General features: G+C 40.9%; 2 protein-coding genes across 2 annotated transcripts; one reads left to right on the forward strand and one right to left on the reverse strand.

Annotated features, from left to right (window-relative positions):
• Positions 1–8559: 8559 nt before the first annotated feature.
• On the reverse strand, positions 8560–35609 carry LOC123763953 (transcriptional protein SWT1-like). The gene is given in 7 exon segments (XM_069329972.1): positions 8560–16582; positions 17008–17148; positions 21393–22363; positions 29319–29722; positions 29943–30327; positions 30329–31021; positions 35502–35609. Coding segments are annotated over 6 exon segments (2805 nt in total). The 5' UTR covers positions 31013–31021; positions 35502–35609; the 3' UTR covers positions 8560–16362.
• Positions 35610–39252: 3643 nt separating this feature from the next.
• On the forward strand, positions 39253–55680 carry LOC123763954 (putative glucosylceramidase 4). The gene is made up of 12 exons (XM_069329973.1): positions 39253–39400; positions 43883–44074; positions 45271–45400; positions 45572–45725; positions 46424–46584; positions 49694–49772; positions 49954–50109; positions 50729–50873; positions 51395–51474; positions 52002–52112; positions 53677–53846; positions 55488–55680. Exons 1-12 carry the CDS (start codon positions 39349–39351, stop codon positions 55606–55608), a joined length of 1551 nt encoding a protein of 516 aa, XP_069186074.1. The 5' UTR covers positions 39253–39348; the 3' UTR covers positions 55609–55680.
• The last annotated feature ends 2132 nt before the right edge of the window (positions 55681–57812 follow it).

The following is a 57812-nucleotide window of genomic DNA, read 5'->3' on the forward strand; positions in this document are numbered from 1 at the left end:
GTGCATGCATTACCTACAGTAAGCAAATTTTGGATACTTTCGCTAAGATTTCGGGCAGACACATCATTATGAATGAAGTACTTACACATTTCTTGGACACCATTGATGGTGTTATCTCTAAATTCCGCGATTTTTTCACATTCCATTATATAATGACGCAAAGTATGCGAATAGTTCTGCTGACAGAGTTTACATTTAGTCAAATCTACATCAGCAGATATTACAAATTCCCAGAGGTACTTGTAGCCGAGCCTAAGCCTAGCAGTGGTAACATCTAGAAATCTGCTAACCTTATTGGATGACCCATAGACATGCGGTACGTCCTGCATAATAGATTGATGATAGATGGAGTAACTGTGTGGAATTTCACTTTGCCTCAAGTCTCCGAAATTTAGTTGATGTTCCCGGAATATTACTGCCCTCAGGCTGCTCAAAGGCAGTCCAAGTTGGTAATCAATTACCTCTTTACGAGCAAAAGTCTTGGCCAACTCATCAGTTCTATCATGCATTCGGAAACCAATATGGGAAGAAATCCACAGGAGACAAACTCTACCAGTCTCCGTGGTGTAGTGGTAAGACACTCGCCTGGCGTTCCGTGAGCGTTTTGTCATGATTGATTGATTGTTGCCGCCGAAGGCAGCTAGTTTATTGTGCACCCCATACTCATCCAAAAGCATTACAGAGGGCACAAAAGGTCTTTATCAGACCTCATCTTAGATTATTACATAAACAATTTCTTCAATCCTTCACACCTTATAGATACAATGTCAGCTAGTTACAGAGACAGTGCTATTACAAGAGCTACATATTTACAGTATGTCATCATACATTAATGGTAGGTCTTATCGTTAATACATAATAGTTTGGCCAATGGGGATATTACAGAGTCATAGGGGAGCTTCTGTTTATTATTAGTCCTCACAATACACTACTTGTTTCTGAATCTCATATGTCGTTCATCTACTGGGAGCAAAATGTGGGTACAGTGCAAGGATTTCAGGTAATTTATCCATGGTAATAAGATAGGTTGCCATATCATACAGAGTGAGCTTAGATTTATCTCTAAAAGGCTCAATTTTACAGCAATCCAAGATATAGTGTTCGAGTGTGTGTCCTGCCTATGTCCACACACTTTACACTTTACTTCATCTAGATCCCTATACAAGCCGAACTGCCAGAGATACTTGTAGCCAAGTCTTATATGAGCTGTGACAACATCTGTTAGTCTACTGACTTTGTTACTTGCCCCATACACATGCTTTACTTCACACATTTCATTGTGATAAACAATGGACCTGCTAGTTCCAGTTTGCACTGTTCTACTTTCTTCAAATCCATCCAGGAGTTCTCGTCTAATGACACTTTTAAGGGACCTATTTGATAACTCAAGATTCCATTCAATACTGTCTTTATTTACTGCAGCCTTTGCAAGGGCGTCAACTTTGTCATGTTCCTGCATGCCAATGTGAGAAGGAATCCACAACATTTTTATATTTACCCTCTTGCTAAGTATTCTTACATATCTACGTCTAGCTTCCAAGACAAGCACGTTATTACTTGATTGCAAACTGTTTATTGCTCGTAGTGAGGATAGGGAGTCAGAAATAATTAAGCTGTCTACTTCAGTGTTGTCAATAATTTCGAGTGCTACCAGTATCGCTACCAACTCGGCTTGCATTGTGGACGCCCAGTTACTAATTCGGATATTTCTTTGAATTGTGCTGCCATCGGGCTGATGAGCAATAACAGCACTTCCTGCCCTCCCTGTAGCTGTATTGAGTGATCCGTCAGTGTATATGGTCTGTGCAATGTTGTTTTCAGCTTGTATATTGTGAATGTGTTCTATGGTGCTTAATTTAGCAGCAAGCTGAGCATGAGGGCTGCTTGTGATTAGTTTCTTGGTGGGGTATGCAGGGGTCAGGATGTCAAAAAGTACTATCTGCCAGGGTGGAAGGAAGTGCTGTACTCTTTCATCTGTATATACATCGTGCAGTCCCATCATTTTAATATGAGTGGCAGTTCTTTGAATCCATTTAGACTCGCTAGTTCCATTTCGTATGTGTTCTAACAGTGCAACTGACACAATGTTGTTTTTGTTATCACGCAGCAGCTTTAGTCCCATCATAAGATTAATTTCAAATATTCTATCTCAAATGCTAAGTATATTTAATTCTTTCCGCATGATAAGTTTTTCAAATCTTTTAGACAAGTTTGCATAATTGATATAGGTCTGAAGTTGTTAACATCAGTGGGATCACCATATTTGTGGACAGGGGTTACTCTCACTTTTTTAGAATATCTGGAAAGGTTTGGAGTTCAAGTGACTTGTTGAAGAACAATGCAATGGCAGGAGCTAAAAATCTGGAGTTTTTTTGTAAATAAGAGTTGGTATCTCCTCAAGGGCACTAGACTTGGTTTTAAGGGAAAGGATTATATCAGTAACATCAGTGGAATTAGTAGGCATTAGGTATAGAGACTGTGGATAGTTACCTGTAAGATAGTCCTGAATATTAGTACTGGAAGATGGAATATCATTTGCAAGGGATGACCCAATGGAAGAGAAGAACCTATTGAACTCAATAGCAGTATCAGAGGCTGTAAGCTGACCATCATTATTTGACAGGATTATTGGTTTGTTATTTAAAATCTTCTTTGATCCCAATATTTGTGATATTGTGCTCCATGTTTTCTTAATGTTGCCCTTCGTGTGGGTAAATTTATCTTTGTAGTATTTAATATTGGCTCTCCTAATTATTTTAGATAGCAATGATGAATAATTCTTAGAAAATTCTTTGGGGACGATTCCTAACCTATACTTCTTCTCAAGGTCATGTTTTTTATTAATGGATTTAAGTATCCCCTTTGTAAGCCAAGGATTGTTTAGCCTTTTTGTTGTGACTTGTTTCGTTAGCATAGGACAGTGGGTGTTATAAAGACAGGGAGTTTTTGAAGAAAAGATTGCACTGCTAGGTTGATGTCCCCTATGTTACCTAATTCGGACTCCCAGTTGACATTAGCAGCAGCAGCTATAAAATTGCCTATGGCAGTTGTGCAGCCTAAAGCTTATCTCCCTTGTCCCTAGAGGTGGATTGTTAATGTTAGTTAGAAGAAATGTGGCGTAATGGTCTGTAGTGCTATCGATGATTATCCCTGAAGTAAGTGGAGAGGTTACGTTGGTCCAGATGTGATCAAGAGCTGTGGCAGTACTGTTCAGTGATTCTAGTAGGTATAGTGATTAAGGGCATGAGGAAGCAGGAATTCATACAGTTGAGGAAGCTGGCAGCAGTAGGGTTTTCAGGTTCGCAGAGTTCAGTATTAAAGTCCTCTGCGATAATTAGATGGTCTTTGTTCAGTCTGTTATCTAGTATCAGATTTTTATGGTTAGAGCTGAATTCGGACACATCAGTGTTCGGAATTCTATAGACTGCTCCCACAGTCAGGACAGACTCAGCACCCTTGACTCTGAAACTGGCGAAGATATACTCCCCACAGTGAGTGTATGATGGACACAACATCTGTCGGGCTGACTGGTGAAAGAAGAAGAGAGTTTGGATAGCTGCCTGAGAGATATGTGTTGATATGTGTCTGAGTCTGTGGGATTTTACTGGCAAGGTTAGCACCAACCGATGAAAAGAAGCTATTAAATTCTTTTGCCATTTCTAAATCAATTGACAGTGTAAAGCCATCCTTAGAGAGTGTTATCTGGTTGTGGGAGTGTTGTGTAGTTCGTAGGATATTAGAGATGGTATTCCATGTGCTTTTCATGTTGCCTTTTGCTTCTTTGAAGCTAGTCTCATAATATGAAAGTTTTGTTTTCTTATGATACTGGTAAGCACTGATGAGTACCTTTTAACTACTTCCTTTGTAACTAGGTCAATCCTAAATTTCTTTTCATACAATACAATACAATTTTATTTAGGTAAGGTACATACATACTATAAATTTTTACAAGGATTGGTTGACTTATAGGTAGAGCTAGTACATACAATGCCTAAAGCCACTATTACGCAAAGCGTTTCGGGCATGTTCATATTCATGTTATTGTTGATTGATTTGATTATGCCACTTGTGAGCCACGGATTGTTTATTCTTTTGTCAGTTACTTGTTTAGTAAGGAGGGGACAGTGAGTGTTGTAGAGGCTTAGAGTTTTGGAGAGAAAGGGGTTAGTTAATGAGTTTATATCCTGTGTATTATTGAATTCAGATTCCCAGTTAATATTGTGAAGAGCATTAGAAAGATTGCCTAAAGCTGATTCCCTGTGTAGCCTGAATGAGAGTTTCTTGCTTTCTGGTGGTGTTTTGTCCATGTTTGCCATGAGAAAGGTAGGATAATGGTCAGTTGTTCTGTCATAGATTACTCCAGATGTAAGGGGAGCTGTTATATTAGTCCATAAGTGATCCAAGGTAGTGGCAGATGTTTGAGTGACTCGGGTGGGCTTGGTGATTGTGGGGTTTGGGATTGGGGGGACGAGGGGATGGGGGAATGGGGGGGGGAGGACAAAGGGACAGGGAAGTGGGGCATGGTCGGAAGGAAGAGGGGATGGTGGAGTGGGGAATAGTGGGGAGGACGAGGGGACGGTGGAGTGGGGAATGGTTGGGAGGCAGAGAATGTTAGTACTGAGGCTTCGGAATCTCCTTAATTTTCCTAAGGCTGCTTTGGCTTTGTTTAGCCGGTCCCTTACATGAATTTGCATCCCTGCTCTATTTATCATAAGTCCCAGTATTCTGCCGACCTCCGCATATTGGATCGGATGGTTGTCAAGGATAATGGGGTCCGGGTTTCTTTCCGCAATGTGTATTATCTGAAACTTTTGTTTGTTGGTGCTAATTTTCCATTGCTTCTCAAAGTTGTTTATGAGTTCAATTGCTGCCTTGGTCTTGTCGGCTAGTAGCGGCTTTGATGGTCCCGGTTGGCAAATTATTTGGGTGACATCGTCAACGTATGTGATGTATTCTCCATGTTGGGGTTGGAGTAGGTCAGCTGAATATATATTGAATAGTGGGGGAGAGGTACCTTGTGGTACTCCACTTTTCAGTTCTATTACGTCACTCAAGTAGCTGCCGATATTAAGCCTAGCAGTTCTGTTGTCTATAAAGCTGCAGAGAGTAGCAGTAAATCTCTCAGGAAGCCCTAGTTCAGATATCTTATATTTTAGGCCTGTGTGCCACACTTTGGCGAAGGCTTTCGAAACGTCTCTAAGCACTATATTACACTGATCTTTTTTCGACACTGCGTTGGCTATATGCTCGTAGATCAGGGCTATAGCTATATGGGCCCCTCTGCGGTTTCTAAACCCATGCTGCCTGGTGTTATACTTCCCTTCCTCCTCAATGTACTTCACAAGTCTCTGATTGATAATTTTTTCGAATATTTTACCTGGTACTTCGAGGAGGGAAATTGGCCTGTAGTTTTCAGTTTGGGTTGGGGGTTTACCTGGCTTGGGGATTAATCTTAGTGTGGCATTCTTGAAATATGTGGGGAAAAGTCCAGATGCAAGAGCTGCATTTATTATACATGTGTATTGATGGAGTGCAATCACTGGTAGGTTGGATAATACCATCTTATTTATCTTGCTGTTGCCCGGCGCCTTGTTCTTGAAACCCATAATTGTTTTATGGACCTCTGCAATGGTTATGTGTTTCATAAGTCATCCTACTAACTAAACTAAGGAACTAAACAACACTCACATAACCAAATAAAACTCTACAAGGATGGGGGTATACCGTCAACTGACTTAGAAATGGCAAATGAATTTAATAGTTTCTTTTCATCGGTTGGTGCTAATCTTGCCAGTAAAATCCCACAGACTCAGACACATATTAACACATATCTCTCAGGCAGCTATCCAAACTCTCTTCTCCTTTCACCAATCAGCCCGGCAGATGTTGTGTCCATCATACACTCTCTAAAAACCAAGGCAGGGAACACCAGTGAAATTCCGTCCATTGTGTACAAGAGAGCCTCCCATGCCCTTGCCCCTTTACAAGACTGTAATTACCATATTTGTATCCTCACATTCCTTATGTACATTCTTGTATATGCATAAATAAATAAATAAATAAATAAATAAATAAATAAATAAATAAATAAATAAATCCTGCAATTAAGCGTCCGGATGCCATCTAGAGGTCATCTTGTAGTCATGTTGAAAACGTCTAGGATTCGTCCTAGAGTCGTCTTGAGTCGTGAACGTGGAGATATCATGCTGACACCAAGAAGTCATCTTGGAGTCATCGTGAAGTCAACTTGTAGTCGACAACGGAAGCATAGAAGAGAAGGGGGGGGGGGGACGGAGACACCAAGGAGAGCCCTGTGAGAAAGAAAACGGCCACCCCCAAGGCAGAATGGGGAAACTGAAGAATACAATACAATACAATACAATACAATACAATTTTATTTAGGTAAGGTACATACATACAATAAATATTTACAAGGATTGTTTAACTTATAGGTATAGCTAGTACATACAATGCCTAAAGCCTCTATTACGCAAAGCGTTTCGGGCATGATAAACTTAAATGACAAGCTTAATACTAATTGAACATAATGAGTAGAATGAAAACAAGAAATGAAAACATAGATGAAAAAGCAGCACAAATACAATTATGTCGACAAACAGCGCTCTTTAAAGAAAAAAACAGACATTGGTTGACAAAAGAAGGGTAAGGTAGGTTACAGGGAATTTATTAGGTATAGCTTCGCTTTTAACTTAAACTGGTTGAGAGAGGTACAGTCTTTAACATGGTTGGGAAGGTCATTCCACATTCTGGGCCCCTTGATTTGTAGAGCATTTCTAGTTTGATTAAGTCGTACTCTAGGAATATCAAAACTGTATTTATTTCTGGTGTGATGCTCATGGGTTCTGATACAACCTTCTATGAAGCTTTTGAGATCAGGATTGGCATTATAGTTTAGCGTTTTATATATGTATAATACACATGAGAGAATGTGCAGTGACTTAATGTCTAACATATTCAGAGATTTAAGTAGGGGTACCGAGTGATGTCTGGGGCCAGAATTGGATATTGTCCTAATAGCAGCTTTGTGTTGAGTAATTAGAGGACGTAAGTGATTTTGGGTAGTAGAGCCCCAAGCACAAATACCATAGTTGAGATATGGATAGATAAGGGAGTAATAGAGAGTCACCAGGGCAGGGCGAGGTACATAATATCTGATCTTAGAAAGAATGCCCACAGTTTTTGAAACTTTTTTTGATATGTTTAGAATGTGTCCCTGGAAATTAAGCTTGTGGTCAATGAGAATGCCAAGGAATTTGCCATCTAATTTGTTACAAATTTGGGTATTGTTTATTTTGAGATTTATTTGATTAGAGGATTTATTGCCAAACAGAATATAAAGGTTTTGTCAATGTTAAGGGTGAGTTTGTTGGCAGTTAGCCACAGACGGACTTTATTTAGCTCAGTATTTACTGTGGCATTTAGAGCAAGGGGATCAGGACTGAGTAAATGAAGGTGAAGGTGAAGGTGGATCAGGACTGGAGTAATGAAGTTGAAGGTGAATACACTGAAGGCCGTCTTGAAGATGTTGTAACGTACGTTTATGTTACTTTGTTGGGTAGATTAGATACATAGTTTTTAGTGAGTTTCATATTTATTTAGTAGTCCTGGATACAGCAGTGTCGTAGACGTTGAGACGGAGCTTGGAGCAGAGCAGAGAGCTGAGTGTGGCCGGAGTCGTGGAGCTCTATGTGGGAGAGCGTTGTAGCTTGATACGGTCCTAGTCTGCTCAAATTCAAATGTTTATTCAGGTAAAGTACATACATACAAGGGATGATACAAATATTGCGGAATTTATAGATAGAGCTAGTACATACAATGCCTAAAGCCACTATTACGCAAAGCGTTTCGGGCAGGAAAAACATTAAAGACTAAAACTTAATACTAATTGAGATTAAAGTATAAAATGTGTTGAGACAATATAAAAATAAAAAAGGAGGAACATGGCAGAAAAACAGCAAAAATACAGTTAGGTCGACAAACAGCATTGTTTAAAAAATAGCAGACATGGGTTGACATTATAGGGGTAAGGTAGGTTACAGGGAGTTAATTAGGTAGTGCTTCGTTTTTATCTTAAACTGGTTGAGAGAGGTACAGTCTTCAACATGATTGGGAAGGTCATTCCACATTCTGGGTACCTTGATTTGTAGAGCATTTCTAGTTTGATTAAGTCGTACTCTTGGAATATCAAATAGGTATTTGTTTCTGGTGTGGAGCTCATGGGTTCTGTTACAACCTTCAATGAAGCTTTTAAGGTCAGGATTGGTATTGCAGTTCAGCGATGTGAGGCTTGCAGTGCACATGTAAATACTGTAACATGTGAAATTGAAGTAGCCACTTTCCTGATCTGACTTACTCTACTCTTACCTTAGCCAATACAAACATTAATCTTTTGTCTAGTCACAGAACTAAAGGTAATTAATTTGATTGACCAGATGAAAAAAAATGTGGCACAGTTTGTTTTGTATTATCTGAATTTACCTGAGGGCCACTTATTTCAATAAACAAAGTCATATGGGTAAAGGTTAAGGAAACAATATATTAATCAAAATAAATTTTATTACCCAAGAAAACACAGTTTTATACAATTATCTATCTGCTTAAGCAGTCTAATGAAAATATGAGAAAAGTATTTTATTTTGAAATGTGAAATTTCAGCTTCTACAAGTATAGTATTGTACACTTGACACAATTAGTGTTGAGAGACCTCACCTTATACATCATTCTTTATACAAAAATTACAAGAGATATTAAATAAATTGCAGTATAGTATAGTAAAAAATTGAACAATGTTGCATGTTATTTTGTGAATATAATAATTAAAATAATTGTTGTAATCTGGAACCATTACTATAAGTTATATTCACTTTGATAAGTTATATTCACTTTGATAAGTTATATTTACTTTGATAATCAAATAATTATTATAAGTTTATGGGTGTGCATATGTGTATAATTATACATAATATAATACATAATATACAGTTTTTACAAATTAAATAATTAAGTGTATGCTAACAGTTGTAGAGTAACATTACAAATTTGGAGTATATACATTATTATATACAATATTTAATATACAAATAGAATAATTATGATTATGAAACTGGTAAGAAAAAAAATGAGAAAATTTGTGGATTTGAAAGACATTAGTGATGAATATGGATGGAGGGCATAATCCTGAGTATATTGAGAACAATGGAATTGAGATGACAGAAATCCTAATTCATGTAAATCATTTATTTATTTTGTTCACTGTGGATCTGTTTGCCCACATAGAGAACAAAATATCCACGCAGTTTAGCCACTGACCATATCTTATTTTTTACAATTAACAACACTGAATGATAAATATTTAGCAAAAGATTTAATAAGGTAATTTGAGCAGCATACAAGCAAGTACTGTGCCAGTATTGCTTACCGTTATGAAGGATTAATAGAAAGAGGAGGATTGATATGTCAAACCCAAAGAAACAAGGCTCGCAAAGAGGGAGGGAAGGAGGTCAAACTTGGGACGTTCTCAAATGACCTCCTAAAATCCTTGAAACATACACCACCCAAGGGAAGGTAATGCAAAGTAATAGTCTACAACACAAATCCACAAGGGCCGTGACGAGGATTCGAACCTGCGTCCGAGAGCATCCCAGATGCTGCCTTAATCGACTGAGCTATGACATGGTAAAAGGAGTTGAAACCGAAGTTCTACTGAACGTACTGGATCCTTGTGTAAAACCCTGGTTTGTGCCTCGGAGAGGCTGCAGGATCCAGTAAGTTCAGTAGAACTTCGATTTCAACTCTTTTTTTTTTTTTTTTTTTACCATGTAGCTCAGTCGATTAAGACAGCGTCTGGGATGCTCTCAGATGCAGGTTCGAATCCTCATCACGGCCCTTGTGGATTTGTACATACTAAGGAGGCTACAGCAAGCCGCTCCAGTCACCAAGAAAAAAAGGGCAATAATGTACTACTGTCACTACCAGAATAATGGCTCCATAAGGGCACAGACCTACATCTCCCAACAACAGGCCCTGTTGTGGAGAGCAAGTATGATAACTAAAGAGGAGCTAACTGGAAGGGAAGGAGGACAAACTCCTCAAAGCAGGTATCCATGGCAGACCAGAAAAATTCAAGTCAGCCTCCAAGGAAAGTAACTCTGGTACACAACCAGAATGAAATTAAATACAAGAAACACATAACATAGTTGGAAACTATGAAACATTTAGCATAAATGGAACAAAAAATAAAGAAATGGACCATCACAGAACCATTTGTTCAAGGATTTGCCAACACAATTTAGCCAAAATGAGAGCAGCTCAGAGAATCCCAGGCACTGTGATGCACTCTTAATGTGCACCAGGATGACTGAGGCCCTGAGTGACCTGGGCCTCTGGTGGTAGTCGGGTGTATCAAAGTTATCACTGCTTACCAGAAGCAATGATCATTTGCATTGTTTGCCTTAGAATTTATTTCCTTCTTCAGGCAGCACTATAGTTTGCTCTGTTTTGTTTATTTTTTTTCTGATTTAGGGCATCTGATTCCCAAGATTCTGATTTTGGCTCCTAGTAGGCCAGCTTTGGTCTCAGGCCTCGTGTAATTTTTATGGCTATGAGGAACTACAGAGGAGACCTCCCAGAAAATGTGCTTCAAAGTAAATCAAATAACTGCCATTTCCAAAATGTTGATTTGCGTATCAAATGTCCTTGACCAGTGTGATAAAGGCTGAAAATAAAGCCTAAGTCTCTGTTGAATATGTCTGTAAAAAAAAAAAGAGAAGGCTGAAACCCAAAAGGTATCCAAATTAAATCTCCTAAGCAGGAGATCCCTAAGAACAGTGGAAACTTGCAAGTAGCAATCCCAGTACCATCAATGAATTTTTGAATGAAGAAACTAGCTGAAGCATTTCAGCCAAATACAAACCAGATGGTAAACCATGCAGGCAAAACTCAGGTGACCCAGGAAGCTCTTCTTCACCTGACACTGAAGCTTTCCAAGAACTAGGTGGCAATAAAAAAGGAATCCAAGTATTACAAACTACGGTGACATTTCGGCTTACGAATGCCCCTCTACGAACTTTTCGGGTTACGAGCCCAATTTCTTCAAAAAATTTGAATCGGGTTACGAACTTTGCCTCGGGGAAACGAGTTTGATGATACGCGTATGTTCCGACCTAGCGTGTGGTTGCAAGGTGATTGCGCATCAGTTTACCAGTGCCTCCCGCCTAGTGACTATCGCGCCTGAATTCTTTGCAAGGATTTACAGTTTTTTTGGATTTTTGGCTATTTGAACATAAAATTTGTTATATAACTTGCCATGGGTCCCAAGAAAGCCAGTGGTAAGGTTCAAGCCAAGAAAACACATGTGAGAATGACCCTAGAAGAAAAACAAAGAGATAATTCATAAACATGAAATTGGTACAGGGGTTGTTGAACTAGCTAGGCAGTACAACAAATCTTCAGGGGGAGGAGGAGGAGGAGGCAGTAGAGGATGTCCCTTCCTCATTAATTAAGCAAATGTGTGCAGTATGGAAAGAACTGCAAAGTTTTGCTGAAAAGAATCACCCAGATTAAGCTTAAGCAGGCCATCGCATTGACCTTATTAATGATAATGTGATGTCTCACTACAGACAAGTGTTACAAAGAAGGGAAAGACAATCTTCAATGGACAATTTCTAGTGAGAAAATCAAGCAGTGAGCCACAAGCAGGTCCTAGTGGTATGCAGGCAAGACGTGCCAGAGAGTGTACACAAGAGAAGTCATCACTGCCTGATATTAAAATGGAAGGGGACTTCCCTTCCAAAGAGTAGCACCTCTCCTCTTTCTCCCTTCCTCACTGTTCCTCCATATGCCAACATGAGTTATCAGTAAAGGTAAGTAATAACTTGTACATACTTTTGTACTGAAGATTTGGGTAAATTAGGTATAAAATTTACTTTGAAGTTAATTTTTTGGGGAGTCTGGAACAGATTAATTCCTTTCCCGTATTTCTTATCGGGAAATTCACTTCGGTTTACGGATTTTCAGGTTACGAGCTGTCTCTGGGAACGGATTAAATTCGTAAGCTGAGGTACCCCCTGTAGTTCTAATCAAGTGAAGCATTGCAAATGTAGGTAGGGGGGGGGGGGAGGGAGGGACATCTGCTCATTGATGAGAAACCCAAGTCCATAAATGCACAATCCTGAGCTAGCGGACAAACATGATGACCGAGAGCCCAAGTGAGCCAGTCTTCAATTTAGACCATGATATGGATGTTCCTCCGATGTGGGGTAGCTAGCTAATACATTCTTCTGTGATCACATTTAGACGTTGGTGGCACAAGAGAGAAAATGCAGTTACGTGTTCTCTTCATGTACAGTGGGGAAGAAATGCTTCACTGAAGGATCTTCAAGTCTTTTAACACTTTCGCTCGTTAATGATGCAGTATGGCATAAAAAATTTAGTAGACGAACGTTTGGTAATGATGCAGTATGGCATAAGAAATTTAAAAATTTGGCCAGATTTCGGCTTGGCTTTGGGAAGGGCGCGCCAGCGGTTTGGGACTTTATATGCATATACCCCTGTAGGGGAATTTTAATGCGAGCACATTGATACCAAAATGAAAGACCTAGGACGAGAATTGAGGTGACAAAGTTGAAAAGAGTATACACATTTTATTGCTCTTGAGTGTTCACGGCTAATGCGATGTCACTTTCTCTGTTTGCTGCAGGTATTATGCCACGCTTTTGGACTTTATATACATATACTCCTGTAAGGAATTTTATTGCGAACACATTGATACCAAAATGAAAGACCTAGGATGAGAATTGATGTGAGAAAATTGAAAAAAAGAGTGATTAAAAAACTAAAAAAAAAAAAAAAAAAAAAGATTAAAAAACCTCGCGCTCCCAGGGAATGCGCGGCGCACCTTGGGGTGGTCTGGCGCTCGCTCGTTCCGTGAGCGAAAGTTTTAGGCAAGGAATATGAGCACATGCTTAACACTTTGAATGACATCCATTTATCTGTAGTTTTCCATATGGTTGGAGGCGATCCTGGCTCATGTCCCTGAACTTCTGGGATGTCTATTAGCATATGACTATTATGTCGAGGTTTTGAGAGTGGTCATGGTTTTGGGTTGGTCACACCTTTCAGCTGGTTCTCTTAGGCATTCATCTGGCACTGAGGACTTTCACCAGACTCGTCGGGATGGTTCCCCAAGAGTTCTTCTACGGCAGTGGCTATTGCCCAGCCAGTAGTTAGCAGAGTGAGAATTTATATCACTTAATTGTAATTTTCACTGGTAAGGGATATGTTGTTTTATTGTTAAATCTTTTGTATTATAGTGAGTTGGTCTCTCAATAGTGACAGAAGATAACATTTGCCATCGTCACCTTACACCATCTACATGACCAGACTACAGTACAATACAGTATTTAAACAAAAACTAATGACATAGTGGATGCACAAATTATTAGCTCCTGGTGGGCAGAATGTGTCTGTGAACTCAAACAGGCTGCTGGGTCAAGGAAGCAGCAAAGGGATTGGCTCAAAAGGAAGTATTTTATTTTGCTTAGTGCCCTATTTTGGTGTACATTTAAGTATTTTTGCATTGTTTCCTGGTAAAATACACAGGTTATGTTATCTTGTATTTATAAACTATATTGCAGCATCAAATGGACCAGTATTTATACACGTTAATGAGACTAATGTTGATCAAAGTTTCTGTATTCATTTAGGATGGGTCACTGTCATAGTGAAAAATTCAGGCAAAGTTATTCATTTTTTTACTAACAAAGATCATATCAGATGGAATACAAAAAATAAAAATTTGTCATTTGCATTAAAATGTTACAAAAATACATACAGTAACATATACAATAACATGCTCAAGTTGCAGCGCGTTCAGAACAGTGCGTTGCGATTTGTGGCTGACATGTCGCTTATGAATAGGGTGCACACCGACAACCTACATACCAGATTGAAAATGAACCCCACTGAACGTTCGCCTGCGCAGACTCTCGATCAAGCAGCTATGCAAAATGAGGAGCATGTATGTACCCAACCGTGAAGACCCCTTTGTGATACATAACACAACTACCAATGAAATACCCGTCCAGCCCTACAGGACAAGGAGAATGTCCCTACAGCAAAACAGTACGTAGATATATATACACGATAAGGGCTTCCCAAGACCCAGAATTCTGAGCTACCTGCCAACCGAGGATGAGTGGGAATTACCAGCTAAGTTCCACTACCAGAAGATTGAAGTCTAACACATAAACCCAAATTTCCAAACAAACCCCTGAACTCAAACTGCATATGTACAGCTCTCCGGAAACCGATGTCGCGAACCGGCTGCACCCCACCATAAAAAAAAAAAAACGAGCACCACAGAAATCATCATATCTCAGATCACACATCACCTCAAAACCGCACCACAGTATCACCTCTCATCAGAATACCCAGAGTGGTTGGGGTACTCATCTGTACTACCCCCCTCCACCTTTCATCCCAAACCCCCTTTGTGTTTTCTGCATCCTCACCCCATCCTTCTTGGTCCACTTACCAGCTCTATGGTCTTTGGATTTGGATACCAGGAGGGAGCCGGTCGGTCGAGTGGACAGCACACTGGACTTGTGATCCTATGGTCCCGGGTTCGATCCCAGGGCACCGGCGAGAAACAATGGGCAGAGTTTCTTTCACCCTATGCCCCTGTTACCTAGCAGTAAAATAGGTACCTGGGTGTTAGTCAGCTGTCACGAGCTGCTTCCTGGGGGTGGAGGCCTGGTCGAGGACTGGGCCGCGGGGACACTAAAAAGCCCTGAAATCATCTCAAGATAACCATATACAATCGTTTTTTCACTCTGACTAATGTCAAAATTATAAAAAAGAACAAATAATCTAAATGTTTTTGTAAACTGTTTTATAGTCTTTCAAAATTGTTTTTGTTGATATCTTTACAATACTATTCAAGAAATGCAGTGAAATATTGTTTTCAATTAATAATTCACTGTAGTCTATCACATTACAGCGTTTTTATTTTAAAAAGCTATAATGCATGTTTTAAGAACTTCTATATATTTTTAATTTTTTGAGGAATTCTAATGTCTTCTGGGATGCTAAGGGAGTTTGATTTGATGGAAAATTTACTGGCAGGAAAGATTTTAGTATTTACTGAGAAATTTCATTGATGATTATTAATGTGAGCATTTATTTGTATGAGACACCAAAGTGATGCTTTACATTATTTTGTAAGCAGAAAAAGAAAGTTTAAATAAAAAATCCAAATGCCTCCAAATACTGTAAACGTGATGAAGCAAAATCTCACGTGTACTTGAGGTACAATTAACAAATACAATATAAATCTTATTCTTATTGAAAATTAACTCGTGAATTTCAAATCTGAAACCCAAAACCATTTGTCATCTCAACTTCTCACCATTCTTCAGAATGATTCTTTTTTTTATACGAGATGGTAATAACAGCAAACAAAAGTACAACCAATAATAGGTATTACTAAATAATGCTTACTTAAGCTGTAATTCGAGGTAGCAGGAGGGTACCTTCTACTGCATGCGATATGAAAATACAAAGTACAAAAGTTCGTCACTAAACTTTCAACCTAAAAATATACTGTTAAAGACCTTGATCATTAATGTTGATTATTATTATTCTTATTATCATTATTACATTATTGGTTGAATAGTTGACTACTGCTTTTGTATACATAAATCAAAAGAATCTGATTCTATAAACCAAAGAAAATACATGACAGTCAATAAAACCATATGTTTCAACCACCAGCAAATGGCACAAAATGCTTGAGCAAAATACAGACCAAGCCATAGGCTTCCTGTGTGCATCAAGGCCACTTTAGGAGGTGTAGGTCAGGTGACTACAGGGCAACTACTCTTCACGCCAAATGCTATCATCAGCCTGTATCTTTTTTTTTTTAAAAGAAATTTAATCATTTACTGTATCAGGAAAATTATATTTACAGGCACTGGTTTTAATTCATAATCCTTTTGTATATCCATTCTTAATAAACTACAGTAACATACAATGTTCAATATTTTAATAAAATGTGCAAAATTTCACCTTTCCCATATCTGCATTATAAAACGCCTTCAATTATCATCATCTTATTTGAAAGTACTATATTGCATGTAATTCTAAATAACAGTATTAAATAAAAAAAATATTTATAGATATCACTGTTGCTATGGAAGCTCTTAATATACTTTATGAATTTTGTTGTATGTTATCTTTTGATTCCAAATATAGTTACTGTGTTGTAAAAATCCAGAAAAATTGCAGTACGACTAGAAATGGGATAAATTTCCATAAACGTAACAAATGTACAGTATAACAAAATTATTGACTGTTAACTACAGATATAAGCATGGTAAGCAATCTTTCCAGTTCACCTAATGTTAACTGAAGGAACTGCCGACCATTTGTAGATGCAACATACTGTGCTAGATCCTCTTCTGTGAAGGGCAAGTTTGGGCAAGGTTCTTTGGCATCTGCCCAGAAGTTTATCAGCAGGTTACCAAATTCTTGAAGTAAGTCTGCAGTTCCTTCATTTAAAGACCTGCAGAAGAAACTAATTTTAAATAAAGGAACTTAATCTTAAATTTTAGAAACATTACAAATACTGTACTGGAAATAATTTGCTTGTGCATTACCGCTAAGATGCTTGGCTATGTCCTGGTATATTTGTTCTACAATTTAAAAGTATCATGCCCTGTCTAAAGCAATGAAAGTCAAAACTGATGTCTGAGACTTCACTTTAACTGTATTGAACACTGACAAATGCCTGATCCTTCAAACATTTCTGAAAAATAGGTGTTCCTGTTTAGTTAGCAATGACTAGCTATAAGGTTAGGTCCTGGACTGACCTCACAGAGTTGAAAACAGCGGCATTTAAACAATGTACTTGATGAGTATCATGTCAATGACACCGTTAGGATATTTCTACTAGTAACTGATAACACAGCTTATTTTTCTGATTCAAACCTGGCAATTGTAGTACCCAGTCTCATGGTGACGTTGTGCAGATTTATGCAGCTACTTTGGGCACCTTCTCTAGTCATTGTATTGGCTGTGTTAAGAGTTGGTAAACTGTGTGTGACTCCATAGGCATCTAATATCATGGCTCTGAAATATAACATGGGGAAAATAATTAATACCTACCATTGGGATACTCTTGTCAGTTATTATGGAAAGCCCCATATAATAAACATGCATTTTATTTCAACTGTTAACAATCTATGCAAAGAACTGTTCCAAAGATATCACGTACAGTGGGGGGGTCTCGATTTACGATGGTAATCCGTTCCCAGAGACATATCGTAAGTCAAAATATCGCAAGTCAAAACGATTTTTCCCATAAGAAATAAAGGGAATTGAATTAATCTGTTCCACACCCTCAAAAATATTAACTTAAAAATACATTTTATACTGAATACAATTTTTTTCTCTAACTACAATACAGTACATATGTTTATCTTACCTTTATGGAGGACTCTTGATGGCGTATGGAAGATGATGAGGAGGGGGTAGGGGAAGAGGAGAGGTGTTACTGTTTGGAAGGGGAGTTCCCTTCCATTATAACATCAGGCAGTGAGGACTTCTCTGGGGTACACACTCTGGTACGTTTTCCTGCATACCACTAGGACCTGCTTCTGGCTCACTGCTTGATTTTCTCACTAGAAATCGTTCCATTGAAGATTGTTTTTCCCTTCTTTCCAACACTTGTCTATAGTGAGACACCACATTGTCAATAAAAAGATCAATGCAACAGCCTGTTACAGCTTTATCTGGGTGATTCTTTTCAGCAAAACTCTGCAGTTCTTCCCACACTGCACACATTTTCTTAATTAATGAGGAAGGGACATCCTCTAATACCGCCGCCTCCTCCTCCTCTGAAGATTTGTTGTACAGTACTGCCTAGCTAGTTCAGCAACACGAGTACCATTTTCATGTTTAAGTATGATCTCTTGTTTTTCCTCTATGGTCATTCTTACATATGTTTTCATATGTTGAACCTTACCACTGACTTTCTTGGGACCCATGGCATGATATATAATAATCAGTTTTATGTTCAAAAAGCAAAAAATCACCACAAAAATGGAATTTCTTATAAGCGTGACCGTCACAAAGCGGGCAGCTCTAGTAAACTGAGGCAGGTCGGCCCGCGTGACCGGGAACCATGCCCTTGGTCGACCCGAACGTGTATCAACGAATATCTCTAGTCGACAACACCTATCGAGTCACATTTTTCGATCAAATTTATATCGTAACTCAAAATTATTGTAAGTCGGGGCAATCGTAAGTCGAGGTGCCACTGTATGTCCGGTAGAGCCAACTGAACGAGTCGGTGCTGTTGACTGTCCATTCTGTGGACGGGAATGAACTGTGACAGACTCCACCAGGACATTGGACACACATCCTGGACATGAACCGCACAGAGAGCTAAACCCCCGAGAACTCGGCAGAAAAGTCACTCAAAGCGACCAGCCCCAAAGAGCCACAGACTGTAGATCCCCCCCTCCCCCCCATGGTTCAGCGGTTCAGGCAATGAACCTCCAGAGTGCAGGAATTGATAAAATCGATAGGGAAGATTTCCTGAGACCTGGAGCTTTAAGAACAAGAGGTCATAGATTTAAACTAGCTAAACACAGATGCCGAAGAAATATAAGAAAATTCACTTTCGCAAACAGAGTGGTAGACGGTTGGAACAAGTTAGGTGAGAAGGTGGTGGAGGCCAAGACCGTCAGTAGTTTCAAAGCGTTATATGACAAAGAGTGCTGGGAAGACGGGACACCACGAGCGTAGCTCTCATCCTGTAACTACACTTAGGAAATTACTTAGGTAATTACAAGTGCAGCCGACAGGGAAGGAACCTGCACATGAAGCTGAACCACGCCCACATCCCACAGAAGAACCGGAGTGAAAAGGCACTCATTAAGATGTGCAAAGTCGTCTCCCCAGGTAAACCTGGACCACAGTCAACGCCTCGTGCCACTCAAGCATGCGGGTATGACAGAAGGTGCCCCAAGCATCCAGCGAAAACAGGGCAGTCTGCAAGCCAGGACGACTCTGGAACCTCATAACAAACCCAGTATGGAGATGAAGATCCAAGCCCGAAGGAAAACAGATCCATTATAGAAGGCATACTCCGGGTCGCGCAGGAGGTAAGCCACGATGGCCATCCGCACCTCAGCAGGAGAGATGCGGGAAGCCGAAAACCTCCAGAAGGACAGAACCGAAGGGCCGAACCCAAATCCAACTCGTATGCAGAGGGGGGAAAGGAAAACCCCACTCCCTGTAGCATTAAGCCCCACTTGGAGGGTCAGAAAACCCAGGTGGGGTCTAACGGGGCCCAAGGCCCCCAAGTCAGCTCCTCCTCAATCTCAGGAATCTCCACGTAAGGCCCCGGGGGCGAAGTCGTCCTCCAAAGCCCTAGCCTCACAAGCAAAAGCCGGGGCGAAAAGAGCAGGAAGCAAATGGGCCCACTGGTCAGACCCCTGGAGCTACTGGCTGGAGGAACAGACTCGAATGCCTCCATAGCCACCCTGGCAGGGGGCAACCCCCAAAACCGCCGAGTCTCAGAAACCTCTAAACCCTGCCCTGACCTCGAAGCACTCAGATGCTTAGGAACCGTAAGCAGGGGAAGGGGGGGGGGGGGCGAATGAACCACAGCAGGGAAAGAACAAGGGGTTGCGGACGGAACCAAGGCCTACGCAACCAACACCCCCAAGTCCAGGTCCCTATAAGCAAAACGGGGGCACCTCTCGGGGCATCCGGGGAAGCAACCAACCTAGCGCGTTGCAACAACCTAAACCTATCCTGCAACGCGCGAGCTGCCTACACCCGAATAATCAGATTGGGTGAACCGAGTCACAAACAAGCAACTAAGCTCACAGGACTCAGGGTCGAATGTGTCACCAATTCAACAGGCAACATGACGGAGGTAAAAACAATGAGCGTTGCCCTAAGACAAGGGGACAGAGCAACCCTCAAACTCGCAAAAAGTGAGAGGGGACTCAGGGGTCTCATCCATCGGACCCGAGTGCCCCCGCAGGGTTTCCCAGGGCCTCTAGACTGGGTCTCCTAAGGGTAATCCCAGGCAGGGTACTGTTAACCAGCGCCCAAGCTACCAATCAACACAGCTAATGCTGAACCCCCGGGATGTATCCACTCATGAGAGCAAAGCAGGGGGTACCACCTAACAAAAGCAACGCTAGTATGAAGGGGGGTGGAACACCAAGGCAGACCTGCAGACGCCCCCCCCCCCACACCAGGCAAAAAGAAAAGAAAAACCTTGCAAGAGAACAGCATACCCAGGGGGGGAAAGGGAACAGAGCTGGCCACTGTTATAGGTGAAAACTAGCTATGCAGTACCCTGCACCTGTACCAGTGCAAAAACTACCACTTACACCAAGGTAAATAAGGATGGAAACCCCCCCAAAACACTCAGGGCAGTCAATCGCCAAGCAGTAAAAGAGCAACAGAGGTAGACCCAAGGTGACTTGTGGAAAGGAACCCCAAGCCCCTAGGGCGGTACTTACAGGGCACTTAGGGAAGATGACCCTAAGCACATGCAGCCCGAGTACCTGTGAATATTACTCCCAGTTCACACACCACTAGAAGAGCAGTACTGAAACTGAGGACAGCACAACAAGGGTCCGAAGCTGGAGCCACACGACCATGCCTGTATCCCATCAGTCGAAGAATTGCAGGGTGGATCACAAGCTCGGGGGTCTTGGGCTCCCCCATCCCCCTCTCACGGGATGGGGGGAGCTGAGCAGACATGCAGCACGGCTCGTGTCACATCATGCTTGTTTGCTCGTTTTCATTTAGGGAGTTCTGTCCACTTGTTTGTCTATTTTCATCGTTTTTAACCAGAATAGGGGTTTGTTTTGGGGTGCTTACCTTTCTGGGTGCCTCTCCCGGTCGATGACAGATATAGAATGCTCCAAAATCACGTGCATTTCTATAGGCCATTGCTCCTCGTGCCTCTCTGAGGGGGCCAGGTTCTGGCTCAGTGGTCCCTGGTAGGCCTAGAACTCCACCCATATCAACTGATGCCAATGTTAGGGATATCCATATCAGCCTGGATAGCTCCGGGGAGTCGTAGGGGCTTTCCCCAGAAAATCCTGATTCTATTCCTGGCTCACTCAGTCAACTTGAATAGGTCCCAGATGGCTGGTGTGATTCTCTAAGGCTTAGCAACCCAAATGCTATAAAACAGGAATATGTGTACTGAGGGGGGGGGGGTGCCCTGCCCAGAAAAAAAATAATAAAAAATACCACTATGTAGACAGCAATAAATTTTTAATTACACAATTTATTCTGTTAAATTCTGATACTGTATACCGAAAGATAATTATACTTACATGAAATGTGTGATGTGCATCCCAACAAGGTTGATCATTTTCTCTATATTTTCAGTACCACTGGAGGCAGGTACATGTTGTTTGATGGAGTCCTCACTGTTTCTTATTGGGCTTTTAAATGTATTAGCTTCTGTTGATATGTCAGTGGTGGATGATGTAGAGCTCTGATCCGAAATTTCAGTTATGTTTGTAGTCTGAAAAGATTGCCCATGAATTGGAAAAATATAGTCTTTAAATTTTCCATCTTTGAAGAAATCATACAAATTTTGCACTTGTTCACGAAGAGCATTCGCATTACAACTTCCTCTCCCATAGTTTTCCAAAATCCGTTTGATCCACATCAACAACTCTTTGATTCTTCGTGGAAACTTATCACTCATAACAGCAATCCAATGTTTTTCCCAACAGGATAAAACTTCATTGACATTCCAGGGAGGTTTATGTATAACAATCTCAGTCCAAATATCACCATATGTATCTTTCATTATTAGCTCTAAGATCTGACTTAGAGTGGCATTTAATGATGTGCTGATTTTGTGTAGCAATTCTTCATCCTCACTATTACACTTATTATTAGATGTTCTTGCCTTTCTAACTGTCTTGCATTCACTGTCCTTCCTTGGTGTAGATTTTCTGTTTTGTACAGGACTCACATCACAGATCATTTGTTCGGGCTGTGAATATTCAAAAGGTTCTTCTGTGCTATTATGTACAATATCGACATGAAATTTTGAAGCATAAGGAACTTTCATTTGAGAATCCTCTATTTTAGAGTGAACTTCAAAATTATCTTGATTTGTCATTTCTCTGGATGATTGTTGAAGTTTCAGTCTAAGACCCCGAATACCAATTGCTGATATGTCAGACATCAAAGACTTATTCTGCAAATTAACATCATTTGTAAGGAGACACACATCGAGGCCTTCTTTCTTCAAAGTCAAGCAGCAGTCACGGATGAGATCATCACCACTCTGAAAATTACAAAACCTTGTTGTTTGATGGAAATAAAAATAGTAAAGCCAAGTTTCTCAAATCCAACATGCTCGAGACCAAAGGCATTGGGATAATTTTGGTGTATGGAATATCACTCCTCCCCTACCTTACTAGTGGCATCTCTTCCGTTACCTAATTATTTAATATTTGCATACCTTTTAATTTTTGAGAAAGAAAGAATCACACCAATAGAGAAAGTACCATAAGTAAAAAAACAGTGTAGAATGTAATGAAACCCCATTTTCTGGGCGAGTTCCGGAGGATCCCCGGAGCTATCCAGGCTGATATGTATATCCCTAAACTTTGACATCAGTGTGAATGGAGTTCAAGGCCTACCAGGAACCACAGCCAGAACCTGGCCCCACCTCAGAGAGGCACGAGGAATAATGGCCTATAGAAATGCACATGGGATTTGGAGCATTCTATTTCTACCATCGACCGAGACAGGCACCCAGAAAGGTAAGTGCCTCAAAACAAACCCTTATTTTGGTTAAAATGACTAAAATAGACCAACTAGCGGTCAGAACTCCCCAAATGAAAACAAGCAAACAAGCATGAGTCACACACCCCGCCTCACATGTCTGTGCAGCTCCCCCCTTCCCGGGAGGAGGGAGGGGGAGCCCCAGACCCCCATGCCGGCAATCCATCCACGAGTTCTGAGCCTGGATGTCAAAAACACGCGTAAAACCGCCGACCAGAGGGAGGGAGTGTTGCTGGGGAGTCTCCGGGACTCACCCAGAAAATGGCTTTTCATTACATTCAACACTGGTTTTCTGGGGGGAGCCCCTACGGCTCCCCGGAGCTACTTCACCAAAGACAAAAATAGGAGAACTTACCTGGAAAGCGGTCGGCGCTCACATCTCAACTCTAAGTCGAGACAACAGCAACACAGGCCCAGGAACATTCACGAGGTAGCGTGCAGCCAGGACCCTGTTCTACCGCCAAAATCCTTGTGCTCAAATGTCAACTAAGGACATGTTATCAAAGATGGCAGCAAGCGCAGCAAACTAATGGGCATGGGAATAGACCGCAGGCTGGCTTAGACCGAATAACCGTGCAGACGACCTGAGAGACACGAACCGGAGAACAGGGAAGAAGGGAAACCGGACCAACCCAAAGCACGTCCACAGCAACAGAGGCTGTGGCGCGCAAATACTGGTGGAGAGCCGCAACCGGACACAAAACATGATGCACCCCCAGCCTGACCAACCGAGCATCAACAACCCAAGGACCCCTTTGGAAAGCAGCGGTCTCATTCTTCGCCAGAAAAGAAGGAGATGGCTGCACATGAATAAACCTACCACCACGACCAAAAGAGCAGAAACCCCTGCGCCGGAGGAGAGCATGAAGCTCCCCAACCCAACCTCCAGAGGCCAATGCCAACTAAGAAAAGAGCTTTGGAAAAACAATGCTGAACCGAAGGGGCCACAATAAACTGAGGCGAAGACAGGAACGAGAGCACTGTCCAAAGACCAGGACGGCTCAGACGGCACATAAGCAGGCCGAAGGTGAAACAACGCTCGAGACAGCTTGCAAAACGGTGCAGAAGTAACATCAATACTGAAAGCAAGCTGCAGCGGCTCCACCAATGCCGTACGATATGAGGCGGCAGCGTTCACCATAAGATGACTGTCCAGAAGCAGCCACTAGAGAAAGGAAAAAACAACCCTAACAGAAAGCTGAAGTACAGCAACGAAGAAACAAAAAGAAATGGAAGGACTGCCAGGGAAGCTTCATACTGCCACGAAGACGAAGCCTGCAGGTGGGACACCATCAAAGAAGCCTCCTGATCACCATACATATGGTGATAGACTCGAGTCATAAAGACCAAATGCGAAAGACTCGAGGAGAAGAGCGAACCAGTCTTGTAACAGACCGGCCCGATCTGTTGAAAGTGGTGGAGCCGCAGAAAAACCTCCGGGAACCTCTGGGTTCGTACACCAAGCAAGCAGCGTCTGAAACCAAGGCTGGGCCGGCCACCATGGGGCCAAGAAGACAACTCGACCCTGGTAAGTCTCCAAGCGAGCTAGGACCTGGAGCAATAACTGAACCCGGGGAAAAGAGGTACAGGAACCCCCACCTCGACCAGTCCTGCTGAAAAGCGTCGAACCCAACTGGCCTCACGGCAGGGATAGGGCGCCACATATACCGGAAGATGCCTCAACCACGCTGACACGAAGAGGTCCACCTCCTAGTGCCCGAACGTCAGTGGACAGGGAAACGAACCGGGACAAGCCGTCCGCCAGGACGTTCGACACCCCCAAGACGTGAACCACCAGTAGGAGAGTCAAACCCCGAGAACTCAACAGATGAGTCACCCGAAGCGACCAGCCCCAAAGAACCAAGGACCGCATTGAACCCCCTCGGTTCAGGCATGAACCACTGAAGAGCAGTCTGAATGGAACTGGATTGTCGATCTGTGGGAGCGACCCGAACCTTCTGAAGTGAAAAGTGACCTGGGACCTCCCAGGTCCCTCCGAACCTGGGAGGGAACCAAATGGGACTTCCACCAGTTCACCAGGAACCCGAACCCGGCTAGCTGGGAAAGAAGCAAACACCTGGAGAGCAGACACACGGACCGACTGAGAGCCCAGACCAGCCAGTCGTTATGGTAAGCCAACACCCGAACACCTAAAAGACGCAGAGGGGCCACCACAACCCAGGTAAGGTGTGTGAACACATGAGGTGCCATGTTCAACCATGTTCAAGGAAGACAACGAAAGCGGTAACTCTAACGCCCCTACAACAAAATTGAGCCAGACCCTGAATCCTGGATGAATCGGGGCGTGCCAATAAGCGTCCTTGAGGTCCAAGGGACACCATCCAAGCACCCAGCTCCAACAGGAGCTGGACCTGGGACAGAGTGGTCATCCAAAAGGAAGAGGTAAGAAACCCAGGGGTACAGACGGGACAAGTCCAGAATGAACCGCAAGTCCTCACAATTGCGTTTCGGAACTGGAAACAGGAGGGAAACTCACCTGAGAAACGTTGTCATTTTGACCACACCCAAGCGCACCCACTCCGAGATGATCTGACAGACCATAGGAGAAAAGACCTGCCCTGCCAGCCCAGAGCCACCCAAAGGAGGAGGAGCCACCCACGCCACCGCAGGCCGCGAGAAATGACCCGAAAATCCCACGAATCACGAGACCATGCGTGAGTGAACAGAGCAAGCCTCCCCCCAACATCACCCCCATCAATAGGGCGAACCGCGAAAGGGGCCGACGCCCCTTACAAGAACCCAACTTGCGTACACAGCGATCGCCGCGCCAACCAGACGCAGATGGTTCCAAAGGCTGCGCTGGCTCTGAAACTGGCACCGGCGGCATTCCCCAACGAGTAGAACCCCGAACCCTCTGGGAAGAACCCACCCTGGGGCCCCCGGAGAACCAACAAGTCGAACATTGGACGACGGCTGGACGAAGTTGCTTGCATATACCGCTCAACCGCAGAGTCCGCAAACAGCAAAGGACAAATGGGCGAAGACAATCTAAGAGCCAGGGCCCAAGCAGATTCCAAGGAGGAAGCGAGCACAACATGTCGACATTGCAAGACTGCGCAGCAAAAAACCATGACAGCGCATCCTGCATGATAAGTGCAAACACCTTCAAAATTGCAGACGACACACTAGCAGCCAAGACTACGGCACCAGACCCAGGAATGGCCCGAAAGCGCCTCCACATCCTCCGCAAGCCAATCCGAAGACAGCTCCAGGAGGGAAAAAACGCAAGACCGAAACCAGAAAGCCACAAGCACACAAGTCCTCGGGCACAAGCGCAGCCGACAGGGAGGGAACCTGCACATGAAGCTGAATCGCGTCCACATCCCGTCGCTCAAAGTCGCCCCCCAGGTAAACCTGGACCACAGTCAATGCCTCACGCCACTCAAGCGTGTGGGTATGACAGAAAGCATCCCAAGCATCCAACGACAACAACGGGACGTCCGCCCGTCGACTCCGAAACCTCATAACGAACCCAGTATGGAGACGATGATTCAAACCTGAAGGAAGACGGATCCATTATAGAGGCATATTCCGGGTCACGCAGGAGGTAAGCCGCAATGGCCGCTCGCACCTCAGGAGGCGAGACGTGGGAAGCCGAAAACCTCCAGAAGGACAGAACTGAAGTGTGATACCGCAGGGATACGGAACCAAACATGGGGAGGAGCCAATTAAAAATCCAACTCATTCGCAGAGGGGGGGGATAGGAAAATCCCACTCCTTGTAACAGTAAGCCTCGCTCTAAGGGCAGGAAAACCCAGGCCGGAAAACTGAGGATACCTTGCGGCAGCACTGGTCAAGGTGGGGTTACCTGTATTTCTTCCTCCCTGTTCCACTGTTGCTTCAGGTCCTAGCTCGCTTGGAGACTTACCAGGGAAGAGTAGTCCTCTTGGCTCCTTGGTGGCCGGCCCAGCCTTGGTTTTAGGAGCTGCTTGCTTGGTCCCTGTTCCAGTTGTTTTGTCCTTCCTTTCCTGGTTGTTCCAGGACAACATCTTATGCCGAATACTGTAGCCTTGTGCAGTGCAGGCGCTGGTGGAGCTGCTGCAACTTGCATTTGGCATTGATGTTACTTCCGCGCCGTTCCTCAAGCTGTCTCGTGCGTTGTTTCACCTCCGGCCTGCTCATGCACCACCTGAGCCATCCTGGTTTTTAGACAGAGTGCTCTCCTATCTCTCTTCTCCTCGGTTTGTGTTGGCCCTCTTCAGTTCAGGATTATTTTTTCCAAGGCTCTTTTCCTGTCGGCATTGACCCTTAGGGATTGGGTCGGGAAGCTTCATGCTCTCCTCCGGCGCAGGGGTTTCTGCTCTTTTGGTCCTGGTGGTAGGTTTATTTGTTTGTAGCCATCTCCTTTTTTTTGGCGAAGAATGAGACTGTTGCTTTCCAGAGGGGCCCTTGGGTTGTTGTTGCTTGGTTGGTTAGGCCGAGGGTGCATCATGTGTTGTGTCCAGTTGCGGCTCTCCGCCGTTACCTGCACGCCACGGCCTCTGTGGCCGGGGACGTGCTTTGGGTTGACCCGGTTTCCCACATTCCCTGTTCCAGGGTTCGGGTCTCCCAGGTCGTCCGCAGGGTTATATGGTCCAGCCAGTCTGCGGTCCATTCTCGTGCCAACAACGTTCGTAAGTTTGCTGCACTGGCTGCCGTCTTTAGTAACATGTTTTGGGCTGACATTCGGGCACGGGGTTTTTGGAGGTCGAACAGGGTCCTGGCCACTCACTACCTTGTAAATGTTCCTGGGCCTCTTTGGGGCTGTGTTGCTTTGGGTCGGCGGTTGCAGCCTGTTGTCATGACTTTGTGTTGAGGAGAGTGTGCCGACCACCTCCCGGGAAAGTCCCTCTTGATTTTGTCTCTGGGTACATAGCTCTACGGAGCCGAAGGGGTTTCCCCCAGAAATCCAGCTTTGACTGTAATGAAACGCCATTTTCTGGGCAAGACCTAGAGGGTCCCTGGCAACCCTCCCTCCCTCCCTCTGGTCAGCATTTTTTCGTGTTTTTGACATCCAGCCTCAGAACTGGGGTGTGGATAGCCGGCATACGGGTCTGGGGCACCCCCTTCCCCTTCTCGGGGAAGGGGGAGCTGTGCAGACAAACGGCGTAGTGACATGGTGACATCATGCTCGTTTGCTCGTTTTTGTTTGGTTCTGTCCACTAGTTCAGCTTTCAGTAGCAATTTCTTAACCAGAATAGGGGGTTTGTTTTGGGGTGCTTACCTTTCTGGGTGCCTGACCGGTCGATGGCAGACATAGAATGCTTCCAACCACATGGGGGTTTCTATAGGCCATTGCTCCTCGTGCCTCTCTGAGGGGATGGGGGGGGCCAGGTTCTGGCTCGTGGTCCATGGTAGGTCTAGAACTCCATTCACATTGACTGATGCCAAAGTCTAATACAGTATATGCATATCAGCCTGGATAGCTCCAGGGAGCCTCCGGGTCTCACCCACAAAATGGTATTTCATTACATTCAACGCTGGTTTTTTCATTTGCAGTTCCATAAAAATATAGTATAAGCATTAGGGAGCATTAGCAGCATTTTAGTACATATTAGGCAGATAGAATTGAAATCCACCCTTATTAACCATATACCATTCCAATCTATTCTTGTTTTGTTTTGTCTAAATACTAGTTGACAGCCCATTGCAGTCATCTACAGCTCTGGTTCCCTACTTCTATGATGGGGTTATATATTTTCTGCTATTAGCTGCAAGAACAAATATCAAAAGACTCCCAAAAGAAATCACAACAAACACACAAGTATTTGTGGGTAGTGATATTTATATGGAGCCTTGCAGGGTATTAGTGAGTGCGACCCAACCACCACACGCTCCCCTAAGCTTCACACATTTGACAACTGTATGATTTGAACATTCTGTGTCATATTATGAATAAAATTTTATGCTAGATGAAAATTGACAGGTAACTGACACATAGTGCATCATATGAACAAGTGCAGAAGTTTTTTCAGTGATGCATCATTATATGTATCATTAGAATATATGCATAATGTAAAATATATTTAAGCATTCTTTAAAACAACATATTACTTTATCTTTTAAATAACAATATACTAGAGCATTTATTGTATAAAGAGCTTACATGTTAGTGCCTTTTAAAGCAGCGGTTGCCAACCGGTGGTTCGCGAGACAATTTTATTTGTGTATTGTATGTAACTGTGTATTTTAACTGTTATATTTAATGGTATCAAATAATTTGACTTTAATAACTATCATTTCTTGTTTAGCAAACCTGCTGGATTTAAAATTATTAATTTGGTGATCCGTGAGCTCAGAAAGGTTGGCAACCGCCATTTTAAAGCATGTATATAGTACTGTACTTACAAGTTTCAGATATCATACATTTCACTATTTAGATTCTATAATGCAAAATTAAACAACGTATGAATAAATTTTGTTTTATATTATAGAATTTTTTTTATACTTACAGGGCGTTTGCTGTCATTTAAAGTTTTGAGGTAACTGTCATAACTTTGTCCTTGTACTCTTGGGTCTCTGTTTTGAAAATGACTGTTGCACCATCGAATAGCTTCTTGACATGCTTTCCCAATAGATTCCTTCTTCTTCAGTCCATCCATTTCTTGTAAAGCAGTGTAAGGGACTACAATAACAACTTCTTTTCCAGCAATTTCCTTCGTTTTCAGGCTTTCAAGAAATCCAATATCCTGAATGAGAACATTTGTATCAACCACAATATGGACAGACTTTGAGCTGCTGTTGATGCTCGATGTTAATAACTGGATGCTCTCCGTCTTTTGCGTGTGACAGACTGATCCCCGAAAGTTAGCAATTTCAGTTATTATCTCTTGTTCTTCAACTTCCATTGCAATAACTTCATCAGGAATATTTCCAGTCTTACAGTGTGACAACTGTTTTTCTTTTATATACTGGCAAACTAGGAGAGGACAACTCGGTTTTCTTTGCTGAATCCTTCCTTGTAGTAATTTCATCATATTCATTTTCTGCATCATATAAACAAACTGTTTTTTTCTTAACTGACATATTAGGAGTAAGCAGTTTAGTAGTACTCTTAGATGAATCTTTTATAGCACTAACTTCATCATTATCATTTTCAGTATTAAATTCACAAACTCTTTTTCTATTATATAGGCCTGCTATCATATCAAGAGATGATAGCTTGGGCCTAGTTTTCTTGGACAAGTCATCAGTTTTATGTAAAGATTTAACAGATGGATGTGACTCTTCCTCACATTTTATAAAATGTCTGTACACGTCATGTTCTTTAATTATGTTTTTATTATCACTCACTTTTTTACTTTTCTTCGATGATTTGCATTCCCCATCATCCCTGATGGGATTGCTGCTTATTTCTTTAATAATATCCCTTATTATAGCTTCATCCTCCTTTGCATTTTTGGTGGCAGTCCGAGTCCTTCTCTTTGCCTTGAAAATGTTCCTTTTCTCTGTTGATGTAATTAATTCTTTTTTTTTGTCTACTTGTTTCTTAGCTCTCCTTACACGTATCATCTGATATGACTGTTTTCTCCTCTGACTTCACAGCTTGAGGCATCTTTTCACTTTCTTTACTAGTTACAGTCTTCTTCAGCCACTTAACATTCTCAGCAATTTTTCTAGCTCTCAATAAGCTGGAATGAACTGGTACTGGTTTTTTACATACTTTAGGTGAATCTTCCTTCAGACCATTTGAAAATTTGCCCTCTGTTTGTGCTTTTATAACAAATTTCACAGGTTTCCTATTTTTCCAATTCTGTTCCTCTACTGTTTTATCATCATGTGATTTAATATCAGTAGAGTTTTCAGGCACAGGATTAACTTTAAGAGGAGTGACAAGCTGTGTATTGATGATATCAAGTATAGATATGACATCTGTCTTTCCATTAATTTCCTTTGGCTCATTAATGAGGCCTTCTTTAGGCTTAGGTATCTTCATCTTAACTTTTTTAGTTTTCACTGGTGGAGATGATTTTTGTTTTTCTGATTCTTCAGAACAGTTTTCACTGCTTTCTTTCAGAAGGCTTGGATGCATCCACGAGGACTTGCCAGTCTTGGTATTGAAATAATACGTTGCGGTGGGACAGCGACTGGAGGTCTTTTGCACCCAGTGCTCAGGTAGGTTGTTTTTACCAGATGTAGCTGCCATTCCTCACTTCTGTTAGATAAGATTTCATCAGCAAGACCAATCAAAGAAGGATACACATTTAAAAATAATTATAGAATATACATCTAAAATTAATACATAACTCAATATGATACAATATGATACAGTAATTACTGTAATAAATTCCTATCTGGCCACATTCAGTTACATTATACTATACTGTATTGTATTGCCTATATGCATGCTCTAACATTTACACAAACATGCAGAAAACTGGTCAATAAATGTCAAATGGTTGACATTTGATGGTCCCCAAATAGTTGAGGACAGGAAGCCAGTTAGGTTATTGAGGGCATACTAGGCCAGTTACTGAACTTTCTCAGGATGCAACCCAACCTAACTCCCGGGCACGTATTTGCTACTAAGGGAATAAAGGTGTCAGGTGACTGGTGATGGTTTCCAAACATCTGTTTTTCCCCAAAGATTCAGGTTTAGTTTACACAGTTTACAAAAGTTTACACAGTGTCCAGGACCTTATGACTGCAACCCAACTGTGCTGACCACAACTAACCATTATGCCATTACAGCACATAAAATTGGTAATATAGAGGGCCCTTTAAATAATATATCAATATCATTAAGAAGTGGGGTGGGCAGGTGGTGTCTGTGGATGGGAGATAAAGAGTGGGTATCAAAATAATAAAAAACACTATAAAGTAAGACAATTATTTCCACATTTTATTGAATACTAGCAATACCTGACCACGCGTTGCTGTGGCTCAGCCACGCATGTGCGTTGCTGAGGCACAGCAACCTTACACACAGAAATCACAATAATGTGATACATCAATGAACAAATCCACAAGGGCCGTGACAAGGATTCGAACCTACGTCTGTGAGCATCCCCAGACGCTGACTGGGATGCTCACAGACGTAGGTTCGAATCCTCGTCACGGCCCTTGTGGATTTGTTCATTGATGCATCACGTTATTGTGATTTCTGTGTGTAATGAAGGAAAGGGGAAGGGGTAGAACAGCATATTGACATAGCTCGAGTGCATGGGGAAGTTGTGTAAAACCCTGAGTTGTGTCTTGGAGAGGCTGCAGGCTCCAGTAAGTTCAGTAGAACTTTGGTTTCGACTCTTTTACCATGTCGTAGCTCAGTCGATTAAGGCAGCGTCTGGGATGCTCACAGACGTAGGTTCGAATCCTCGTCACGGCCCTTGTGGATTTGTTCACAGCAACCTTCCCTGTCCCCCAGTCTTCCCCACCATTCCCCCCTCATGCATCTCCTCGGCCTCCCAACCATTCCCCACTCCACCGTCCCCTCGTCCTCCCCACCATTCCCCATTCCACCATCCCCTCTTCCTTTCCACCATGCTCCATTCCCCTGTCCCTTTGTCCTCCCCACCATTCTCCATTCCCCCATCCCCACCATCCCAAACTCCCCCATCCCCTCGTCCTTCTCCACCATTACCCCCTCCCTTGTCCCCTCGTCCTCCCCACCATCTCTCAGTAATGTCCCCTCGTCATTTCCACCATTCCCCACTCCCTCGTCCGATGTCTTCCCAAATGGTCTGATGTTCCCATCAGAAAACTGGGAACATCAAGTGATTTGATGTTCCCATCACTGAAATATGAGAGAAAGTTAAAAAATTAAATGAAAATATGAAAAAATAAAAAATAAACTATACTCACGAAATGAACGGTATGGTAAACAACACAGCTCAATTCCAACGCAATTCACAGAAAATAATTAAATCAAAATTAAAATAAATCAAAATCTATGAAAATTCAATTTATCAGTGCAATCAGAAACATTGAAATGTAATTGTAACATATTTAGTATAGCATGTGTGTTGCTCTTACATGCAACACATGGTGCTGTTTTTCAAGAAAAGCATAGTTTTACCTGTCACAGGTGTGGCATCTATACTTATACTTATGAAGTGAACGATATGATAAACAACACATCTCAATTCCAACACAATGTCACACAAAATAATTCAATAAAAAATAAAATAAATTGAAATCTATGAAAATAAAATTTATCAATGCAATCGGAAACATTGAAATGGAATTTGTGACATTTAGTATAGTGTGCATGTTGCTATTATTTGCAACAGATGGCACCGTTTTTAAAAAAACGCATGTTTTTACCTGTCAGAGGGGTGGCATCTATATAGTAGGTATATAAATAGACTAGCCTATTCGAATGCAACGTTGTGTCAAAATATTAAAGCAATCGGTGAAGAACTTTCGGAGATTACAGAGTGTGTTGCTCATATGTCCAACAGACTGGCGCTGTTTTTCAAATAAAGCATGTTTTTTCCTATCATGGGTGAGGTATGTATATAGTAGATATAAAAAGATGCACCTATTCAAATGCAACGTTGTATCAAAATTTCAAAGCAATCGGTAAAAAGGTTTCAAAGATTTCCCTCACATGAAAAGCACCCGAAAAACACAGTTTTTCAGAAAAAGCATGTTTTTTTTTTACCGTCACAGACCTGACATCTATATACAGTAGTATGTATATAAAAACCTGCTCGGATGCCAATGGAACGTGGAACGTTGTGTGAAAATTTCAAAGCAAACGGTGAAGAACTTTCGAAGATTAGCGGTTATGCACAAACATTTCCATTTTTATTTATATATATAGACAATGAGGTAGTGAACACAAGATTTTTTAACATGTGGAGTGTAGGGTGTGTGGGTGATGTACAGGGAGGATGATGTGCAAAGTGGGTGGTTTAAAGAGAGGAAGGCGTGTGGTTGGCATGCAATGGTGGGGGTATTGGTGGGTCACATACATGTATGGGTGAGTGGTGTGCATGACTGAGTGGATAGTGTGTGTGGGTGGATGGTGTGCATGGTGTACTTGATACCTGGTTAATACCTGGTTGATGGGGGTTCTGGGAGTTCTTCTACTCCCCAAGCCCGGCCCGAGGCCAGGCTTGACTTGTGAGAGTTTGGTCCACCAGGCTGTTGCTTGGAGCGACCCGCAGGCCCACATACCCACCACAGCCCGGTTGGTCCTGGAACGTCTTTTAGAAAACAGTCTAGTTTTCTCTTGAAGATGTCCCCAGTTGTTCCGGCAATATTTCTGATGCTCGCTGGGAGGATGTTGAACAGCCGCGGACCTTTGATGTTTATACAGTGTTCTTTGATTGTGCCTATGGGACCTCTGCTCTTCACTTGAATGCATTCTGTACATGGATGCATGTTATACATGGATGCATGTTGTACATGGATGCATGGTATACATGCATGCAATGGTGAACATGGATGCATGGTGTGCATGGATGCATATTGTACATGGATGCATATTGTACATGGATGCATGGTGTGCATGCACGCATGGTGTACATGGATGGGTGATGGCCATGTAGTGGTGATGTGCAACAGTGGGTTAAATGTTCACTGGTATGTGGGATGTAGATGGTCGAGCCCTTGTTAGAATCTGACCAGATTGTCAATTGGGTTAACCCATGTGTTGCATTTCCACAATGGTCACCCAAGTTAAAATCAGTGAACACCCCAAGAATATTGTTGAAAAACCTTGATAACTTATTAAACCAAAAATCCAAAGTTTTTTAACATTAGGTTAGGTTAGGTTAGGTTAGGTCAATGTTTTACCAATGCACCATGGGGACTTCAAATCTATGGGAAAATTTTGAACGATAAAATCGACATTTGCCGATTTTAACTTGGGTGAATATTGTGGAAACGCAACACATGGGTTGACCCAATTGCTACTTGGGTCAGATTTCATTATGGTTCGGAACATCAGAGAGCTTAGCATCTTATGCACATTTACCAGCAAATTTGGCACTTGGTGGCTGATCTTGCTACAACTATTAACCCTGGTTGTGTGTACCGGATACATGTGACATTCATTTTTTTTTGTAATGCAAGAAAATAACAACGTGCATTAAATTTTCGCTAGCAGATATCATCCCAATTTCCAATTCTATTGAACAACTAAGAAATTTAAACCAAGAGTAGGCTCAGTATGATTACGATTCCTTGACAGTAAGCCATAACATAAATTAGGATGGGTCCGTCTAATTACCACAAGCTACCACAAGCTACACAAGCTTCACAGAGCTTCCTGGCAATACGTTAATAATGAATAAATATGATATGTTAGGTTAGGCTGACCTAACATAACCTAACCTAACCTAATCTAATCTAATCTAAATCTTTATTTTCGTCTAATTTCTTTATAAAAAAGATACTTTTTCAGATTAAAATTATGTTTTTTCGTGTTGTACATTCAGCACCAACATTATAATGAGTAAATATATCATATTTATTCATTACTAACGTATTGCCAGGAAGCTTTGTGAAGCTTGTGAAAACTTGCGGTAATTAGACGGACCGATAAGGATCCTAGTAGCCAAAACATCAAGGGTGGCAGTCATTTCTCGCGTGAATCTGTGATGAACATGAACTTTATGATTGAACAATCGCGGTAAAGAACCGCTCCAATACATTAGGCTGATCAAAAACAAATTAATTACCCAAACCTTATTCCAGGTGACGATTGATTGTAAACTGTTCCTCTTGTTTCACATATTGGGAAGAAAAAAAAAACAAAAAGTTGCATTGTAAACAGGATTTGTGGTGTTCTTGAACGAATATCCGGATTTAGAGTAAGGACTGACGAGCGAGGAATCCGGTTCTCAGATGGCGTTCAGCCGTACGCACATATAAATAAATAATAAATAAATAAATAAATGTTTATTTAGGTAAGGTACATACATACAAGAGATTTTACAAAGTTTGTTGGATTAATAGATAGAGCTAGTACATACAATGCCTAAAGCCACTATTACACAAAGCGTTCCGGGCAGGAAAAACATTAATGACTAAAGCTTAATACTAATGGGTATAAAGAATAAAATGTGTTGAGAACAAATAAAAATAGAGGTAAAAGAGGGGGGAACAATAAAACGTGTTTCACTATCATAAATAACAATCTCAACAAAAATCACATCATTCTAGGAGGTGATTTCAATATTGACCTGGGTCTTCAAAATAACCCTCAAGTTGACTATTTCCGTAACAACATGCACTCCTGTATGCTAATCCCCACAATCGCCAAGCCCACCCGAGTCACTCAAACATCTGCCACTTCCTTGGATCACTTATGGACTAATATAACAGCTCTCCTTACATCTGGGGTAATCTATGATAGAACAACTGACCACTATCCTACCTTCCTCATAGCAAACATGGACACAATACCTCCAGAAAGCAAGAAACTCTCATTCAGGCTACACAGTGAATCAGCTTTAGGTAATCTCTCCAATGCACTTCACAATATTAACTGGGAATGTGAATTCAATAATACGCAGGATATAAACTCATTAACTAACCTCTTTCTCTCCAAAACTCTAAACCTCTACAACACTCACTGTCCCCTCCTTACGAAACAAGTAACTGACAAAAGAAAAAACAATCCGTGGCTCACAAGTGGCATAATCAAATCAATCAACAAAAAACATGAATATGAAAAGAAATTTAGGATTGACCTAGTTACAAAGGAAGTAGTTAAAAGGTACTCATCAGTGCTTACCAGTATCATAAGAAAAACAAAACTTTCATATTATGAGACTAGATTCAAAGAAGCAAAAGGCAATACGAAAAGCACATGGAATACCATCTCTAATCCAAGGAACAAAACAGCACTCCCACAACCAGATAACACTCTCTAAAGATGGCTTGACTCCGTCAATTGATTTAGAAATGGCAAAAGAATTTAATAGCTTCTTTTCATCGGTTGGTGCTAACCTTGCCAGTAAAATCCCACAGACTCAGACACATATCAACACATATCTCTCAGGCAGCTATCCAAACTCTCTTCTTCTTTCAACAGTCAGCCCGACAGATGTTGTGTCTATCATACACTCACTAAAAACCAAAGCTGGGAACATCAGTGAAATTCCATCCATTGTATACAAGAGAGCCTCCCATGCCCTTGCGCCACCTATAGCTCTGCTGTTCAACAAATCCCTTGAGTGTCATACCTTCCCTGATATTCTTAAAAAAACAAGAGTAACGCCAGTTCATAAAGGAGGTAATCCGGCAGACATAAACAATTATAGACCAATATCAAACCTACCCATCCTATCAAAAATATTTGAAAAAATTATCTACAAACAGCTCTACTCCTATCTCTTAAAATTCGACATTCTTAGCCCCTGTCAGTTTGGCTTCCGCTCCCAAAAGAGTACCAACGATGCAATTATTAGTCTCCTTGATATAATTTACTCAGCCCTTGACAAAAATGAGTTTCCGAATGGACTCTTCATTGACCTGAGAAAGGCCTTTGACACTGTTAATCACAATTACCTCTTACGTAAACGCCATCATTATGGAATTCGAGGCCATGCACTGGACTATATCCAATCCTATCTTAGTGACCGACTCCAATATGTAGCCATCAATGATATAATCTCTCCCACTCTACCAATAACCGTTGGAGTGCCACAGGGCAGCATATTGGGACCTCTCCTATTTCTTATATACGTCAATGATCTGCCTAATGTCTCTAACATTCTGAAACTTACTTTGTTTGCTGATGATACTACCCTCATCTACTCTAACCCCAACCCACATACACTATATAATGTTGTTAATAATGAACTAAAAAAAGTCCACTTATGGATGTCAACCAATAAACTAACACTTAACATAGAAAAGACCTACTACATCTTATTTGGAAGCGAATCTACAAATGCAATTTAGCTTCAGATAGATAATGTAAACATTAGCAATAAAAATGATGGAAAGTTTCTTGGCCTATTCCTAGACAAGAGACTCAACTTCAGTACCCACATACAACACATAACTAAGAAAGTCTCTAAAACAGTTGGGATACTCTCCAAAATCAGATATTATGTACCTAACTCTACTCTCATCTCTCTATATTATGCACTAATCTATCCCTATCTTAATTATGGTATCTGTGCATGGGGTTCAACCACTGCAAACCACCTCAAGTCCATCATCACCCAGCAAAAATCTGCCATCAGAATAATAAAAAATTCTGCTTTCAGACAACACTCAGCCCCCTTGTTTAACTCCCTTAACATGCTAAACATAATCTCACTCCACAAATTTTCTTGCAACAAGAACACATATGTTGTGGAATGTGGGAATAGGAGAAAATAGGCCACACACAATCTACAAATTATGTGAAGATTTTTTTTTTTTTAAAGAATTCTGATTAAGAAAGATATCTAGGGTTGGTTCTGGATCAACCTGTTCTCTTCATAGCACGTCGCATATTGACGTATACTTTACCTAAGGCCACAAATTGATGTAGAAGAAAATGGTAGCGGCTCGCGAAATTGATATAATGTCCTGTTTTCTGCTGGTAGGTCCTGTGGTTGGTTACGTTAGGGCACTTTAGTACGACATTTTCTTGACGTTGGGAACGCTGTCGAGGACGGGTTTTCTAGATAGTAGACTATCACCTGAAGATCACATAGAAAATATTGTGCGAGGAGCCTATGCCATGCTTTCCAATTTCCAATTTCAGAATTGCTTTAAATACACGAATGGCGAAATAGGAAAGAAATTTTCCACGACCTTTGTGAGATCAAAGCTGAAATGTGCAGCGGTTGTATGGTGCCCATATCTTAAGATGCACATCAACAAACTGGAAAAGGGTCAAAGACATGCCACTAAATGGCTCTGCATCATCTAAAATTGGAACTGAAAGACAAGAGTTACGAGGAGAGGGTTAGAGGCGTTAAATGTGCCAAAGCAAGAAGATAGAATAAAAAGAGGCGATATGATCACTACATACAAAATAGTAACAGGATTCGACAAAATTGATAGAGAAGGCTTTTTTTAGACATGGAACTTCAAGAACCAGAGATCGTAGAGTTAAGACAGTTAACATAGCTGCAAAAAAACAAAACAAAACAAAAGTCCCTTACGCAAACAGATGTTTGCGTAAGTGACTTTTCATTATGTCAATAGTGACAAAGTGTTATATATGACAAAGTGTAGTGGGAAGACGGCACATCACGGCCGTAGGTTTCATCCTATAACTCCCAAAATGTAATCTTGTTATTTACACACATAAATATGTGTATATTTTATGTACTTATGTTTTAATTCCCAATCTAATTTATTTTAAAGTAGATATTTCTATTTCAAGGTCAAAACTGATGCGAGTATAAAAGTCTACAATGTGTGGGAGGGCAGCAGGTGCATGTGTATGGGAGTGTGGGTACACTCTAAGGCTGCACACACACACACACACACACACTAGCAGGCGTGGGAACACTTCAAGGCTACACACACACACACACACAGTAGCAGCCAGCTCGCCCACTGCTTCTCCAGCTGCCACTAGCCATGCTCGTGCCGGGCCTGCTGCTGCTGTTGCTCCTCGCCCTCCTCCCGCTCGGTGGGTAACACAGCGCCAGTCTCATGAGTAGGAGGAGTCTTTTACACGCAGATTATATGAGATCTTTTTTAACACTAATTCCCATTTTAGCTTATTATTTTCGTCCAGTCGAAAAGTAATCTTGTACGATGCATATGCAACTATGATCCGATTGATTCTCGCATCGATATATATAATATATATATATATATATATATATATATATATATATATATATATATATATATATATATATATATATATATATATATATATATATATATATATATATATATATATTTGTAGCAGTCTTTCTTGTAAACATATGTTGTTGAATATGACCGAAAGGGTAAGATTAATAATTCTAACACGAATTTTCTCAATATTTCTTACGTTTTTATTCACTGTCAAGGGTAATTGAAAAATTAATTCTCCAAAATTAACTTTTCATTTTTATTTTGGTCTGCCGCCACATTCTGGGTCCCTTGGTTTGTAGAGCATTTCTACTTTGATTAAGTCGTACTCTTGGAATATCAAATAGATATTTGTTTCTGGTGTGGTGCTCATGGGTTCTGTTACAACCTTCTAAGAAGCTTTAAGGTCAGGATTGACATTACAGTTCAGAGTTTTAAATATATAGAGTACACATGAGAGGATGTGCATGTGACTTAATATCTAACATATTCAGAGATTTAAGTAAGGGTACCGAGTGCTGTCTGGGGCCAGAGTTAGATATTGTTCTAATAGCAGCTTTGTGTTTGGTAATTAGAGGACGTAAATGATTTTGGGTAGTAGAACCCCAAGCACAAATACCATAGTTGAGATAAGGATAGATGAGAGAGTATTATGTACCACGCCCTGCCCTGGTGACTCTCTATTACTCCCTTATCTATCCATATCTCAACTATGGTATTTGTGCTTGGGGCTCTACTACCCAAAATCACTTACGTCCTCTAATTACTCAACACGAAGCTGCTATTAGGACAATATCCAATTCTGGCCCCAGACATCACTCGGTACCCCTATTCAAATCCCTGAATATGTTAGACATTAAGTCACTGCACATTCTCTCATGTGTACTATACATATACAAAACGCTAAATTGTAATGCCAATCCTGATCTCAAAAGCTTCATAGAAGGTTGTAACAGAACCCATGAGCACCACACCAGAAATAAATACAGTTTTGATATTCCTAGAGTACGACTTAATCAAACCAGAAATGCTCTACAAATCAAGGGGCCCAGGATGTGGAATGACCTTCCCAACCATGTTAAAGACAGTACCTCTCTCAACCAGTTTAAGTTAAAAACGAAGCTATACCTAATAAATTCCCTGTAACCTACCTTACCTCTCTATTGTCAACCCATGTATGTTTTTTGTTTTTTTTTTGTTTTACAAATCAACGCTGTTTTAATGTAATTTTCTGTAATAATTTGTAATTGTATTTGTGCTGTTTTTTCAACAATGTTCCCCCCTCTTTTACCTCTATTTTTATTTGTACTCAACGCATTTTTTTTCTTTTTACCCATTAGTTTTAAGCTTTAGTCAGTAGTGTTTTTTCCTGCCCGAAACGCTTTGCGTAATAGTGGCTTTAGGCATTGTATGTACTAGCTCCTATCTATAAAGCCAACAAACTTTGTAAAATCTCTTTATGTATGTACCTTTGCCTAAATAAAAATTATTATTATTATTATTATTATTATTAGTAATAGAGCGTCACCAGGGCAGGGCGAGGTACATAATATCTGATCTTAGAAAGAATGTCAACAGTTTTAGAAACTTTTTTTGCTATATTTAGAATGTGTCCCTGGAAATTCAGCTTGTTGTCTATGAGGACATATATATATATATATTTTTTATTATTATTATAAGGGGTACCACCTCTGGTGCAAGTGTAGGGACCCATAGCCTCGGAGAAGAAAATAAAGAGTACTCAGAGAAGACCTTGTGGATCCTCACTGAACACTTTGATATGTTCTTCTCCTACCACCCCTATTCTTTTGGTATGTGTGTATATTTATCTAACTTTATTTGAAAATGTCATTACACAAAAAAAGTTACAATATTGATTACATGCAGGGTACAAGGCTGCTTGTCACAAGTTGTAGAGCTCCTCCAGCTCCTCAGATGGCGGGCAGGAACCATGGATACAGTGAGCATTTCCTCTCTGGATTGCCACACTAAGGCGCAGAAAAAGAAAACTGGCAGCTCTAGGGTCTCTAGTTGTTTCGATTAGCTTAGACCCCAACTCCTTCAAAAAGAGATATATATATATATATATATATATATATATATATATATATATATATATATATATATATATATATATATATATAATGGGTGAGGTGATATGATACAAATCGTTTTGGGTGAGATGGCTATGAAAACATAAGAATGGAAGTAACTGCAGAAGGCCTATTAGCCCATACTTTCTCTTGCGGCTTCTATGTTGGTCCCGAGTCTTGAAGTGGGTAGAATATAGTTGTGCGTTAATTGGCTGTTGATTGCTGGTGTTGACTTCTTGATGTGTAGTGCCTCACAGATGTCGAGTCTCCAGCTATCGCTGTATCTATCGATGATTTCTGTGTTGTTTGTTAAGACTTCTCTGGTGATAGTCTGGTTGTGAGAGGAGATTATATGTTCCTTTATGGAGCCCTGTTGCTTAGGCATTGTTAGTCGCCTGGAAAGAGATGTTGTTGTCTTGCCTATATACTGAGTTCTTTGTGGCTTTACAGTCCCCAAGTGGGCATTTGAAGGCATAGACGACGTTGGTTTCCTTTAAGGCGTTCTGCTTTGTGTCTGGAGAGTTTTTCATGAGTAGGTTGGCCGTTTCTTTGGTTTTATAGTAAATCGTCAATTGCATTTTCTGATTTTTGTCTATAAGGATAACGTTCCTATCAACAATATCCTTCAAGACTCTTTCCTCCGTTTTATGAGCTGTCGAAAAAGAGGTTCCTGTAAAATAGTCTAATAGGGTGTACATGTGCTGTGTTAGTTTTTTTTTTTTTTTTTTTTTTTTTTGCAGGGATATTCCTGCGCGGGCCCTAAGCCTCTGGCTGGTCCACTAAGTGTTGCTTGTTTCTGTTTTACTTGGATGGAGTATGAGTATTTATTACTCGTATGGTCGCTTTAGTAAGATTTTGTCATGTGTGTTTAACAACTTCTTCTGCTCTGTTGAATCTTAGTTGAAATCTTAATGAGTTTGTAACTGTTGTGTTAGTTGACTCTTCAGAGGTTGCATGGCGTTTTAGCTTTCTTCTTATGATGTCTTCAACAAAACCATTAAAGACGCCATTGTTGACTAGGACCTGCCTTACCCTTCAGAGTTCTTCATCGACTTGCTTCCATCCTGAGCTGTGGCTGAGAGCACGGTCGACATAAGCGTTAACGACACTCCTCTTGTACCTGTCTGGGCAGTCACTATTGGCATTGAGACACATTCCTATGATTGTTTCCTTAGTGTAGACTGCAGTGTGGAAGCCTCCGCTCCTTTCCGTGACTGTTACATCTAGAATGGGCAACTTCCTATCTTTCTCCATCTCGTAAGTGAAACGCAACACAGAATTCCGCTCAAATGCCTCCTTCAGCTCCTGCAGACGTCTGACATCAGGCCCCTGTGTAAAAATGTGGACATTCCTGCAGTATATGACAGGTTTCAAGTCCATGTCAACTAAGACTTTCAGCTCGATGGCAGGACCAGGCGACTAACAATGCATAAGCAACAGGGCTCCATAAAGGAACATATTATCTCCTCTCACAACCAGACCATCACCAGAGAAATCTTAACAAACAACACAGAAATCATCGATAGATAGATACAGCGATAGCTGGTCGGGAAAGGTTCATATTTTTCTTCAGAGGTTCTCATAGAGGTTCTTTTCGGTCATATTTATTCTACCCACTTCAAGACTCCGAACCAATATAGAAGCATCAAGAGGAAGTATAGGCCAATAGGCCTTCTGCAGTTACTTCCATTATTATGTTCTCATATCCAATTAATACCCATAGTTCCGTGTTTTGTCTTGTGTTTATCACAAGTTTGTTCACATCACCCAAAACTGTTGTACCATATCACTTCACCCAAATGCGAGTATAAGTATGATGAATTAGCGTGTTTACAGGTTAAAATTATGTGTAAACTAAAGTCTTTGAAAATGTAATAAGTTATTACAAAACGCGTTCAGGCGTCGCGTCAGACTAGAAATAAAATTGAATTTTGGAGAATTGATTGATTTTTCAATTACCATCGACAGTGAAAAGAAACATAAGAAATATTGTCCTTACAATCCTTACAATTGTCCTTACAAGGAAAGGACTAATATTTCCTTTCCTAGAAAAGGAAAATATATTTCTCTGTATTTTCTGCATATATATATACATATATATATATGCAGAATATATATATATATATATATAGGGGGTGTGAGTATATATTTTGGTGATTACATGGTACTAAATATGATGATGAGCACTAAGAGACGGAACATCATTGTGCGAGCAGCGAGGGGGTCGGTGTGTGAGCCCCGCCACTTCGGGAGTGACAGTGTTGTGTGCGTGTGCTCCGCCCTCACCTGTGACTTCCCAGGCGTCATCCAGGCCCCAGACGCCCCCTTCTTCACCTCCGTCACCTCCACCAGGGACGGACTCCGCTTCCACGTCGAGACGGACCTGCTGGCCAGCGAACAGTCTGATGGTAACGAGGCCGTTGTCAATATGTGGGCGGGAGAGATGCCCAGCAGATTCTTATAGTCTGTGCTTTTAAGGTCCAGCAGCATTTTAAAAAGTCTTAATTATTTATTTGATATTTAATTATTTCATTCTCTTTTTACTTAATGTGATATAATGGTGTTTGAGTTAGTTACACCTTACGAAGCATGAATTAGGCTGCATATGTCTCTGATAAATTGTGTACTTTTTAAAAATGATTCTTTAGCTGCTGGAACATAGTACATTTGAGTCAAAAGTGATTGAGGGAGGTAAGGTAGTTATTAGGAAAGAGTGCCAAGCCATTACGACTATATAGCTCTTACACGTACGTTTGACCCCTAATTGAGATCCCGCAATTGTCGAACTACTTAGCATCCCCAAATCAATTGATTAAATCCCGCATACCTATTAAGTGCTAGATAAACAGACGCATTAGGTGAAAGGAAGCGTGCCCAACCATTTCTGTCCCATTCAGGACTCGAACCCAGGATGTAACGTCTATTGTAGAAAAATAGCGGGAATGAATAATCGTAAAAGCCCTTAATACACACCATGAATAATATATTAATAATGGATGTGCATATCTATTTAGCCTCGCTCATACTGAATACATTTGTGTGATGGAAGACTGTCCAGGAAGGTAGAGTCGCGTGGTACTGGAAGGAATATAATCAACTGATTTAGAGCCCAATTACTTAAATAAGAAACCATTGGCCAGCATACAAGTCAACAATTTAGACAGTACTGAACAGCAACATCATCACATTTGCTGATGAAACCCAAACAAGGCGGGAAATACATTAACAAGACTCAAAATTACTACAGGACGTCTTAGAGACTTTAAAAAAATGGATAAGTGCTGGTTTGGAAACAGTTGTAGATGTTTAAGGAAGAAATCACGATCTGGGTGGGATCATGGGATCCCACTCGGATCCCATTAATAGACGTTGGGTCGCTGGATCGCTTTTAAGCAGAGGTTACAAATAAGAATATGCGTGTTGTTGAGCACGGGGAGCAGCTTTAACATGGACTGATAGGCCTACAGCAACACCATATGTTCTGAGATGAATGTGTGGAGGGGGAGGGGGGGGGACGAGTGTGTGGAGGGGGTGGGGGGACGAGTGTGTGGAGGGGGGCCTAGAGGTCATGAAGGGTGGCCCTAAGAGTGTATTGTATGGCCAGCTAATGTGAAGGTGATGGTGAACCACGACCTGCAGTACCAGACGATGGTGGGCTTCGGAGGCGCCTTCACCGACGCCACCGGCATCAACGTCAACACCCTGCCGGAGGACGCGCAGGATCAGCTGCTGAAGTGAGTGGGGAAACTAACGCTCTCTTTCTGCATAAATTAACTTACCTCTCAGGGCTCTGCAACATAATACTCTCGGCCCTTGATACAATCTTTCTTAGTTACTCTTGACGGTAGAAAGTCCTATGAGATCAAGTGGTGATAGTGTGTGATCTTCCTGTTGCTGGCCCCCAGGTCATACTTCTCTCCCGAGGGCCTCGAGTACAACCTATGTCGCATCCCCATCGCCGGCAGCGATTTCTCCGCTAGACCTTACTCCTACGACGACGTGGAAGGCGATATTGAACTTAAGCACTTTAACCTGACGGAGGAGGACTACATGTACAAGGTGTGTGGTTGTATACATGTCCTGTACATGACAAAATTCTAAACTCGTGATTGTCTACAACCTGTTGTTTATCGACAGCACTTACAACTTGCAGTCACAACCTAATATGGTGATAACTTGAGTATAAATATTTAGTTTTAGCACGACATATATATATATATATATATATATATATATATATATATATATATATATATATATATATATATATATATATATATATATATATATGTGTATATAAGTGTATTTCCAGTCTTTGGAAATCACTCCCTGAAGTGATTTCTTTCCTTAGTGTTACAGGTCAACTGTAACCTGAGGAATTACAAAATTGTCCAACCCACGCCCTAATCAAAAGTAAAACCAAAAAAGTACATCATTTCATCCTCATAGTTTCCTACCTTGTGCTTCAAACTCACACTGTATCTTGTACTACCTCCCCAATATTAGTACTTAAGACATATATCTTTACCAGTGTAATCACTTCTGTCAACTCATGTTGTAGTTATTTGTTGATATAAAAACCTTGCTACAATGTGTTTTTTCATCTTACGTGATATGTTAAATTGAGGTACCTTACCTGCCCGAAACGCTATGCTTGTTAGTGGCTTTGTAAGAATGTAAAAATAACAATCTTATGTAATCTAATCAACCCATTGTACCTTCTTCCATATAAATTATTATTATTATTATTATTATAGCTCCCCCTGATCCATCGGGCCCAGGAGCTAGCGGAGAAGGACCTGCTCTTGTTCGGCTCTCCCTGGTCGCCTCCTGCCTGGATGAAAGAAAACGGGATGTTCAATGGTTCGGGTGGACTCCTCAAAGAAATGTGGCAACCCTGGTCGGACTACTTCGTCAAGTGAGTTTATAAATATTATTATTGTTGTCAGTATAACCTCATTCTCACCCTACTCACAATTTTCCATAATTTCCATTAATTTACTCAGCCCTTGACAAAAATGAGTTTCCGATTGGACTCTTCATTGACCTGAGAAAGGCCTTTGATTCTGTTAATCACAACCACCTCTTACATAAACTCCAGCATTATGGAATCCGAGGCCATGCCCTGGACTATATCCGATCCTATCTTAGTGATAGACTCCAATGTGTAGCCATCAATAATATAACCTCTCCCACTCTACCAATAACCGTAAGGGTGCCACAGGGGAGCATCTTGGGACCTCTCTTATTTCTTATATACATCGATGATCTGCCTAATGTCTCCAACATTCTTAAACCTATATTGTTTGCTGATGATACTACCCTCATCTACTCTAACCTCAACCCACTTACACTAAATAATGTTGTTAATAATGAACTAAAAAAAAGTCCACTTATGGATGTCAACCAACAAACTAACACTTAACATAGAAAAGACCTACTACATCTTATTTGGAAGCAGATCAACAAATGCAATTCAGCTTCAGATAGACAATGTTAACAGTAGTAATAAAAATGATGGAAAGTTTCTTGACCTATTCCTAGACAAGAGACTCAACTTCAGTACCCACATACAACACATAACTAAGAAAGTCTCTAAAACAGTTCGTATACTCTAAAAAATCAGATATTATGTACCTAACTCTGCTCTCATCTTTCTATATTATGCACTAATCTATCCCTATCTTAATTATGGTATCTGTGCATGGGGTTCAACCACTGCAAACCACCTCAAGTCCATCATCACCCAGCAAAAATCTGCTATCAGAATAATAACAAATTCTGCTTTCAGACAACACTCAGCCCCCTTGTTTAACTCCCTTAACATGCTAAACATAATCTCACTCCACAAATTCTCTTGTGTCAACTACATTTACAAAACCCTGTTCTGAAACGCAAATCCTGCTCTGAAACTCTCCCTGGACAGATGTAATAGGACCTATTATCACCACACCAGAAATAAATATCTCTTTGATATCCCCAGAGTCAAACTAATCTGTGTAAACACTCTATGCAAATAAAGGAACCCAGTCTATGGAACTCACTCCCTAATGAATTGAAAAGCTATCAAACGTTTCCCTCATTCAGAAACAAACTAAAAAGTACCTAATTTCATATTCAAAGTTTGCTACCTTGTTGAGTTAAAATTACACTGTATCTAGTGCTACCCACTCTCCCACTCTTTATGTACCTAATCCAAACAACTTTACCATTGTGATCATTGCTGTCTTCTTATGTGCTATGAATTTGCTTTATTGTGCCTATTAATCTTTGTTTAAATTACCAATCAAGCTGTCAATGCAATCAATCAGAGCTACCAATGTGCTTTAATATACCTACTAATCTCTCTCATCTCAATTTTTTTTTTGGCAATGTACCTGTTATCATTTTATTAATTCTGCTAGAATTTACCTACTTAAAATTATTTGATAGATTTAGGACCTGCCCGAAACGGTGCGCGTACTAGTGGCTTTACAAGAATGTTAATACCATGCTATGTATTCTCACTAACAAAATGTACCTTCTTGTATATAAATAAATAAATAAATTAATTAATTAATTAAAAAATAAATAAATAAATAAATAAATAAATAAATAAATAAATAAAAAAGTAAATAAATAATTTAAAGCAAGATACTGGAACACTAGTCATAGAGATAAAAGTTCTGCACCTTCAACTTCCTTGTTTTCGCAGATGCACATTGGTCTATGATGTGATCTAAGTAAAGTTTTCTTCAGTTTCTTCTCTTTCTACACTTGGCAGAGTAAGATGACAGTCTGCCTTGACCCGTGGAGGCCCTCAAATACGAAAGTATTAGTGTTCACTTGCTGAGTGATCAGGCGATGGAAACCTGCGATGATTAGCATTATTTAAATAGCAATGAGAGGATTAGGGAAGACGATCTCATCTAAACAATGAAGTACCAAATTTCCTCACTATAGTATCTCACCTCTTGTGTTATTAACTCACCTGGTACTTTACTCTATAAATATAACTCCATCATTATATTTTCTCATTTGCTGACACTAAACGGTCCACGACGTCGTCAATTCTGTTATTCTCAAATGTGTGGGTTAGGTGTCATATTTTCTCGTTATCACCACTTTACCTTATTAATGTTAATACAATAATTACGTTAGCTTTTTCTCACTTTATATCTCAGTTACTAGTTCTATTTCTTGTTCTAGATTTTTACATTCTTGTCAAGCCACGGACAAGCATAGCGTTTCAGGCCGGTCCTTACTCTAACAGATAATTTTAAGTAGATAATTTGTAGCAACATTGAAAATGTTAACAGGTACATTGTAAGAAAATTTGAAGAAAATTGGTAGGTACATAGGAAAATTTGAAGAAAATTATTAGGTACATTATAACAAAATTTTGAGGATTATCAACAGGTAGATTGTAGTAAAATTTGCGTTCAACACAACCATGATATAAGATAATGGCAGTGATTACAATGAAGTTGTATGGCTTAGGTACATATTTTGGGGGAGTGGGTAGCGCAATATACAGTGCGAGTTTGAAGCACAAGGTAGGAAACTTTGAAGATGAAATTAGGTATTTTTGGTTTTACTTTTGAATAAGGCTAGGCTGGACAGCTTTTTAATTCATTACTTCGAGAGTTTCATGGACTGGGTCCCTTTATTTGCAAAGTGTTTACACAGATTTAGTTTGACTCTGGGGATATCAAAGATAAATTTATTTCTGGCGTGGTGATTATGGGTTCTATTACATCTTTCAAAGAATAGTTTCAGATCAGGATTTGCATCCAGGAACAAGGTTTCGTACATGTAAGTGGCACACGAGAATGTGTGGAGTGAGTTTATGTTTAGGGATTTGAACAGAAAAGGGAGGAGGGGGGGGGGCTGTGTGTTGTCTGAAAACAGAGTTTGTTATTTTTCTGATAGCAGATTTTTGGTATACATATATCGTCTTGTATACCAAATATTCAACATAATATTTATCTTGATTATGGAGTTAATAAGAGAAACATTGACTTAGTTGGTGAATATTTGTTTTACAGGTTCGTGGAGGCTTATGAAGCAGAGGGTGTTCCAATATGGGGCCTCACCACACAAAACGAGCCTCTCACAGGATTTGACGTAAAATATGATATTTTAAAAGTTTGAAATAAAACAAGAAGTAGCCAATTATTGTATTATCGTTGTATCTATCAGCACTATGAGCATTCAGCATGTAATTTTAGCGTTAGTGATGGGCTGAAAGATATGTTTATCATGGTTGTTAAGATGGACGATTCTATACATGACTGGGCGATTCCAGGACTGGTACTGGAACACTTGCGCTTGGTCTGCCGAGGACCAGAGAGACTGGATCAAGACAAACTTAGGCCCCACCCTGGAAGATGCCAACCTCCGTCGCCTTAAGCTGATGATAGTTGACCATAACCGAGATACCTTGCCTTGGTACCCATCTACAGTGAGTACCCGTGATCTGGTACCCAGCTCCCGTGAGTACCGGTGTCTTGGTACCAGCTACCATGACTGTGAACTTACAGTGCACATATATACACCTCAAAGCAGGTAGGCATACTGCACCCTTCTGTAAATGTGTATTTGTGAACATGTAGTAGTAGTTTAGCAACTACTCTCGAGTAGTTGCTAAAGGTTTGGTTTGTGCTAGATTAAAGTCCTTGTAACCTCTGTAAGTCATTAAGGTCACTATAATAGCTTACTGACCAACCAGTATGTGTACTTTACCCTTGAACATGGTCCGGGACTAAAATAGACTCAGTGCACATATCCCATACCTCTCTGTGTACATATTACTACAGACTACAAAACAACAACAATATCAATAAAGTGGAGTTGCTATAAAAAGAAAATAATGTTCTTTTTTCCTATATTTTTGTAATCACATTTGGTATGCACTGTTTGTTATTCACATTTGAGTTTGTTATGCACATTTGAGTTCGTTATGCACTTTTGCTAGTTCAGTGTTGGACTAAACTATGAACATGCATAGTTTAGTCCAACACCGGTCAATAAAGTCAACCATTTACTGCCGAAGAACACAAAATTTACAAGTTGCTCTTCAGATCCTGGAGGACGAGGAGTCGAGGCAGTATGTGGACGGCATCGCTCTCCACTGGTACGCCGACGACTGGGCCCAGCCCAGTCTCATGGACGAGATCCACTCACTCTTCCCAGACAAGTTCCTACTTTACACTGAGTCCTGCGAAGGTGAGCAACCCTCCCTCCCCTGTATATCTCTTTCTATTGGACAATATATACACGCCGCCTCCTGCAACTTCCTTTGTTACTGTGATTTCGGTCGAATTACTGGCCCTTGTCAGAGAGAACCGACTGTGCACAAGCTTTAACTGTTCGCTCATGTTCGCACAATATAAATTGAAGACCTGGTTATAATTAGATTGTCGGTTCGCATTTCAGGGAAAACTACATGGGGTAAAGTTTAAGATGATCTGTGGGAAGGGCATGTTGTAAGCCTAGTAACAATGATCGATCAGAAATTGTTTGGTGCTGTACTATAAATTCACATTGAATAAATTAATTAACCGTACCTGTCGTAATTACATTATTATCTTGCATTTGTTGCGTTTCGTTGAGCCTGTCAACACTTTCGAAATATTGACCTGATGTGTGTATAAGGCATGTCGGTATCTTTGTATGTCAGTGTTTGGAGGGGGGGGCCTTGGCTTCCAATTTTTTTGGATGTAATTAGTTGCTTGGTGTGACGGCAGGGTGGGACGCCGCCCCCGACCAGCGGGTGGTGCTGGGGGCCTGGGACCGCGCTGAGAGCTACGCCTCCAACATCATCGAGGTGAGGCCCAGCATACAGTATTGCCAGTCAATGTTATCAATAACACTTCACAGTCTCTTACCAATATATTTCACCTCTCCAATTGTGAGCTAAATATTGTTAATTCGTCTAAATATGTGAGTTTGATGTATACTAGTGTACACGTTAGTCTAACCAAGAATGTAATGATCTTTGTTAGGCTTTTGTTATTAATTGGTTCTTGTGTAAATGAATAGTGTTCTAATTTATGAATAAGGTGTTCTAATTATAAATGCGTAATCGAGGTGTGCTACTGCGTAATGAAGGTGACTCACTACGTGAGTGATCGTTTTGAGTCACTATATCAGACTAAATGGGTCATCAGGAACCCATGAATCACCAGAATTAAATTATTCTGCATCATGGAGATGAGTTAACAGCGATGAGGTCGATGATGAGTCACAAGGTCAGAGTGCCATTAGTAGTCACCATAGATCATAGTTAAGATTAGTCAACACGTCAGTTTGAGTCGTTAGATGTGAGTGAACGAGCCAGCGATCACACTGCAGGATACCAACCACTGGGCGACGGGCTGGGTGGACTGGAACATGGCGCTCGACACCGCCGGAGGACCCAACTGGGCCAACAACTTCGTCGACTCACCCATCATTATCGACAGGGTTAGTACACTTAAGGCAACACGCACTTTTCTGTATATGTTGTTATTGGGAGAGGTTCTTGACGGTGTCCGGGATAGTCGGCCTTTCTCCCCAACCACCCTTCCCCTCACTCCACCTCTCTTCTTCTTTCCCTCTCCTCTTCTTTCCCTCTCCTCTCCCTGCATACATTATTCCCCTCCCTCTCCTCAATTTTCCCTTCTTCCCTACCCCCGTCCCTCCATGCGCCCCGTCTTCTTCGTCTCCCCCTTCTTCCCCATCTGGCCCCTTAATCTTGATCAGACAGACAAGCATTCTCTTATAAATATTTATTAAGCCTGGATATAGTTTATAATAATATCATTGTTGCCTGGTTGGTGTTGGGCTTGAGGTCTTTGATGAGCCTTGGAAGGGTTATTAACTAAGACCACCACAATACCTTGGCTACTAACCAACCAGCAAGTGTACTTTAGTCATGAACATAGTGCAGGACTAAAGTATACTCTCTATGAGTCCCGAGAAGCAAGGGTACACCTCTTGGTGTATACCTACGTGAGGGTTGGTTTAGTTTGGGGGTTAGTCACAAGGCTAGCAACCTCTGGAGTGCTAGCAAGGTCATAACACTAGCTTACTGCCCAACTAGCAAATAGACTTTAGCTCTGGACATAGTTCAGAATCAACGTAAACAAGCCGTGCTAGTTTAGATAGGCCCATGGGCTATCAACCTCGGGAGGACTATTAGGCCTTCTCAACTGACCAACTAGCAAGCAAACTTTCTTTCTGATCATAACCCTCGTTTAAGTAGACACCAAAAGTTAATACTCCCCGTCGTGTGCGAGTGAGTGATTTTCGCTGCCACCAGCGATGGCAAATTCATGCTCCTAGTTGGTCGTTGGCTAGGGGCACCTAGGGGTACCTAGGGGTACCTAGGGGTACCTAGGGGTACCTAGGGGCTCCTAGGGGCACCTAGGGGTACCTAGGGGTACGTAGGGGCACCTAGGGGTACCTAGGGGCACCTAGGGGCACCTAGGGGTACGTAGGGGCACCTAGGGGTACCTAGGGGGCTGCTAGAGGCACCTTGGTAAGTCTTAAGATATTGACTGACCCCGACAATGAGGAACCATAGATCTCACAACCCAGCTGGTCCGGTACTTGCTGTGTGCTTCCCTCTTGACTTCAACCTTCGTACCGGCAATACGTTTTATATTTGCTGGAAGAAGGTGTATTGCAATGTTCTCTGACTGTAAAAAGCACAAGTACAAGCACAGATATCGGGAAGTATAGACAGCTGAATAATATAATGTAAGGTGTGTAGAGATAGATAATAACGGATTCTTCTATATTGCCAGAGTTTTAGATATGTTCGTCGTCATATTTTATATACGGCCATAAAAATCTAGTTTGGTGCCCTGTGAACCCCGTACATTAATGTACTCACCTAGCTGTGCTTGTGGGGGGGCTTAAGCTTTGGTTCTTTAGTCCCGCCTCTCAACCTGTCAATCAACTAATGTTTATTGGTTGTTCAGTAGCTTGCTTGAGGGCAACACAGTGGTGTGTGAGTGTGCTACAGTTGCGTGTGTTGTGACAGAGCACGGGGGAGTTCTACAAGCAACCCACCTTCTACGCTCTGGGACACTTCAGCAAGTTCGTGTCACCTGGAGCAGTGCGGGTGTACTCGTCCGTGGCTGGCTCCTCCATGTTCCAGGCGGCCGCCTTCCGCAACCCCGACAACACCACTGCTCTCGTCCTCCTCAATGTGTGAGTATCCTTCCTCGCCGTCTGCGCTGTGGCTTTCACTCTGCCTCTTCTTGTGTTGATACTTTAGTCTCTGGCTTCATTTCCAAAAAGTTTTCGGAGTGATTACATTCACTGATCGATGATACCAATGGCTGGCCTTGCTACGATTACATAAACATTATTATTTTTTGTTACCTAATGGGACAAAGGCTGTATTACTTTAAGTATAAGTTAGCATACATAATTATATTTCAAGCGGAAGTGTACAGATCCTGATGACATCTAGCAGAAGTGTCTAGCTCTCCATACACCGGTATCCTAAGTGTATATCACTACTTACACCGGTATCCTAAGTGTATATCACTACTTACACCGGTATCCTAAGTGTATATCACTATTTACACCGGTATCCAAAGTGTGTAGCTCTCCATACACCGCTTTCCTAAGTGTATATCACTACTTACACCGGTATCCAAAGTGTGTAGCTCTCCATACACCGGTATCCTAAGTGTATATATATCACTACTTACACCGGTTATCTAAAGTGTGTAGCCCTCCATACACCGGTATCCTAAGTGTATATATATCACTACTTACACCGGTTATCTAAAGTGTGTAGCTCTCCATACACCGGTATCCTAAGTGTATATATATCACTACTTACACCGGTTATCCAAAGTGTGTAGCCCTCCATACACCGCTCCCAAAGTGAGAAACTCTCCACACACCGGTGTCCAAATAGCGCAGCACCCTATGGGCTGGTATCGTGTACTGACCTTACAGTTAGTTTAATACGTTTGTGATCATTTCTATTATCTCCACACACGATTCTTCTGTGATCAGTCCCTGCTATCCATTTATTGCCCTAACATTTTCTATATTAAATTTTGTTTACCTATCATATTGCCTATGTATATTAAGCCTTATATCAACACTTTTATTATTAATTGATAAATCATTGTGTCGAGGGACAGGTAGCCCCCTGTATATATATATATATATATATATATATATATATATATATATATATATATATATATATATATATATATATATATATATATATATATATATACATATTTACATGTGAGGCTTATATCGAGTCCCCCCCCCCTCAGGATGCAACCCCACAACAAACTGACTAACTCCTGAGTACCTATTTACTACTAGGTGAACAGGTGGTATTAGGTGATAAGAAACGCGCCCAACCTTTTCTCTCCCCATTCGTGACTAATATTCATTCAATAAGTTACCAATCACCACAGTTGCCTAACTCCTAAGTACCTATTTACTGACACTCCATTTTAATCTTCACACTGTTCTTCATATGTCCTGCCACAGCTTTATAAATGACTATTGTTTTTCATAACAAACGCAATGCACTAATGATCTTCCAAAGGTCGCTGGCACGAGTGAGTTAAATCTGGGTGATATTAAACTACGCTATTTTCTATTTTTGTATTATTGAATTTGATGTTTTTTGTACAGAATATGCAGAATAATCACACAAAAAACGTGATTCGGTTATGGGTAAGTATTCACTAGGAAAATGAAACGAAAGTGCAGAAAGTTTTCGTGTTTCATTTTCCTAGTGGATACTTACGCACAGCTATATATAAATATAATGCCCTCCTTGCTGACACTGACTGCGTGTGCGAGCAGGGAAGAGACTCCGGAGAGCGTGTTGGTGGACACGGGCAGGGACGGTGACTATGTGAACTTTGACATGCCGGCCAAGGCTATCATCACCTTCCTCTACCAGTCGCCAGCAGCAGCAGCCTAATACACTCGCCTGCATGCTAGTTGATCTACTGTTATCATTTGATTTCTAGGAAGTAAAGTTTTCTAAAGCATATCTCTTTTTTTTTTTTTTTTATTAATCCAACTTCCTCCTTGTTTCGTATATCTCATACAATATTAATTTAGATACACCGAAATATGGACGTAGTTAAAATAATACTATGAGCTGTTGATATTAGCATGAGATGAAGTTATACGTCTCCTATTATTGCCCGCGATTATCAAATAATTACCTGGGGGCCAGATTCACGAAGCAGTTACGTACGTACTTACGAATGTTTTTCTTTTTGGCACCTTCATAGCAGCAACGTCGGTATTAAGGTACGCATTTAAGAAGGAAAATCTTCCTAAGTACATCGCCTCGATTTAAGGACGCCCTCGACCACTCGTAGCTTTACGTAAACTAGATATAACTAAATTTTTCTCTACTACACAACTACGGAGGATCGATTTTAGTATAAACAAACAACTTAGTTGGCGAGTTTCGTTCAGAAGAGTCCTTCGTGTTAACTATATATGCATTCTCTGCATGAAACGTGTAGTAAATATGTATTTTATTATATTAGAATTAGTTTTATAATAACAAGATATTATACCAGTAGTTATTAAGTAAATAAACACTGATGAACATGAAATATGAGAGAAGGTGATGATCCTTCTCAATATGAGAGAAGATGATGATGGGAGCATTTATTATCACCAAATGCCCCTGTTCACCAAGCAATAAGTATAGCTAGGGGCGTACTTTAGCTATACATACCCATTTTTAATTTATTTTGTTTGGTTTTATTTTGAAATTAAATTTGGGTGAGACATAAAAGCAAAATATGCTTCACAAATCTTAGGTAGGAGTAAAAACTTCAACAACATTTGTCATATATACTTAGGCCTATAATTATGATTGTATGGATTATTTTGGCCTGTTAAAAAAGAGAGGGGGAAGCAAGGGTCCAAGACCTCTTCCTATTAAACAATTTAGCTGTGTGTAACAATCAGTAGGTAATTATCAAAAGAAAGCACCAAACTGGGAAGGCTATGTAGCACCATTGTGTGTAACACTAAACCAATTTTTTTTAACAAATAATGCACCTGAGAGTAAAACAAATCCTGTCAGCTGTAAAAATAGTGATGCAGTTATTTAAATAAAAAATATAATGAAAGAAATATTACTGGTTTATTTTTATCCTATCTTTTTGTACTGTACAGTATATGCAAAGAAGTGAAAAAAAACTGAGATATAATGCACAATTTAATGAATGATTCAAAAGAAATATGACTAGAAGGATAGTCAATTAACAATAACAATTACATGCAGGACATAACATATATATATTAACATATTCAGGCCTTTGTATAGGTCTCTATTTTTTCTCACTGTATGAGTTGTATGGAATTCAAAATAAACAGCATTATGGTCTTGTGTTTTTGTTTGGTACATGATTCGTGTTGTTTTGTCGTGAAATTGGTGCATTAGAAGAGTAGGAATAAGGGTTATAATTACCTACGCACATAGATGGAATTCACAGCCAAAAAGCTTATAACCTACACGAATGACAACTGTGTTGTACTATGGAGACGGGCGAGAGTTTGCTGACGGACCAGCTGCCGCCCTCCTCAACCCGTTCTCGCACTTTCGTATAGTCAATATTGACTTATTAAATACGTGCATATGTGACATACAAATTTATTGTGAATATTTTAGTTTACCTTGAAAAGCTTCATAGAAAACACCGACCTTACCTAACCTTCTTAGTATGTTAAGATAAGCATCTTATTGCTTCATAATTACAATTATTACTTAACCTATTATAGGTATAGGTAAGATACCTATAATAAGATAAGCATCTTATTGTTTCGTAATTACAATTATTACTTAACCTATTATAGGTATAGGTTAAGTAATAATTGTAATTACGAAGCAATAAGATGCTTATCTTAACATACTAAGAAGGTTAGGTAAGGTCGGTGTTTTCTATGAAGCTTTTCAAGGTAAACTAAAATATTCACAATAAATTAGTATGTCACATATGCACTTATTTAATAAGTCAATATTGACTGTAAGAAAGTGCGAGAACGGGTTGCCCACCTACACTAGGTGGCAAACTAGCCATTCATAGCTAGTCTAACTGAATTGGAGTGTACCTGAAATGGGTTCTGGGAGTTCTTCTACTCCCCAAGCCTGGCCAT

This window comes from Procambarus clarkii, chromosome 23 (genome assembly GCF_040958095.1).
Source record: "Procambarus clarkii isolate CNS0578487 chromosome 23, FALCON_Pclarkii_2.0, whole genome shotgun sequence".
Classification (NCBI taxonomy): Eukaryota; Metazoa; Arthropoda; class Malacostraca; order Decapoda; family Cambaridae; genus Procambarus; species Procambarus clarkii.

What these genes read in the sequence shown, in the direction of transcription:
- LOC123763954 (XM_069329973.1), top strand. Translation starts at nt 39,349, where the DNA reads ATGCTCGTGCCGGGCCTGCTGCTGCTGTTGCTCCTCGCCCTCCTCCCG. An exon ending in AGCCTCTCACAGGATTTGAC is followed by an intron (nt 49,773 to 49,953) that starts GTAAAATATGAT and finishes GGGCGATTCCAG; the next exon opens with GACTGGTACTGGAACACTTG. An exon ending in ACGCCTCCAACATCATCGAG is followed by an intron (nt 51,475 to 52,001) that starts GTGAGGCCCAGC and finishes ATCACACTGCAG; the next exon opens with GATACCAACCACTGGGCGAC.